Source organism: Panthera pardus, unplaced genomic scaffold, assembly GCF_024362965.1.
Source record: "Panthera pardus isolate Hobbes unplaced genomic scaffold, ASM2436296v1 HiC_scaffold_12, whole genome shotgun sequence".
In the NCBI taxonomy this organism is placed as follows: domain Eukaryota; kingdom Metazoa; phylum Chordata; class Mammalia; order Carnivora; family Felidae; genus Panthera; species Panthera pardus.
This window is the reverse complement of record NW_026526677.1, coordinates 37,614,868-37,686,956: the sequence shown is the minus strand read 5'-3', so window position 1 is coordinate 37,686,956 and position 72,089 is coordinate 37,614,868. Positions and strand designations below refer to the sequence as shown.

The 72,089-nt window shown below is 38.1% G+C and overlaps 1 protein-coding gene across 1 annotated transcript; it reads left to right on the top strand.

Moving 5' to 3' along the window:
* The first annotated feature begins 14,417 nt into the window (after positions 1–14,417).
* Positions 14,418–55,486, top strand: SLC17A6 (solute carrier family 17 member 6). The gene is made up of 12 exons (XM_019456545.2): positions 14,418–15,399; positions 18,169–18,421; positions 19,936–20,054; positions 36,595–36,709; positions 37,663–37,750; positions 38,294–38,380; positions 41,109–41,251; positions 44,888–45,037; positions 51,381–51,513; positions 51,917–52,027; positions 52,568–52,695; positions 53,425–55,486. Exons 1-12 carry the CDS (start codon positions 15,314–15,316, stop codon positions 53,758–53,760), a joined length of 1,749 nt encoding a protein of 582 aa, XP_019312090.1. The 5' UTR covers positions 14,418–15,313; the 3' UTR covers positions 53,761–55,486.
* Positions 55,487–72,089: the final 16,603 nt, after the last annotated feature.

Genomic DNA, 72,089 nt, shown 5'->3' with positions numbered 1-72,089 from the left:
TCTCCCTTCACCTGATAAGGAACTAGGCTTTAGGCTTGCTTTACCCTGAGTTTTCACTGCCCTTCCAGAGGCCTTGCTCCACCTCCAAAAGACAACCCTAGGGCTAGAAAGAAATTGGATTCTCTGAACATTTTTTTTTTAATTCTGGTTCTAAATGGGATTGTGAAGGCTATAAGAGAGGAAATTATTTGAGGGCAGTGATGTTAGGCAGCCCTTCCCTTGGGCTTTCTAGCTCCTTTGGTTAGAGAAAATCTCTAATGAAGACAAGGTCACTGGAAACTATTGAATTGCCACACTATTCTGTGGCACAGATTGTATTCCTAGATTTGATGAATAACTTGGCTCATGGCTCATTCTTTCATTTAACTAAATGCCAGAAGCTGAAAAAACAAAATACTGATTAGCAGTTTTTAAGCACCTAGCATGTAAACTATGTGTTTTACATACAACATCTCATTGAAACCTCACAACAACAATTACTTGAGGTGATTCATGTTGTTAAAGTCATTTCATGTGAGGAAACACTTGGGCAGATGGAAGAGCTTGGCCAAGAAGGAAGAGTTAAGGGGCCAGATCTTTATCCCAGGCAATCTGAGGCCCCATCAAACTAGACAGAGTTCTTGTCTCTGTAGAGCATATACCTCCAAGGGGAGCCAGCTATCAAATGTTAATTCCCTAAAGTGCATTCAACTATTGTTTGTAATAGTCAATCATTATAAGATTGTAATAAGGTCTGAGAAAAGGGGGGCTATTGAATTCCATTGAGGATGTTAGAGGTTGCCACCCCATGGAAGTAAACCTTAAGCTGAGACACGAGTGTTTAGAAGTTAGGTAGAAAGTGGCAAGGTGGTTGAGCCTTCCAGGCAGAGACTCGCCCTGTAAAACTAAAAGAATAAATCAGTAAAATAAGAAGCAAACATTTATTGATTGATTAATGACAACCAGATTGTATTAAGCCCTTTGTAAGGATTCTTTATTTTACTTCACACAGAAACTCTTTAATATAGATATTATTATTATCCTCATTTCACTTATATAGAAAATGAGACTTGGCATAGCTAAGTAATGTAACCAAAGCCACATATCCCATAAAGGACAGGGCCTGTGCCAATGCAGTGTAGTTCTAAAATTTGTTATAAAAAAGAATGAGACTGGAACATACTTGTGATGGATTGAATAGTGTCTCCTCTGAATTCAAGTCTACCTGAACCTCAGACTGTGACCTTATTTGGGCCTTAAGATGAATCAATCTGACTTCAGGGTAGGCCCTAAATCCAATGACCAAAGTCTTCGTCAGAAGAGAGGACACAGAGACATAGAGAAGAAAGCACTGTGAAGACAGAGGCAGAGATTGGAGTGACCCATCTACAGGCTAAGAAAGTACAAGGATTGCCACCAACGACTAGAAGCTAGGAGACAGACACAAGATGATTTCTCCCTCACAGAAGGATCCAATCCTGTTGACACCTTGAATTTGGACTTCTAGCTTCCTAAACTGTAAGAGAATAAATTTCTGTAATTTTAAGCCCCTCAGTATGTGGTACTTTGTTATGACAGCCCTAGGAAACTAATATAGTACCTTTGCCACAAGCAGAACCTAGTAATAAAGTTTAGGAGTATATGTTTATTCAACCTTGTCTACTGTTTGCCTGTGTGGCAAAAGTTATGGAAAATACATATAATGCAGATATGAGCTCCATTTTCAAAAGACTGCAGGGTTGAAAATGACATTTCATATAAGAGTTTTAGATATATCATCATCATCAACAACATCATCATCATATTAATAAATACTTTCATGTGCCAGGTGCTGTGAGAGATGGCTTACATGAATTATTTAATTTCACTTGCAAAAGGCAGGTATAGCTCATTCCATTTGAAATATAACGAAACCGAGGCTTGATGAGTTTTTTTTTTAATTTTTTTAGTATTTATTTATTCTTGAGAGAGAGAGACAGAGTGCAAGCGGGGGAGGGGCAGAGAGAGAGGAAGACACAAAATCTGAAGCAGGTTCCAGGCTCCGAGCTGTCAGCACAGAGCCCGATGTGGGGCTCAAACTCACAGACTGCGAGATCGCCCAATGTGGGGCTTGATCTCACAGAGTGAGAGATCATGACCTGAGCCAAAGTCGGATGCTTAACTGACTGAGTCACCCAGGCACCCCAAGGCTTGATGAGTTTAAATTGCCTTCTCCGAGGTTGTTCATTTCTTCCAATGACAGGGTTGGATCTCACTTTCCAGTTAGGGGAGAAAGGAAGAACTTCATTAAAAAGCATGCATTTGATCTGGGTGTGGAATGATGAACCATGCTGGGCACTGGTGAATGGAGACAAGGGAAATGGCATTATGAGTGAGTGGGAGTGAGCATATAGCCAGAAGAGCAGGCAGTGGGGCTCTTGTGGGTAATAGCGGGCTTCAATTTGTTGGAGTGTGTAGAACACTAAAAAGGAAAAGTGGGAAATCAGTTTGGAAATCAGATTCAGACCAGCTATTGATTAATGAGCAAATTTCAGGAGGAACTATGAAATGATTTTTAAAAGAAATTAAAGTTCTGAAAGATTTTGCTAAAACAGGTGGAAAGCTCTGAGTGTTGCTTCAGGCAGGTAAGTCCCATAAGAGTGTGAAAAATGGAGTGGAGACCGGTAAAGAATAATGACCAAGGATCTATTTAGGAGCCATGTTATAAGAGAGGGCAGAATCCATTCACATTCCTCAGAAAACAACTCTAAGTTCAAACACCATTTACTCACTTATTCAAAAATACTGGCTGAATCTTTCTGTGCTATCCAAACAGCACTCTGTCTATATGGCAAAGTCCTGGGTTTCCGTCCCTACTTAAAGGGAAATGTTCACAATGTGTGGAGCCCAGATAGCTTATGAGTGAAGAAGGATGTCCTCAAATTTCTTGCAGCAGGAGCCCACTCCAGTGGCACCAATGTTGACTTCCAATAACCATACATCTATGGAAAGAAATTCATGACGTGATGTGATGGTATCTATATCATAAATCTGAAGAGGACCTGGAAACAGGTCTGCTGATGGCTCATACCATTGTTGCCATTGAAAATCCGGCTGATGTTGGTGTCACATCCTCCAGGAATACTGGCCAGGGGGATGGGCTGAAGTTTGCTGCTGCTACCGCAGCCACTCTACTGTTGGCTGCTTGGCTTCTGGAACCTCACAAACCAGATCTAGGCAGCCTCCCAGGAGATAAGTCGTCTTGATGGTTACTGATCCCAGGGATGACCACCACTTTCTCAAAGACATGTGTATGCCAACCTGTCTACATCACTCTATGCAACATAGACGACCCTCTGCACTATGTGGACATGCCATTCTGTGCAACAACAGAAGTTCTGATGTGGTGAATGCTGACCCAGGAAATTCCAAGTGCGTGTACTTGGAGAATAGGTTCTCCCTGTGAGAACCCATGGGAGGTCATGCCTGATCCCTACTTCTACATGTATCCTGAAGAGATTGAAAAGGAAGATCAAGTTGTTGCTAAAAAGGCTATGCCCAAGGAGGAAGTTCAGGGTGAGTGTGCTTCTCCAGCTCCTGAGTTTACTACTATTCAACCCAAGGTCTAAAGGCATCCAGGTGCCCTCTATGCCTATCTAGCAGTTCCCTGGTGAGGACTGGAGTGTTCAGCCTGCCACTGGGGACTGGTCTGTAGGCCACTGAATGGATATGGACAGCAATGTGTGGTCTTAAGCTGTTCTTCCATAGGCTCTAATGCAGAAAAATAAAAATGTGGTTGACTGAATATATTGGTTTTTTTTTCCTTTCTCTTTATTTATTTATTTATTTATTTATTTATTTATTGTTTTAAATTTACATCCAAGTTAGTTAGCATATAGTGCAACAATGATTTCAGGAGTAGATTCCTTAATGCCCCTTACCCATTTAGCCCATCTCCCCTCCCCAACCCCTCCAGTAACCCTCTGTTTGTTCTCCATATTTAAGTCTCTTATATTCTGTCCCCCCTCCCTGTTTTTGTATTATTTTTGTTTCCCTTCCCTTGTGTTCATCTGTTTTGTATCTTAAAGTCCTCAGATGAGTGAAGTTATATATTTTTCTTTCTCTGACTAATTTCATTTAGCATAATACCCTCTAGTTCCATCCACGTAGCTGCACATGGCAAGATTTCATTCTTTTTGATTGCCAAGTATTACTCCATTGTGTGTGTGTGTGTATACACATAATATATATATTATTATATTATGCACATTATATTATACACATATATTATACACACATATATACACACACATATACACATATATATATTATATTATACACATATATATACACATAATACACAATGGAGTATTACTCATATATATATATATATATATATATATATATATGTGTGTGTGTGTGTATTACTCATATATATACCACATCTTTATCCATTCCATCCATCGATGGACATGTGGGGTCTTTCCATACTTTGGCTATTGTTGATAGTGCTGCTATAAACATTGGTGTGCATGTGCCCTTTCGAAACAGCATTCCTGTATCCCTTGGATAAATGCCTAGTAGTGCAATTGCTGGGTCGTAGGGTGGTTCTGTTTTAGTTTTCTGAGGAACCTCCATACTGTTTTCCAGAGTGGCTGCACCAGCTTGCATTCCCACCAACAATGCAAAAGAGATCCTCTTTCTCCGCATCCTCGCCAACTAAACATGTTTTTTAAAAACAATGGATAACAAGAACAACAAAAAAACCTATTGAGGACCTTCTTTGTGGCAGGAGTATTTTGGTTGCCAGGAATAGAAGTGAAAATAAAATAGGCACAGTTTCTGCCATTTAGGAGTTTTCTCTAGCTGGCTTAGAAAGGTACAACAAAACACAAAACAAAGAACCAGTGGATACTATGACAGGCCAGTTGAAAGATGTTCTTGTCAAAACCCACAGAACTTAATATGTTTTCTTCTAGAAGCTAGAGAAGACAAGGAATGCCTTCTCCCCTATAGTGTCCAGAAGAATGCCGCTCTCCTAACACCTTGAGTTTGGCTTAGTGAAACCTGTGTCAGACTTCCAGCTACAGATCTCTAAGATAATAAATGTGTGCTGTTGTAAGCCACTAAGCTTATGGTCACTTGTTACAGTGGTAATAGGGAACTAAAAAAACAGAGAGTAAACAGAAAATTAAGTAAGATAGCTTTTTGTAGTGATATGATCAGGAATGAAGAGAATTTTAAAAAAAAGATAATATGATAGTAAGCCAGTGAATAGTCCCTAAGACAAAAACGCACTTATGTAACTTGTGTTACACTGTGTTCATGGTGCATATAGAACAAGAATGAGATTAGTTAAGATGAAGGTTGAGAGACAGGCTTCACTGGGGAGGATTCAGCTAATCTTGATCAGAATGGTATAAGTTGAAATATTAGAGTTTTTTCCATGATAAATATGTTCTGTTTTTTCTATTCCTGAACCAGAGAAACATGAGACTTGCTTCAAGGTTTACACTATAGTCTCTTTTAAAAAAATTAAGACCTATTTTTTTTTAAGAGAAGTTTAAGGTTCATAGCAAAATTGAGGAAAAACACAGAGATCTTGTATATGCCCCCATTCCCCACAGCGGATACCAACAACCCCAACTAGAGGAGTGCATTTGTTATAACTGACCTACATGGACACCTCATAATCCCCCAAAGTCTGTAGTTGATGTTAGAGTTGACTCTTGCTCTTGCACATTCTGTGCGTTTAGACAAATGTGTAATGACATGTATCCATCAGTGTGGTATCATATTTCCACTGCCGGAAAAATCTTCCACGACCCACCTATTCATCCTTCCCCTCCCCGCCCTGCACCCCCCCACAACCCCTGGCAACCACTGATCTTTTCACTCTCTTCATAATTTGGCCTTTTCCAGAATGTCATATAATTGGAATCATATAGCATGTGGTTTTTCCAGACTGGCTTCTTTCACTTAGTAATATGCATTTAAAGTGCCCCCATGTCTTTTCACGGCTTGATAGTTCATTTCTTTTGTAAGTTCTGAATAATACTCTGTTGTCTGAATGTATCACAGTTTGGTAATCCATTCACCCACTACAGGCATCTCAGTTGCTTCCAAGTTTGGGCAATTATAAATTGCGCTGCAATAAACATCCATGTGTAGGTTTTTGTGTGGACATAAGTTTCCAATTGAGTTTTTAAAAACTATAAAATAGACACTGATTTCCATTTAAGTCTAGATGGTTGAACATATAGCTTATGTCCACTTTTTCCTAGGGTTTCTCTGAAATGATAGTAAAGCATTTTTTTAAAGGTGTCCAAGGAGAAGGAGAAGGAAACATGAAATTCTGATAGTTAGGGGATATTAACAAGATTTTAGAAGATGGAAAGCTGATGGACAATTGGAAAGTGGTCCAGATAGTGGGGAAAGATGAAGTTTAAATGCCTTTCCCTGGGAAGCCAACAGGAGGCAAACCCTGGAAAAAACTTGGGAATTGGAGTGACCAGGTAACCCTGAAAGCAGGATTTTGGGCCTAGGGTTAAAAATAGATGGTTTGCTGCAATTCCATATAAAGAGGATTTAGACCTACTGCAGCTTGTACAGATAGGCAGATATACCTCACCTGTTCAGAATATGGAAATTTATCTCTGCAGTATGAATTGTGCCTCAGTGAAGGCAGGCACAGCTGAGATCTGAGGTGAAATGTCTTACAAAAATCAGGAGGAAGATGAAAGTTTGCATACTGAATAACAAGACTCTATATCTGTCTCCTTTGTCTACTCAGCTTCTAGAATACTGGTTGCCAGATGTGTAATCTTCTTTAGGAAAAATATTGGAGGACTCCTATATAGAGAAGCTCATGGAAGCAAGAAAAAAGGTATATTGTTGCTATCCAGAACCCACAACTGAAGGGGGGAGTTTTTGTGTGAACTCAGTTGGTAAGCCCCATACCCACAGTGCCTTACTCTTGGATACAAGTGCACCACTGGTGACCCTTAGCTGTTTAAGGAAAGAGTCTAAAAGAGTCTAAAACAGAGTGAAAAAGAGGAAATTAACAGAAAAACAAGGGCAAAGAGAAAACTAAAAATAGTAACAGCCTTCTGAAAGTATTAATATTAGCTGCTATTATTTTTAGTAACAGCTGGATCATGCTTTGGGAAAAAAAAGACTAATTTTTATAATATTTCACCAGATACACTATTGCAATATTGTTTTCTGAACTGAGAATGCTACCTGCATCTTCCCTCCACAGCTTACCACGTCATTGCCTGATTAAACTTCTAGGAATGTTACCCTGGTTATTTATAAGAAAAAAACCACAAATTTTTAAATTAAAATCTGAGTTCTCTGAGAGCAAGATCTGTGTATTATTTTTCCACTTCCCTGGTATCCAGCAAAAGACCTAGCACATAATCATAACTTAGAAATATTGAATACAAATGTAATGGAATTAACTTGAAACGCGAAACTTTTTTGTCTTATCCTATTCTGCCTTTCTAGTAACCACATGCGAAGTAACCGCTTGAGCTAAAGCCGACCCTATTCTGCCTTTCTAATATGTTGTTCTCTAATTACTTTTATATGACCCCTTTCTCATTCCAGTGTTTTTAATTTATATTCTAGACCTCAAATCTATCTATTCATCCTTTTTTTTTTCCTATTCATCTATTTATCTATCTATGAAGTACTTTTAAGGTGATAAATCTTAAACTGTATTCTCTCAGTTACAAGTAATGAAAACCCCAATTCAAACTGGTTTAAATATTAATTAAAAGGAACTCAGTGGCTCCAAATTTTGGAAAGTCGGTCTACATAGAGAGTAGGCTTCAGGTGTGGTTTGATCAGATCTCTGACTCTGTTTCTCTACAATGAATGAGCAAAGGGATAGGCACTCAATATCCAAAGTGTCAGCAAATGACCGTAGCCTCTTCTTTTTACACAATAAGATCTACTCACCACCGTCCTCACCACAGCATAATGGTGTCTTTACCATTACCATATTTCCATAGGCTGACATAAAAATGTTGTTTAAGTTGTGACACAATTTTTCAGTGCTAGCTAATCGGTGCCATTTTACTCTTTGTACTAGGGAAAACCCCCACACAAATACTATTAATGTTATTTAAGACATGTTTACCGGCTGATTTTAAAATAATTTAAATCAGCATGCTTTAGGTTAGCCTTTTTAACTCAAAGAAATCATTTTCTTTTTCACCACTAGAGGGCAGAGCTTAGAAAAATAGCCCCCACTGTATTTCTTTACATTTCTGTTGCTATTGTTATTGCTGTTGTTTTTACTTCTCCAAACTTGTGATAGGGTATGCTTACAACAATGAAATATTCTGTATTTTAAATATTCTGTCCTATTAAAAACTATGTACTCATATCCTTATTTTGGAAAATGTCACTCTACATATTCTAGAAGTGAAATTACCCTACCTTCTGCCTCTGCTAGCTTAAGTCACTTAGAAAATATGAATAATTTAAAAACAAAATATCTAGATGTTTGAAGCCACGTGGAAGATATCAATAATGTTAGATGCTTTCCTTGAAGGAAGATAATATTCCACAATCTAGAATGACAAACATATGGTATTCAAAGGGAGGGAATCAGTAACCTAGGCTGATGATCCCTACAGGATCCAAAGAGAGAGAAAGACATTTCAATTAGGTAAGATTTCATCAGACTCTAAGAATGTTACATATCACTCATCTCTTAATCTCTTTATTTATCTGTAAAATATCTTGAGTCATGGTGATCTCTGCCTTGGTCTTCTTTATATTGAAGTGCTTATTTCCTTTATTCTCTTTACAAGTTGCATTTCTTTTCTGTCCTAATTTCTCCCAATATTCCTTTATACAATCACACTTTTACTTTAAGAAAATATTTTTGAGAGTTTAAAGAGAGTTAAAAGCCCTTCTATAATTTATCACATTACTCTAGATCTAGAGTATGGGATTCAAAATTAGAAATACTTTTGAGGCATTAGACTAACAGTACTTGGTCTCCAATTACTTTAAGCTTGGATTTCCCTAAGACATAATGATGTGTAGTGAATAAGAATTGTTTTCTCTGAGTACAGAAAGAAAGGACTGGAAAAGATGTATAAATCTTTCTAATGGTAGATTATACAGGGTAAAATGCACACAAAAAGAAGAACACATTGCATCAATGATTATACACATACATTTTTGGTAGTTAAAATCTATATTTAAGATTACAAGTTGTTTTATTTAAAACTTACAGCTTCTAGTTTTTTAATCAAACAGATCATAGGGAAATCAAAAGATGTTTTATACTAGGCCACTAAATATAGCAGTGCAACATATTGGGTTATGCACACAGATGTGGATAAGACAAACTAAATTATATCTTCTATCTCTGGCACTCAAGAAATTGTATAATCATAATTTCTTGGAAATATCTTTGAGGCTAACACTGCAAAGTAAAGTCAAATAAAGCTGAACAAAACACTGTCCACTTAAGAAGCCTTGATAAGAAACAAGTCACAGATGAATCCTAGAGCTTATTTGTATAGCCTCAACCTGAAAGATGTGTGTAATTATTAGAATGAATGTTGATTTAGGAATTCAAGTCAAATAATAAGTGATACTGTAAAAAAAAAAAGAAAAAACCTTTTCAAAGCACCTTTTTTCTTCATATATACTCCCTATGTCTATTATAAAAACCATAATACTTCATTGGGTTACATATTGCAGAAAAGGGCCTAGCCCACCAGACATGCAAATTATCTGTTAAATGAGTATTTGTAAAAAAATAAATAGAAAATGTTGTATTTAAAATAGACTCAGAATTAGACACCTTGAAGAATTTTTTGAAATAAAATTGTCTTGAAAGTGCTCTAGCAAAATTTATGAATAGCATTAAATATGATGCCTCTAAAATATATTTTTTTGGTAATGGAGAAGGAAACTTATCAAACTTATATTACTATTCCAAAATATTTATAAGATTATCACAATTAATTCTAGGGATTAGAATTTTAACTCATTTACCCCCTGTGTGATTACCATACCATATATAAATCTTAATAGAGTTAAATTTCCTTATAATAACTCTTTGGTTAACTGATTCTTACATAATCAACTTATTTCTTTTTTTTTTTTTTTAATTTTTTTTTTTTAACGTTTATTTATTTTTGAGACAGAGAGAGACAGAGCATGAACGGGGGAGGGGCAGAGAAAGAGGGAGGCACAGAATCGGAAGCAGGCTCCAGGCTCTGAGCCATCAGCCCAGAGCCCGACGCGGGGCTCGAACTCGCAGACCGCGAGATCGTGACCTGAGCTGAAGTCGGACACTTAACCGACTGAGCCACCCAGGCGCCCCCATAATCAACTTATTTCTAAAGACATGTATACTTGCTCAGGCAATTGTAAGTATATTGGGCACAAACGTGACTTCATATTTTTAGTTGTAGATATTAATTTAACAAGTACTGAAAAGAGAGGGAGAGAGAGAGAATTGAGAGAAAGAGAGATTGAGAGAAAGAAAGGAAATAGTAGTTTTAATGACATAATTAAGGACAATTGCTTCTAAAATAATTGTATATCCTTCCACCAGAGGGCAACATTTGCAAGTCATTTAAAGGATCTCTCAAATGTATTTCCTCACAAGGATATAAACAAATGCAAACCTATCACATTGTTATTGGGTAATATCTTCTATAAATTTTAAAGAATACTACAAAGACAATTATTTAAACAATTGCATATAAAACTCAATAACCAGTCATAGTAAAATAAGCAATAAATTTATTCTTCTTTCAATATGTAAGAAGATACAACTTTCAGAAAGAAGTAGGGTTTTCTATAGTATTGGCATTTTTCTCTTTTCATTATTAACCATTTAGCTCAAATACAATAGAACAATCTTATGGTGGAATAAACAAGGGAATTGTGGCTTTACATCAATGAATAAATTAACAAAAAAAGTCATAAAATTTTACAAGTAGAAGGTATAATAGAAACCACTTACTATAAACCTTCATTTACACAATTAAGGAACCGAAATTTATTGAATTAAATGATTGATTAAAAATTATAAGGATGAGGGGCACCTGGCTGGCTCAGTCGGTTAAGTGTTTGACTTCAGCTCAGGTCATGATCTCGTGGTTTGTGAGTTGGAGCCCCACGTCGAGCTCTGTGCTCAGAGCCTGGAGCCTGCTTTAGATTGTGTGTGTGTGTGCGTGTGTGTGTGTGTGTCTGCCCCTCCCCTGCTTGTGCATTCGCTTTCTCTCTCTCTCTCTCTCTCTCTCTTTCTCTCTCTCAAAAATAAACATTAAAAAAAAAGTTACAAGGATGATAATCCACAGAATCAAGACCCAAACCCAGGTCAGCACATTTCACCTTTCATACTCTACACTGTCAATAGTCAAAGTGTGATTTATGAGCAAGTAGTCTTGAAAACTTGTTAAAACTGCTGAATCTTGGGCTCCACTTTAGACCTATTGAATCAGAATCTGTGTTTTCTTAAATTGCGAGAAACTACACTAACTCATGCTCCTTCTTCATCACTGTTTGCATGTCTTCAGGCAATTCATTAAATCTAATTTTTCTTCTCAATAAATGGGAATAAAATTAGTCTGAAGAATACAAGGAATAAATGAGATCATGTAAATCAAAGTCATTCATAATTTGTAATATGCTACACACATTAAATAAATTCAAAGAAATCTTTTATTTTTAATAATTTTTCATAGCTTATATATTTTGAGGGGGAGGTAGGATCAGAAAGAAGGAGAGAGAGAGAGAATCCCAAGCAAGCTGTGCACTGTCAGCACAGAACACAATGTGGGGCTCAAACTCAGGAACCGTGAGATCATGACCTGAGCCAAAAACCAAGAGTTGGATGCTTAACCGACTGAGCCACCCAGGCACCCCGAAAGCTTTTATTTTTAAGAGTGCTTGGGTAGAGGGGACAATTCCTCTATAAGAAGACTTGTCTAATAATTCCATTTAAAGCACTGTTAAAATTGGCTGGAAGAAGATGGAAGAGGTAAGGAAGGTAAGGGAGTAAGGAGGTAAGGGAGGTGTCCACAAAAAGGAAGTCTTTTCCATATGACTAAATTAATACCATATGTGTAACTACTACTATTTTTGCATAAAGAGAAATCTGGTGATATTAAGGTCACAAAAGTACATGTTCAGTGTTTGAATTTGGGGATCACACATGAAGAGAATCTATTAGATATGTAAATAGTGCCTGAATATTTGTCTCTTATATTGGGAGATATTAATTCAAGAAAAGCCTACATGGCATTCTTTGGTCTCAGGTGGCCTAGTAACAATTCTTGTAATTTTCCACATACAATATTTTTCCCTTGTTTATGACTTTGCTCAAGATGTCCCCTCTGGCTGGGATGCTCTCCAAGTATCACCACCCCTCCTCACCCAATTCCACTAGGCTACCATCACCTTCTTGGAGCTAAGTTTCTCTTAAAGTATTAAGACAGAAAAGGAAACATCATTTCCTAGTTTCTCTTCCATATACTTTCACTCCCAGGCTCGGTCATCTTCTTGTCCAATTTCATCCATAATTATTTGTAATTGTATTTATGTGTCTATTTCCCATAGCTTGTGAGATCTTTCTGGGAATATTCTCAGAATCTAGTACAATTCTTGGCACTAAATGAGTATTTTTAGAATGAATAAATCAATATTAGCAATAATTCTGATTCAAGTACTTGCCCTGTTATCAAGAGAATGGAGGAACCAGATGACATTAATTTCAATAAGGTGAATGTAATTACTTTACTCTAGAAACAATGTTTTCATGTTGGATTTATATTGCTTGGTGCCCCACAGATAATCTATAGTGCAGAGTTAGCAATTAAGTTTATTGGTGGTTTAGATCTCTAGTTATTTGAGGTGAAATGTAAGCAGGAGTGCTGAGGAGAATCAGTTTTATATCACCTTCCTAGCTTCACAGATATTTATTTAACTTCTATTTTTTGCATCACTTCTCAGAATTTCAAAATCATGGATATCCCTAAATGAATTTGGTCTATTGAACTTGTTCACTAAAGATTTGAAAAACATACATATTTTGAAAAGCACCCTAGATGAGTAAGGTCCTAATTAACTTGAATCTTTTATTTGGAAGGAGGTAGATTAGTGGGTTTTTTTCCCCTTCTTATACTTGATCATCTTTGGGGATAGATACTATCTTGAGGCATTCTGGAGTTTAAGAAAAATCTGGTCCACTGTTTTATAGGGATATATATTTTAATACATGTTTGTAAAAATGAGAGAAAGATGCCTCTAATATTCTTTTCATCATTATAATTCATAATGAAATATAATATGACAACCATCAAATTTAATAATGACAGATGGTTTTAGCTACTTTTGATAATCTTTTTTTTTTTTTTTTGGCTATCCATTCAGTGTATACACATCCATAGTATAATTTGTCCTATTCAGGGAACATTCTTACATGATTCTCTATTTAGATCCATACTTTTGAGATTTGGTCCCAAAATCCCTAAGAAAAATCTACTCCCCCTGTTGGCCTAAATAAAATCCAAGGATTTTGACCTTGGCAATGTGACTCAAGGGCAATCAGTTTTGTAATCACTTGGCTGAATTGCATCTAAGAGGTTTGTGATTCATGTTAAATGCATTAATAATTAACATTAAGCTAGCATAGCTTTTTGGCTTTGCTTAATGAAATAGATTCATTGATGCTGTACCTATGTATGTGAAAACAAATGTCTTACATGAATGTCTCTCTATAATTCTGTTTTAGGGGAAGATGGTACAAGGAAAAAAATCACATTTTAAAGAAATGTAAGCAATTTCAAATAAATCATGAAAATATTAATGATAATTTGTTGACAAGCACAAGATACAGCCACAAATTTTGTCAGTATATTGATATTTCCATCGTGTGCTGCAAATTAGTTAAGCAAAGAATCAAAAAAATTCCAAGGAATTTATATTAAACTGCCTATATTTTATTTAACCAAGGGCAATGAGGTTGCAGCTTGTCTTTTCTTTCTTTCTCTCCCCTCCTCCTTCCCTTTCTGCTTTCCTCCTCTCTTTTTCTTTCCTTTCTTTTCTTTCTGTTTTTCTTTCTCTTTTCCTTCCTTCCTTCCTTCCTTCCTTCCTTCCTTCCTTCTTTCCTTCCTTCTTCCCTTCTTATCAGGAATTAAAACAAAACACAACACATGAACAATGTAATTATGCATTCTGTGTGCATATGTTTTATATCCAAGAGAGCCCAAATGCCCCAGAATTCCACAAACATAAATGAAACATGTACTCTTCCTTCCCTGCAACATTGTCAGAGCTGGCGGTAGTGTGCTGGGCAAAACGTAGGAAACTAGAAGTAACTTATCAATTTTTAATTAAGTCTTCCTCCCTTGAAGAGTCAAATGCACCATTCTCCCTGCAAACTCTGGAGATGATGACATATTTCCACTTGGTTCCCATAGCATCCATTCCTGAAGATCCCCAGAATGGTCTTTGGTCAGGGCGACCACCCAGCTTCCCAAAAAGTTGGCAACCTGGCCAGCCAAAAGCAGCTTTCCCTTTTCCGGAAACTTACTCTGTCCGTGGTGCTGAACAATTCTGCCGAGACGCGCCCTGAGGAGCGCTGTCAGCCGCGCTGAAAAAATCTTCCCTGACGCTGCCCAAATCAGAACTGTGTATCTGTTATTTACTCACGTCCTCAAAGAGCAGCAAGCTTTCTCCATCTTAATTCGACACTACCGCAGAGCAGAGTTGCGCCGGCGTGATAGGAGGAGATCATAGGCAAGGAGGAAAAACTAACATCAGCATTGCTCACCTGAGACCTCAGATGCTCCCATGAGTTTGGAAGTGCTCTGCTCCTTACAGCAAAGACACCATTAAAAAAAATACTATTCTTCTGACTTTGCTTTTACACAAAGGTTCTGTGGTATTTCCGCCTTTCGTTTAAAAGCCAGAAGATTTGGCAGCAATAAGGTTTTCAAAATCGGGAATTTGCATTGTTTTTCAGTGGACTGACTTCCAGGACAAGGACTCATCTGCACCCGCCCAAATACCATGGCACTGCGTGCGCCCTTTGCCACCGGATCCTCCCCTTCCAATGAGACTTTCTGATTGTGTCTACCAACTCTCCTATTAGGAAACCCGTGGGTTGCATGCAGCTATTCTGTTGTATTCTCTTTCTCACTCCCTCCCCTCTCTCACTCACACTCTTGCTGGAGGCACACCAATACCGTTCTGCTGAGAAGAAAAAGCCCACAACTACCTTAAGCGATTAAGACAATATGCGCAACTCTCGCCTTTCATAGCGATCACTATACAAATCTGGCAAGAGCCAACACCAGTCTTTGCAAGAATGGAGTCGGTAAAACAAAGGATTTTGACCCCAGGAAAAGAGGGGCTAAAGAATTTTGCTGGAAAATCCCTTGGCCAGATCTACAGGTAAGAGAAACCCATATTTGCCTGGGCAAACCCATATTTGCCTGGGGCTCAGCATGAAAAAATCTGCAGGGCTATTTCCGTAAACCCTGCTTGCTTTGAGAGGTTGTAATATGATCGGAAAGTCTTTTTTTTGTTGGTTGCTGCTATTGCTCAAGCAGGGCTGCTCTGGAAACCTGCTTATTAATTCAGGAATGTTGCACTAAATGAACCTGTGTGCTGTGTGTGTGTGTGTGTGTGTGTGTGTGTGGTTTTTGTTTTGGTACCTGCAGATTCTCATCCTTTCCTACCCGGGATTTACCCTCTTTACAATTGAGAAATGACCAGCACCTGTTCAAAGAATCTTTCTTTCGGTGCTCATAGTGACAACAAATTCCTTTAATGCAGACACATGAATTTAGAAAATACAACCCTCAAAGAAATCAACCAAGAAATTCCAAAGAGTAATGGCAGAAAGAAATTTAGACCTCAGCTTTAAAACAACTCAAGTAGATAATCTCCCAGTGGAATCTTCCTTCTGTGCTGAAGGAGGAAGAATCAAAATATATCAATAATTAATAGCTGAAGCATTTCCTCTATCCAAATCCAAAACAATATATATGTGCTTTAATTATTTGACTTTTCTGAGAAGTCTATGTCTTGCATGGCAAATGTCAGTGTTTATAAGAAAAAGCATAATGACTTTGAAAGTACTGGCAATAATTTAATTTTTTATCGTCCCTGTAGTCAATGTACTAATTATGCTGAAAATTTTACAACTTTAAATTATTTTAAGAATATTATATGAGTACACTTTCCTTAATAATATGAGCAAAATCAATAAGAGAGGGCAGAAACAGCAGGATAAACGATTCCAAGAGAGCGCTAATTTTCACATTTGGGAAAATGAAGCCCTTAGAAGTGTAGAGAAAATGTACACAAAATGACCAATGCACTTCCTGATTTTCGAAATCTCTTTGGATCTGGTGGGCTTCATGTAGGCACCCCATCATGCACCTATGCGGCAATAGATACCGCAAGGGCCCTGCAGTCCTGCAGCTGCCCTGGAAAAAAGCTCTTCTTTCCCAGCTCAATTGCCATCAGGTGGGGAGTTCAGGTGCATAGTCCAACTTTGCATATAACAGCCTAGGAAGCCAATGTAAAAAAAAAAAAAAATTGAAAAGAAAAGAAAGAAAGAAAGAAAGAAATCACATTAGTTGAATTTTTTCTCCCAGAATAAATTGCCATGTGTTCTGACTTTGGGATTGAACTTTAAAAATACGAATTAACATAGCTGCAAAAACCTTTATGACTTATTCCCCAGGTGGTATTTTGTAAAATTTGGAAGTCTGACATTTTTTTTTTTTCTGGTAGCCTCAAATTGTTTGGCAGTCAGCTCCTAACCTGTGCATTCTTGGAATTGATCTTAAAATTTCATTTGCTTTACTCCCATGTATGAAAATAATTGTGCGTGAATATATCACTTAAAAGGGCACACAGAAAAATGAACTATACAGTGGATTGAAAAACATCTGCAAACTGTAAACGGAGAGGTTCTTTGTTTAAATATCGAAGTATCCATCCCAAGAGTCCACAGTAATTGTACTGTTCACATTCATTCTCTCTCTCTCTTTTTAATAGACATTTCACAGATATATCGTGGACTAGCATAACAGCCTCAGCTTTTAGCAAAACCATTCCATCACTCCCCATTTCCCTTCTCCCTTCCTCCTCCCCTCAAGGACGAAAACCTTAAAGGAACTGAATTTTAAGGGTGAAATCTTGTGAAATACTGTGCAGATTAAAAAACACAAAACAAAGCAAAAATTTGAGATCTACTGTGGTGTGGGACATCTTACCAGAGTTGATTTGGGGCACGTCCGTGTATCTGGAAGTCGCATTTTACGTCTTTGGAAATGTGCCCAAGCCATTTTTCGGTGTTTGTAACCGAGATAGTAATGACGCAAGATTGTGAATAATTAATTATTCATGTTCTGGCAGTAGGAAGCTTAGGTGTCGGCCATATGCTGCGGAGGCCTTTGTTTCAAACTCGAGTAACAAGGAGAAGAAAGTAAGATGTGTAACGGGAGAGTAAACGGTGAACAGGCACCCTGGGACTGGAGGAATGGGCAATAGAATGCGTGCGTGACACTCTCAGAGAGCGCTCACAAGACCTTCTCGGCGTGGGCGCCGGTCAGGAGCGGCCTTAGTCCCTGGGGGTCCCCGCGCTCAGCTAGGAGGCAGGATCGCGTGTCTTTAACCCAGAAGGTTCAACTTAGCTGTGAAGGAAGGGGTAGCGCGGGTGCAGGTCTGAGCTGGGCTGGCCTGCAGAGCACCGGCCCTCAAGAAGCTAGTGGCTGGATAAAACCGACCATCGCCGGGGGTAGCACTGCAGGTGGGAGAAGTCTACACGGTTGCTGACGAGGCGCCGCTCCAGTAACCCACTCCCTCCCAAACCACAGACCCTCGGAGAAAGTTAGGCCCCAATTGCCTGTGTCTGTTAATCCAACCCGCTGCGGGGTGGATCCCGAGGGAATGCGGGCTGGGTGCCACGGGCCAGACGGCATTAAAGTTGAAGAGATGCTGCGGCAGGGAGGGGGGCTAGCAGGAGGCTGGAGAGCCGGGGAGGTCCCGAAGCCTGGTGGCGCCCTAGCACCCTAACTCCTGAAGGAGTCGAGCGAGGCAGCGCCCCTCCCCGCCCCCAGCCCTGACGGGTACTGGGAACTGGGATGGGTCGGCGTCGGGGGTGCCTAACCCGCCGCGTCCTTGCCTTTCCCCCGCTCTGCCACGCAGGGTGCTGGAGAAGAAGCAAGACACTGGGGAGACCATCGAGCTGACGGAGGATGGGAAGCCCCTGGAGGTGCCCGAGAAAAAGGCTCCACTGTGCGATTGCACCTGCTTCGGCCTGCCGCGCCGCTACATCATCGCCATCATGAGCGGCCTGGGCTTCTGCATCTCCTTCGGCATCCGCTGCAACCTGGGCGTGGCCATCGTGGACATGGTCAACAACAGCACCATCCACCGAGGGGGCAAGGTCATCAAGGAGGTGGGCAGCCGCTGGCCGTGTGGGTTCGCAAAGCCGCCTCACCTATTTGAGCTCCATTCCCCCCCATGAAAGAGGAAGGCCTGAATGCTCGCCAGCCCCCTGCTAGCGGTGCGCTTCTAGAATAGGAATAGACCGCGATAGCCCTTAAGGCCTCCCTTTTCGCTTCCGCTCTCTGGGCCTTCCTTTTCTCACCTGCACTAGCTTCTTGTCAAGAGTGACTCCATACCAGAAGTTGGTGCTTACTAATGTACGCTAAATTTAAATCGAAATATTTTTCTTTCACTCGGAGGAAGGAGTAAGGCAGCATATCAGTGATAATGTCTCCCTGATTTCCTCCAATTCCTGCCAAACAGTCTTAATAATAAAAATGAAACAAAACCGAAATCAGATCAACTGTGAGCATATGGGCAGTTTCCACCCAAGGGCCTTTAGGAGTTGTCCACTTAACTGGTGGAGAGAAAAGCCAAGCTCAGCAGTGCCTTGAAGTCACCGGTCATCCAGTCCGGTAATCTCCTGAAGGGTGTGTTGGGGTGATGGGTAGGGAGAGGAAGGTCAATGTCAAAGTCACTGAAACCTGTGGGTCTAGACGTCCAGTTCAGGGATCTGAGCGACAATTAACAAGGCAGAGCCGGGGTAGTGGGGAGAGAAATTCGGGAACTCACTGTGGATGCGAAGCTGTGAGTGCCGCTGGTCCCCGGGTATTCCCAGAGACCCCGCAAAGCAGATTTAGTTTCAAAATACTACTCAAAGAGACGAAAAGGAGCCTCTATTCCTCAGGAGGTATAAGCCCTCCTCCGCCTTTCCGATGCAGATACTTAAAGGTTCACCCAGGCTGGCGAGGGCGGAGTTAGGCCTTGACCTTCACACACACCCCTCTCCAGCTTTTCTGACCACCCCTGAGGAAATCCTCCTCTCCACTGACCGCCCCCACCCATTCCCCAGGCTACTCCAAATCTTGCCCGCTTACGCCCATCCCCATTTTGCCTGGAGGATCCTTTCCTCTAGCTCCTCCGACCTCCTCACCTTCCATCCCAAATTCCCCACCTTCTTTCCTCAGAATTTCCCTGGTTGGATTTCATTCTGGAAGAGACCCCACTACTGCTTTAGTACTGGCTGGCATCGGTTAAACGGACCCCGGTCAGGGGTCTCTGTCCCCAGCCAGCAAATGGAATCTCTTCCTGAGGAGTTCTAATTTTCAAAACTGGAGCCCGGAGGACTCCTCATTCATCGAGGTGATCAGATCTGGCTGACAGTAGTTGGGGAGCAAAGCCAGGGCGTCCAGCTTCGCCATTAACTGCAATACATTTCAAACGAACAGTTTTTCAGTTAAAAGAAGCATTTCTTCTCCATAAGAAGGTATAGATTCAATTTTGTTAGAAAACGAAAATTCAGCCATCTCCAACCCCAGAATGCAGGGAGCACCCGGGGGATTGAGGGCTCCTGAGCGTGAGTCTGCAGCCCAAACACTGACTCTCCTCTTTCCCTCCACCCCGTTTCCCCTGTACCCCCCATAGAAGGCCAAATTCAACTGGGACCCAGAAACCGTGGGGATGATCCACGGTTCCTTCTTTTGGGGCTACATCATCACCCAGATTCCGGGCGGCTACATCGCGTCTCGGCTGGCAGCCAACAGGTAACGCGTCCCCAGGGCGGGGGGTAATGGGGCTTGTACCCTCACAAGGGGCATCAGAGGCTGGGGGCAGGGACCACAGCCCCGCGGGGACTGGAACTCTTGGGCGAGGTCTTCTGGTCCGCCGGCACCCCATCTCTCCGGGCTGGAACTGTTCGTGCCTCGTTCCAGAATTAGGCACCCAAGAGGATTTGGGATCGCCAGGCAGGGCCCTAGTTGCCGCTTTCTCTCTGCCTTGGCTGAGCCAGCTTTTCGCCAAATGGTCTACGTGCCTTAAGGCCTGTAAGAGCTGAGGCCAGGCGGGGTGTGGCCGGGCCGGGACTGAGCGGCTGGGTGCACAAAGGCGAGTGTGTTGGGGGGCGTCACGTGCTGCGCTCTCGTCAGGGCGTCCCTCGGGTGCCCCGGCTCCCTGTGGTGCTGACCTCCCGGCAGGGCGAATCGAACGCCGGGCCACCGAGCCCGCCCAGATGGTGCTCTGGGTCTGAAGGATTTGTTTCTATGGAGGCAGGCGGGATTTCAGGCGCCGGGGGTGCGATTCCACCTGTTAATGAGCTCCAGCGAACAGGGGCGGGGGTGGGGAGGGCGCTCAGCTGAGTCCCGCGGCCTCCAGCAATGCAGCGGTGGCTGCAGTCGAGCTCCTAGCACCAGCTCTGGGAATGCCGTCGGGGTCAGCTGCAGAGACACCCCAAAATATGGGGCATAAGGACTGATAAGGTTTGGGATACCAAGGAGCACAGCCTGGCCACTGGAGGGTGAAAGGCAGGTTTATTTGTTTCCTTGTGTATATTAAGATGAATAAAACCAAGTGCTCCCTAAGTCTGAATTGGAAAACTGACAACGCAAGCACTCACGTTTTCAGGTATTGCTTCGTCGAGACTCCAAGTAAAGACTTCCGGTCTTTCTTCAGACCTTGTATCTATGACTTCACCTTTCTCCCTCCCCTCCAAACTCAGATTTTCTGAGGAAGAAATCTTGAACGGGGCAGCTCTCCAGTCTTGATCTCTTCTTTGCTTTTGTAAACTGGTCCCTCCTCATTTCTCAGTAAAACCTCCCACGCCTCTTCTAGTGGCTTTTGTCACCTCCAATTCCATTCACCAGCTGTGACTTCCTGCCCAAGACTTTTCAGTCTGCTCCAGAGCCTAGGGAAGAATTCTTGGAAATTTATTTTAGGTTTAACAATCCTTGGACCAGAATTTTTGAACATTTTTTCAAACTGTCAAAAGAAGAGGGCAAAAGATTAGGAATAGTACCTTTTGAATATCATCTTTACCTTGACACCACGATGGTTAGTACTCAGACCCAACAGGAGACAAACCAGTCTTTTAAAAAAGGGATCAGTGTAAAATTAAAATCATTAACTATTTACAAAACCCAATTCTATAGATGAGATAAATCGAATTGAAGAAAATATGTCATTAAATAGTACTGGTAATGTAGTAATGAGCATGTTACATTTTTGGCTTTCGTATCCCTAATGTATAATGTCTTGAATCTTTTTTCCCCTAAAATTTTTTTTAAAACAATATAAACTTCCCAGAAAGATAATCCAAACATACATATATAAGTATTTTCACTTGAGGGGAAAAACAACCGAAAATTCACACACACACACACACACACACACACACACAAATGATACAGCAAACTCAATGTAATGTGAAGTGAAACTATATTATGACTGTGCCTTTAAGTTTTTTTTAGAGTCAAAACCTTCAGCTTGCCAATTGTTAAAATGCTAACATTTTCCTGCCAGGAAAAAACACCAGGGATGCCCCAGCTTTCCCTCTTTGTAACACTGGGAGGTCAGTAAACAGGTTTTTCTGGTTAACAAAAAAAAAAACAAAACAAAACAAAAAACAAAAAAAAACAAAAAAACAAGCTCATTGCTATCATTTGTGTTATGTTTATTAAAGACTAATGCTAACGCAGGTTCTAATTGACTTGGTAGATTTTCCTTAAAGGAAACAATAGTGAACTTTAGAAGTCCTATTTGGATCTGAAATGGATATTCAAGGAAGAGAAACTTAATATTTTCAATGTCTTATGTCCTCCAAGACTGAGAAAATGAAGTTAAAATTTATTGTAAAATACTACAAACATATGGAAAATATAGAGTAACTTCCTTATCAGATCTTAGGATTTTGACATATTTGCTTCATTTAAAAAATATAACAAAACATTACAAATACAGTGGAAATTTTCTGTGAAAACAGGTCTAAAAGATATATAACATTTTCTTTTCTGATGAGAAAACTACTGTATAATAGGTAATGAAAATATATAAAAAATAAAATGTAATAAAAATCATAAATAATTTAATCACACCGAGACCCTATTGTTAATATGGTGGTAAATGTCCACGTAGTCCTATATATGCTACATGGAATTTTATTTTGGAAAAATTTTTTTTAAACATAAAATCTGAAAGACTTTTATAATTGTTTTGAAAGATGTACATTTCCTATGATGTTACCTTTTCAAAAACAGTAAAAACAACCCAGCGAGACCAGTTTTCCACCTACAGATATCATGTGCCCATTCAAATAAGCCTCTCCCTATAGATCATCTAATAGTAGAACAAGATTCCCTTGGGGGGGTGGGTACGGGGATAGAGTCCTGTCTGTCTGTTTGTCATCACAGTCGGGCAGGACTAGAGTAGAGGAACTGAGGTATGTGGAGACTGCTCCTCTAGAGAGAAGAGCTCCTGGCTACGCCCCCTGGCAAATTTCTCAATGAAAAACCCACAGCAGTGATTTTGCCTCTCCATTTTGTGCTTTAAACAAAAGCAGCAACACCCTTGGTCAGAATACAGATACTTGGTCCCTTTCTGGTCAAATTTCAAGTATTCCTGTTTTCCTCCTCATTGAGAGACAAAGCCAGGGGAGTCAAGGGGAGAGAAAGGACTCTTGCATCATTTTTTCCTTTGTCTTTGTCTTAAAGGGCTATTGCACATTGTGGGCAGGAAAATTTGGTCACCTCCATGGAGGGCTTTGGGGTGAGGAAGCCAAGGAGGAATCCTTACAAAATCTGTGGTGTTTTTAGATGAGAACATACTTACTACACGGATAAAAATGCATCGGGGACAAATTCATTTTACCTTTAAACAGTCCAAGACATGGTCTTGCAGTAATCCGGATAATTACAAATGTGGAATTGCTAAGGGTTATTTTTTGTCTTGCATATATGGACTGGTGAGGAACCTAGTCAAGTACTTAACAGGAGAAACAACAGAATTTTGACCAAAGACATAACCAAAGATGGCCAGATTTACCAAAGAATATTTGGTCAACGTTATGTTTTTCATGGCCGATATTGTCTTCACAAAGGCTATCCTTTCTGTCTAGGGGCAATATTATTTAAACCTATTTAAAAATTTTCCCTCTCCTGCTCCTGTCCTCTTGATCTTCCAATGCTGATTTGGTTCTTTACAGAGCACTTATTGCCAGCGGTCATACAGGTATTTTACTTATCTGTTTTCTCCATTAAAATGTAAGCTCCATGACAGCAGGCTGTTGTGTCCATGTAGTTCTTCCTGCTATATCCCTAGCATTTCAAGAGTGCCTGGCCCATGACAGACACTTGTCGAATAAAAGTGTTTGGGGTTAAAAAATTTTTTAAAGGCAGTATGGTATAGTGGTTAAGATACAGGTTCTAAGCACAAACCATGTGGGTTTAGACTCCTGAATGTACTATTTAATAACTGAATGACATAAAACATTATTCAACAACTCTGAGCTTCAGCTTATATTTCTGTAAAAGGGGATTAATCAAACTACTTACCTGATATGAGTATCATGACCGCTAAGTAAGAGAATCCGTGTAATGTTCTTAGAAGTGCCTGGCCCGCGGTAATTGTTGGCTGTTACCATTTATTATTAATAACGTCCTGACTTCAGAAGAAAATGAAAGAATAAATAATGTCTTATGGCCATTCAGTATTATTCGTGTTTAAATCTGTCTTAAGCACCTTTAAAATTATTTTTCCATACACATTATTTACAGCTAAAGTTATTGTTCACTGAAAATGCCTTACATCTCATTTGAAGGACTCTCTTAAAAGAGCTTTTCGGCCAATGGTATAGACAGTGCTAGTAATTCAGCGCATTCAGTCTTTGAATTCTAGTCAGGCATTATAAATACACTTAGAGAAATCCATTTAAGTTTGAGGGTAGACTTCTCTGTTGATAGTTACAATTTATTTCCCCCTACGCCTATCCTTTATTTAAATAGTGTCTGATTCTGGTGCAACACTGTCTTTTCAGGTATTTCCTGGGTTTCTAGCCTGACTTTTGCTAAGGAAAAAAAAAAAAGCTCTTTATTTGAATTAAGAGATTGAACAGTGGACTTTGGCTAACAGAAAGAGCCCATAGTAAAGCAGAATAAGGGTCATCTAATCCAATCTTCTCATTTAGAGACCAGGAAAGGAAACAGAGAATCAGGGATCACAAGATCACCAAGAGTTTGGGACTAAAACTCAGGTGTCCAGGAATGCATGACCTCAGTCTATCTTTACACTGAAATTTAACATCTCTGCCTGATACCTTGTGCTTCACCACAAAGTTCACTTTCAGCAGCAAGCTGAGCCATCTGCTCTCTCAGTGAGTGCCTACAATCTATCATGCCCCAAATCCAGGACAGAAATCCAAGAATTAGAAGGAGAAGTCTTTAGCAAGCCCAAGGGATCCTTAGATTTTGGTGGTAGGAAAAACATACTGTGTGTGTGTGTGTGTGTGTGTGTGTGTGTGTGTGTGTGTACAGACTCCCGAATCCATATGAATGATTCTGTTCTTTTCTTTGCCAAAGACAAAACCCAAACTTGGTAACAACTTAAACAAACGACTTGTGATTGTCTATAGGAAAAAGCAGTATTTAGAACTTTTTCTCCCTACCTAGCCCTTTGGCAGTGTGGGCTCCTGCAAGATTATAGAGGTTTGAGCATGACTGGGGGTGGGGGGAGAGGTGGGGTACTTTAGACCTTTTGTCTGCAAAAAAGAAGGGATTTTTCCTTGGGATTTTGACTGATACAACTTAATTCATACCAAAAGAGAGACTGGTTTATACTGAAAAAATCTACAAATTCAAATGCATGGATTTTAAAACTGTTACCTAATGTTGAATTTGCAATTATAAAAATGAAATCTGGTATACTTTAGGTAAATATTCTGACTGGCCTGATTCTGAAAAATTCTCATGTGTGAGGGATTTTCAGAAAAAGAGGAGTGAAGATATTTTAAACTCAACATCTTCATGTTTTAAGCCCAGAAAGGAACAATTTACAGGTGTTATTCTTTTTCTTTCACAGAAATAAAACACTGAACATGTACTTTATTTACTGGAATAAGCATTGGAAATGAATTCTTAAGCATCATTACCAAGCACATATACAAACGTTCTCTGTCTACCTATCATCCATCACCATTTTTTCTTCTCTACTTACCTGTCCATTGCTACCTCTATTGCAAGCAGGGGTTCATGAACCCTTCCAGTGAGAAACATTTGCAAATTCCTTTTGTGTAAGAAAATAATTCAGACTGTGAACATAAAGCTGCTGCAAGAAACCACCATCCTACTGCGGTGGAAATGGTTTATCATCATCCAGTCCTTTAGGGCCAGAGGTGACTCTATTTCACTCATTTAGCAGCCTATCAAGCATCTCACCACCTTCTTATTGTGGGTTCTCTAGGTTATGTGTCTGGGACAACACGGAAGAGACCTTCCTTTTTCTGACAAAAGAAAATACCCTTTGCACAAGACAAATAGATGGATTGAGAGGGGGAGGGGTCCCTAAGGGCTTGCACGTGGTTTGCTGGCTTGAGCTTCTCTTTCCTTCTATTCTCTCCTCTCACCCTTTCTAGCTCTGGCTTCCCCTGCGGCTGCCACATGCAACCTACTGCAGTGCAGAGGCAGCCTCTAGAGGGGAGGGACGTGATTTTGAGGGAGGAGAGAGTCAGGTGGGCAGCTGGTAGAATGATTCTCCCGCTGCCATATGCCACTGTTGGGGCTGTCTCATTTCTCTGTCATGAGTGATGAAGTCATTTTTACAACTTAATGATGTACCAAGGGACCCAGAGGGCTGGCTTGTGCTTGTGTATTCCTTTTTAAATATGGGACCGGGGCATCAGATGTGACAAAGGGAGGCGCCTGAGCCCTGATTTGATTATATTAAATAGATTTAACAGCCTGAATCAGTCTATTCTTACAGACCCTCTAGGAAAGGATTAGTGCCACACCTGGGGTGAGGAACACTAGTTCCCTGTTAAGGGACAAGCCACTGCCCAAATGGAAATGGATTGATTGATTCCGGGAAAATGGATAGCATCTGTAGGAGTGACAGGTCACCAGTGTTCCTGTCATCTCTTCCAGGAAAATCCTTGTGGGGTGGGCTTGGTAGGTGAGGGTGTTTGTGGCTGGGGGGCAGAGAGAATAATATGACTGAGGATTTCACAGCTAACTCACTCTGGACCACACTGAATGTTAATCATCAGACAGCAGGTGATGCACGTTTTCAGCAAATGCATTTGCTTTTCCAAACATTTCTGTATCGGGGTACTATATGCTTTTCAATTTGGGGAATCTGTTTAGTAATGCAGAGCCTCCTACCACACATACATACACACATGTATGTGCTCACAGGTGCACACACATGTATGCACACACACCAGTGTTCTTAAAATTATTCTGTGTAAGAGAATATGATCATTTCACACTGGAAGACAAAGAAATGTGTGTGTGTGTGTGTGTGTGTGTGTGTGTGTGTGTGTGTGTTGTAACAAGTAGAGGAAAAACAAGTAGAAATTAGGTTTTAACTTGAAAATAAGCAAATTAAATTCATTTTAGTGTGTCATTTGCTGCAGGAGAAATCGTGAGGAAAACAACAATTTTAAGTAGCTTTCAAGTAGTTTATCATTTTTAAAAGCAATCTTTTTTTTAATGTTTATTTATTTTTGAAAGAGAGAGACAGAGAGAGAGGCAGAGCACGAGTGGGGGAGGAGCAGAGAGAGAGGGAGACGCAGAATGCCAAACAGGCTCCAGGCTCTGAGCTGTCAGCACAGAGCCCAATGCGGGGCTCCAACTCACAAACCATGAGATTATGACCTGAGCCGAAGCTGGACGCTCAACCGACTGAGCTACCCAGACGCCCCTAAAAACAATCTTAATAAGCAAATGGCCCTTATTTTATTTCACAGAGGTTATAAAGATGTTCTGTGAGAAATGGAGAGCACCCATCAGTTTCTAATCCTGTTCTTAAGGCATTGAAATGTTCAGATTTTTCATTTCTTTGCCTTTTTTTTCTTGGCCCAGTTACTGACACCCATCTCTGACTTATATTCACACTTGAGTGGGTTTTTCAGGTAGGACTTTAACTGTCCATTATAAGGAGAAGGACTTTAGGCAAAATGAAATATGCTAGTTGAGATTCAGCCTACTGTTTGGAATTGAAAGTTCGGCAATACTTATCTACTTAATAACTCTATGGCTTGATTATTTGTTAAGTAAATGAATGGTTTAGTTTATTGCAGAAAATTTTTTTGTAATTTGCCAGAATTTTCAATGATGATTTAGTTTTTAGGTGTAGTACTGACATGAATATATTGCCTGAGATTACATATATTGATATAGCTACTACGTGATATTCTATAGAACCTAGATTTATAATTCAGAAAGTAAAGTAATATATTAAACATGGAAAATGTTTATTTGGGGAAATTTATTTCTATAAATTGTTTTTTTGATGTGAAGTATAATATTTATTTGCCTATACATTATTCACCTTTACTTGGAATAAGTGGTGCATCAGACCTTAAGTGAATTTCTTGACTGACATGGATTATAAAGCAAACAACAAAACAAAACAAACCTGACAATATAAATCAGAAGTCAGCTTACTTTTACAAATGTGTAATTGGTTACCTATATTGAATAGAGTCTTACATTTCTATTCTATAATCGCCATTCGTTAAAACATTCTCAAATAAACTACGTTACTATTTGATGTCATTAAATTTAGCACTTAACCTATTGAGAAACATTGAAAATGTCCCTGAAAAAACCCACAATGAAATTTCAAAAGACAAAAAAAAATTGTAAAAATGAACCTGGAAAGCAGCATAGGCCTACTGAGGTCAAGCAGTAACACGATTGCTTAATTTATATGATGGAGTAGAGGACAGCCTTCTCCTTCCCTGTAAAGAGAGTCTAGAAATCTAGCTTTTAGAATAATGTGGGGAAAAATAAAACCAGCCCAACTGAAAGGAAATATGGAAGAGACACTCTAACCATGTACAATGGACAGGCCTGAGTGAATATCAGAAAAGCTTTTCCATCAATGTGAAGTAGATCATTCAGGGATAAAGTTTCAACCTCTCCCTAAATAGTACATTTGTATTGGGGTAGGAAGAGAGAGGATATGAGTTATTAATTGTTTTTGTAATTGCCTTAGTTCCCCATTTCAGGAGGCAGATGAAATTGAAATTGAATAGAATACTAAATACATGTGTCACTAAACTTTTTATATACATCTTTCTTCCTCATAGAGACTCTGGAAGGCAGACATTCTTAACACTTGTTTTACTGGTGAGAGAACTGAACACAGTATAGCTATTATTTCCTCAAATATTACTAGCTGGTAAGAGGAAGAGCTGGGGTATCAACCCCAGTATGTCTAATTTCAAAGGATGTGCTTCTTTTCTAAACACATTTCTCCTGTTAAATACCTTTGCCTTGTGTTCCTTAAAACATTTTTTTAACAGTGTCTTAAAAAATTTCACTGTATTACTTAGTGATGGGCTAGGTCCATAGGAAAGAACATGGCTGTGGAATAATTTACAGCTTTTTTTTTTTTTTTTTTTTTTTTTGCATGAGTTTGGTTTTTACACAAGTCTTCTAATCAGAGGGTAAATCTGGAAAGCCTATTATGGTGGAAACTGCTTTCAGGGCAGCAGTACTATGAGATGCAATTATGCGTCAAAGTTGAAACCAGTGCTAGAGATCATGAAACTCACATGAGTATTACGTGTATAGATTTCCTTCTGTTGAGATACCAAAAATATATTCAATGCTTATGTTTGTTCTTGGAACATCAAGCCAAACAAACCAATGATTATCAAGCACCATACAATATACACAACTATATTAAATATTGAAAAATGGTAGGATTCTTCAAGAGGACAATATGTCATCTCTGAACCATCACCATCTAATTTAGTTATGAAAGCAGAGCTTTAGAAAGAGTGGTTTCAAAGGCTGATGAGGATGCTGTAATAAACAAAGTATAATGGCAGTTGGTTTCAGGAGATTCTACAGTGTCGTTTAGAAGACTTAAGGATGAGGCCAGGCTGGGCCACATACTTGAACTCAGCAACTATCTCAAGTGAGGATTTATCCACAGGAATACTCTAAATTCTAGTCCATAGCTGCCATCCTACAGTTATTCTGTGAGAGTAACTCAGCTTCCTAGGATTATTAAGATACCAAGAACAGCAGTTCATTCCTACTAAAAGCTCAAGAACATACAAATGGTCAATTGATTGAAAAGGATATTGGGATAACAAAGGTTCAAAGAAGAATCTGTTATCACACACATCTCAGGAAGGGAAGTTATCATTGCCTTCTCTTTACAGTCTTTCTACAAAAGTAACTGAATGGTTATTTCTTAAGAGCATGTCATCTACAAAGCATTCTCCTAGCATCATAAGGGTTGAAGAAGTGAGATAAGGACCCTGACTGTGTTCTCCAAGAGACACAAATAATGCAGGGGGTAAGGGAACATGTGATCTCTTGAGTTAAGTCTTATAAAAGCAATCTACAGTGCTTGAGAAATATCTGAGAGGAGATTAGCTGAAAAAAGAGGTGTGTGTGTGTGTGTGTGTGTGTGTGTGTGTGTGTGTGTGTGTTGGGTGGTTACTAGGGATAGGGTGGAGGGATACTAAGACAGGTATAATTCATTTAGACAATGCTGTACATTAAAAAAATGTTTTGTTTCCTGACAGATATTTTAGATGCTCTACTGAGGCACAGACTGAGCGGCTGATGCAGTTCAATCAATTCTGTATGTCTTCAGAAGGGGAGAGGGAATTTTCAGTATATGTCTTCATACACTTTAAGCTGCTAGAATTTCAAGATGACACGGAACAACTCTGGGTCCATTGTTATAGAAATAATACTATTTAACTAGGGCAAAAACATTCTGGAAAAAAAAGGCAAAGAATAACAATTCTCTGGAAACTCTATTGAATGTTGGGAAATTCCTGTGTAATGATAGATGATATTTATAAACCATGCACACGCTATGAACCAGGCACTGTCCTCTTTCATAATTGACTTATCTAATCTCCATGATAGTCCTTTGAAGTGTGAAAACTTATTATTTCCATTTTACAAATGGAAAAAGTAAGGCTTAGAGAATTTAAGTAATAACTTGTCCAAAGTTATAACTAGAAAGAAATTAGAGTTGGAATTTGAAATCACACACCGTAACTGCAGCTTTTATTCTCAGTATTATGTTGTGCTGTTTTTATGTCCCCAAGAAAAATATGGCAGCTGCTCAGTCAATTTGGTCAGTGAGGGCAGTCAAAATTAGGCCAGAGAACCTCACTTTTGGTCTTGATCCCACCATCAAATTACAATTTATATTTTGTAAGTGATATCATTTCTATCAGCAGGTGTTTCCATTCCATTCTTGTCACTCCCCTCTATCGTCAAAGGCAACCCCCCCTTTTCTACTTATGTCTACCTCTGTCCATTTTAGGCCTGTCCCCCCACCTCTGCCCCAGATGTGTCCTTTTTGTGATGTCTTCGGGGAATAGCTAGCATAGTCCTGCTAAACCAAAGATTCTCAAGACAGGAAAAGTAACATCAGCATCACCTGGGAACTAGTTAGAAATGCAAATTCTCAGGACCCGCATATACCTACTGAACCAGAAGCTGTGGCACCCAGCAATCTGTGTTTTAACAAGCCATCTAAGGTGATGATCATGAATGATGAAATCTGAAAATCACTATTTTATACTCTGGAACTTGTATTCCATACTTACTTCTATTTCTTCCATTTCTCTGTTAAAACCTAGACTTTGCTCATAGGAAGACAAAACCCTCTCTAAATAAGCTTCTCAATTTAATGACTTTGGAAAATAGGACAGGAGTAGAATCCTTTTTTCCTCCTCACTGCTGCTATCATCCGTTATTCAGCAAGTTTTTGTCCTTCAAAGTTGTTGTTATTTTATCTGGTGCTGCCAGAACAGTGTAAGTATTAGTTATGCTGCTGTTAGAGTACGTAGAACTTAGCAGTTAAGTATCTAGGATCTACAACCAGACTGAGTAAATATAAACCATAATTCTCCGCTTATATCTATGTGACTGTAGCAAGTTATTTAAACTCACTTGCACGTAGTTATTCTATTGTGAAATAAGGATAACGGTGGCAGCTTTCTGATATTATTGTTAGCTTAAAATGAGAATCTGGAACACTGACTGACATACACTAACAATTCAATAACCATTGGCTATTTATTATTATTTCTACTTGACTGACTCATATTTATGGATTTACTATTATGTGCCAGGCACCAGCCTAAGCCTTTTAAGTGCATTATTTTTAGTCTGACAGCAGTCCTATGACATGTAATTTATTAATAGTTCTTTGTACATTTCTTAACACCCCTTAAATGCTTATGATATGCCAGACATTCTTCTGGGTGCTTTACTTGTAATAATACATAGGTTCTGTTAATGTCCCCATTTTGTAGACCAGGAATGAAGCATAGTTAGTTAAGTAAACAGCTCAAGATCACTAAGTAATAAATGACAGAAATAAACCTCAAACCCAGGCCTTAGAATCTGTGCTCTTGACCATTACACAGCTCTGCCCTTTTTTATAGACAAGGAATCAGACACCCAGAGAAGTTACATAACTTTCCAGTTACATAGTTATTAAATGACAAAGCTGGAGTCATAAAAATTCCTGTACCATGTTTATGTCACTATTTCTCCTATCACCATTAGTGACTTTGGCACCTTGCTCCTCTGCAATCCATCATCTTGCCTAAATTTACATGGATCCTGATCACGTTATGTCTCCCTGGCCTTAACAATCCCTTGCCCCTTAATTCTGATCAGCTTTTGTGTTTACTGCACTTTAAGGGCTTGATCATCAATTATCTTCTCTAATCACTCTAAGCTACATTATGTCCAAGATGTCATGGACTTACAGACTCTGCTCTTCCCCTCCTTGTTCAGTCTGCATTTCCTCACACCCTCTGTACTAATTCCTTGCTCATAATCTCACCCTTGATGTTCTCACTTCTCTTACTCAGCCTATAGGGTACCACCATGTCCAGCCATTTTAAATAGTTTCTAGTTTCTGATATATAATGAAATCTCTTCCATGTTTTTGAACCTTTGCTGATCCATTTCCTCTTTTTGGAATTTCTCCCTCCTCCTCCACCTTCTTCCTCTTCTTCTTCCTCTCCTTCTCCTTTTCCTTGTCCTTTCTCCCTTCTTCCTTTTTCCTTCTTCCATCTTCCTTCAACAATTCATCTTCCAAGGCCCAACCTGAGAGTATCCCTACGAAGGGCTTGCTTCTTGTTCACCCCAGCTGGAATGGTATTTTCCTTCTTTTGCTTTTCATTTGTACACCTGTTATGAACTTTGGCTTAAGCTGTCTCTTGCTACTTGTCTCGTTCTTTCTCTTACTACACCAAGGGCCATTCTTATATTTTCTCCTGAGTGCGTAGTAGCACCATATTGGTGAAAGAGCATTGCTTTTCATGTCAGAGAGTCCTAGATTCCAATCTCCACTCTATTGCTTGCTTTTATCTTACACAATTCTTGTCTCCATTTTCCTATTTGTAAAATGAGAAGAAAGTGTGACTCAGAGAGGTAAGGATTACATGAATTAATGTAGGTGGAGAGTATAGTAATTGTTCTGTAAGGTTTAGCTTCCTTTCCCTCCTCAGCACAGTACCCTACTCTAAATACAGTCTCACAAAGAATTGGAGTGTGAATGCATAAATGAATGTTGAGTGAAGTGGCTGCTTTAATTTTGGCTGTGTGTAGCACAGGAAGAGACGGTGTGAAAGCTTCTCATACTGGGCAAGAATTTTGATAGATTTGTAAGTACTTGGATATTGATTTGGATAACAACTATATAAAATTTTAAAAAGAAGATGAGGTTCTGAAAAGTCTGATGGATTTCATTTTTAAATAGAAAAAAAGTCAATGTGTTTTCATGATCCAATAGCAACTATAATGAAAAAGGGATAGTTAAAAGAATCTGGGAACTTGCAAGTGGGAAGCATTTAAACATGCCACATGATTATATTATTACAAACACTCTTCAGGGTGAGAGTGAGAAGTAAACTTTGAAAATGATCTATTGGTGTTTTATTTCAGGAATAGTAGAGTGAGTTCAAGTAGGTTTGTGAAGATTACTACTTAAATTTACAGTTAGAATCCTGAAACACATTACTGACTACATGTATGCATAATCAGATGAAAACCCTAGTGGTAAAACCTACTGGCTTTGGAATCAGACAGACTAGATTTGAACCAGGGTTCTTCTACTTGGAACTGATTAGTGACTTGTGCCAATGATCTCACTTATCTGAGGCTTAGTTTCGTCATCTCTAAAATGGGTATATTAATAATATCCATGTCATTGGGTTGTTAAGTGGCTATGGATTTTATGGCATGTGAAGTGTTAGCCTGGGGTTTAGCAAGGTGAAGAAGCATTTATTAGATTTAGGTCTAACTATAATGGATGCTTAATGAACAGTTCATAATTGATTCAGTTCTACTAGTGGGTGATTTTGTCCCCCAAGGGACATTTTGCAATTTTTGTAGACATTTTTGGTTGCTACAACTTGAGGACAAATGCTACTGCACCTAGTGCATAAAGGCCATGGGTGCTGCTAAACATGACACAATGCACAGACAGTGTCCCACAACAAAGAAGCATCCGTCCTGAAATATCAATAGTGTGGAGGTTGAGAAATCCTGAGCTATAGAATGGGTAAAAGTCATCTCTACTGACATTTCTAGAGACAGCCATATTTTAAAACACTTCATGGGGCTCCTGAGTGGCTTGGTTGGTTGAGCGTCCAACTTCAGCTCAGGTCATGATCCCATGGTTTGTGGGTTCGAGCCCTGTGTCAGGCTCTGTGCTGACTGCTTGCTCAGAGCCTGGAGGCTGCTTCAGATTCCGTGTCTCCTTCTCTCTCTGTCCCTCCCCAGCTTGCGTTTCTGTCTCACTCTGTCTTTCAAAAATAAATAAATGCGAAAAAAAAAAACACTTCAAATGGGGAGAAAGTGATGGTTGAAAGTTATATTCATAAAAAGTAAACTTCATGCATCATACTTTCAAAAAATTATTGGAAAAGAAGACACACATATTAGATAAGCCTGGATATATACCTTATGGTGGTTTTTGTTTGTTTGTTTGTTTGTTTTTTGGCAAACCTTAGCATGCAAAATTATCACCTGGATTTCTTATTAAAACACAGATTTTCAGGCTTCACTCCCAGCATAGTCTGATTTGGCAACTCTGGTGTGAAAAATCTGCATTTTTAATAAGCATTTTAATAATATGCATTTTTAAATCTGCAGCTGGTTCATGGACAACAGTTTGAAAGGATTCTTTTGAAGGGCTGAATGGGGTAGATGCATAACTCATACAAACACCTTCAAAAGTGCCGTCGCATTATGTAGCTCTGGTTCTCATTATCCTTAAAGCCTGCAGCAGGGTCAGTCTCTTTAGTGTGGAGGATAATAAGCAAAGTGAGATACAGCTACAGGATACAGCAGAGTGAGTTTGGCAGGACCTAGACAGCCTACCCACATGACCAAAACTTCAGTGTCTTTTGCCCTTCCTGCCTTCATCCTGTTGCACAGGTAAAACATTAATACTTCCAGAACAGTAGAAACATGTGCATCACACTGGCCTTTGGAAACAGACACCATTTACCACTAGGTCCAGGAAACATGCCCTATACCTTTTCTCTTGCTTCCTATCAGTCTTAAAGGAAGCCTCCAAAATGTCCTGGGGTTTGCACACAGCCACGTTCGGATTGCATTTTTAAGAGAGGTTGAAATTCTTTCAGCTGGAAGGTAATAATCAATGACAATACATTTTAAATCAATTTTTGTACCAATTTTGGACTCTTATTTTATAAAGGCAGGTCATTGGAATTTTGCATTTCTTTTCTGAAAAAATAAATCCATGTTTGGCAGAAGTTTAATGTCACTGGATGGGTGGCATTTTAATGAGAGTAATCATTTTTAGAAATAGAAAGTTCCTCTTTTGTGACAGACATTTAGGAAATAAGTCATTCTTTGACTCAAACCTAAAGATACCTATTCAGCAAACAGCAAAGAGGAAGAATGGAACAGGATATTTACCTCCTGAGAAGCCACTGAGGACAGGCAGATATTAGGTTACATGAAGTAAACAAAAGTATTTGACCTGATCTATGATTCATAGAAAAACAGCTGATCCACTTTAGCCTTTCATAAAGTCATTTCTCAAATTTCAGTAGCTGATTAATAATGACCAAGGTCCCTTTCAGAAACTCCAGGCTTTAACTCTTACACTTAAATGTGCCCCATGGAAGAATCAGAGCTTCTATGAGGCAACAATCTTCAATGAATTCAAGGCTCAGTGGTTGACTTGAGAAAACTTGCACAGGATGCACAAATTAGCTCATTAGAGATAGTGTGTTCCCATACTTCTCTGCAAGAGAATATTTCTAAAGCTACCCAGTTAAGGGAATATCTTTCTTACTTAGTATGAACATTGTGGAAGATATTTTGAAAACAAAGTGGAATTTTTCCTTATAGATAGATGAAGGTGTGAGTACCATAGCTAAAGCAATTCTTTTCTGACGTATTGTGTGTATGCACACAGCTAGAGGTGTGCCTCAGACACTATCCCCACTCACACAAAAAAGAAAGAAAAAAATATGTATTAAGTAATAGTTACTTTCACTATAAATACATGTGCTGCTGGATCCTATCATGAGATTTCTTGGGGTATTTAAAATATAATTCCGTTCATAACATTTTTATGTATATGCAGCTTTTAAGAAAGTTGAAAATAGTTGTATAATGTGAGACATAAGCCCATTTAGGCATTTATGATTTTTTTGACAACTTTTCAGTGAATATCTACCATGTGTCAGGCACTGTGCTGTATTGGGGATATAACAGTATACCTGAAAAAAAAATCCTCTTGCCCGTAAGCAGCTGACATCGTAGACTGAGATATAAACCAAAAACATGTACAAAGATTTGTCAAATATTTGCAATTTGTGCTTAGATCTATGAAGAAAATAAATACAAGTAAATATAACTGGATTTCTTGAGTCTTTCTTTTATTTCTTGTGCTTTAATAATATAACATTTCAAGATGGTCAAGGTCTTTATTTGTAGTGGCTAGTCAATCAAGTCCAGAACACATTGTATTCTTTTGGAAAAAGCAATGTACCTTAAAATTGCTTTTAATTAACTTGACCTGAGATATTTAGATCTGCTAACTCCTTTTCTTTTTCAGGGTTTTTGGAGCTGCCATACTTCTTACCTCTACTCTGAATATGCTAATCCCATCGGCAGCCAGAGTGCATTATGGGTGTGTCATCTTTGTTAGGATATTGCAGGGACTTGTTGAGGTATGGAACCGCAGGATGACATCATCTTAAGGTTGGCATGTTAATCAGAACCAGCAGGCTATCTTTGTCTTGATCTACAAATAAACATTTTATAAGGTTGTGTCTACACAGTATGCTTAAAAATTGGAAAATTGGGCAATCAGATATTTTGTGTTTAAATAATGCTAAAGTACAACTGTGACTGCTCGTCTCCTCTTCTTGAGAATTGAGTGGTATTAAAGAAATGTTTAATGACTATTTAACTTAAAAAAATAAAAAGGACAAACACTTTTGTTAATGTGCTATGATAAGAATTTTTGAGTCCATCCTTTCCTGGTGATAACCTGAATTAATACCTTTTGGGAGTTTTATACCAAGTTCCCGTTGGACTCGAATCATGATTTGAGTTTTCACTAAAACGTTTGTTTCATTGACTATATTCTTTGGGAATTCAGAATTCTCCTGAAGTATAGTGAGAGTAGGTAAATCAGATAAGTATTAAGGCCCTTCTCTCCAAAAAAGAAAGATAAACTTGATAGGATCAAAATAACACAAAATGGATAATTATTTTAAAGATCTTAAGTTCTAGATACTACTTTTAGGAAGTGTGAGCTTCAAGGATCTAAGCTTTACCTTCTTCTGTATGGATTCCTTATATTTGGGAATCACTGTATTTAATGCCTCAAGAAAAGGCCTCCCACATTCCTCGAGCTGTTCAGAGTTGCAGATGAATGGAGTAATACCTGAGGGTTGGGGAGAATTTGGACAGGTCACTAAAAAGCCATGTCTTACTTGATCTGGGCTGAAAGTTTTTAAGGTGAAATTTCAGGGAATTAGCAAAGAGCTGTGAGTAGCAGCTTTCTCTAATACCTTGGGCCCATTTGAAGGAGATAGCCTCAGAGAAGGGAATGAGCTTATTTTTCAGTTACCCTGCATCCTAAATGGTGATATATATATGTCTTCCCCCATCACAGGGCGTCACCTACCCAGCATGTCATGGGATATGGAGCAAATGGGCTCCTCCTCTAGAGAGGAGTAGATTGGCAACCACCTCCTTTTGTGGTGAGTACCACATGCAGATGGAATTATGGTAGGTAAAAGTTTAGGAACAACTTGGATAAGAACCGAAAGTCAATAAAGCACATCTCTAAAACCATTTGGGGTGTGTGTGTGTGTGTGTGTGTGCATGAGGAAAGGTTTTTGACCACCAATTCAATTTCTTTAATTCTTATCGGTCTCCTTAAATCCTCTATATCTTCTGCATTTTGTATTTTTCTAGGAGTTGATGATCCATTTCATCTAAGTTTTCAAATATATTCATAAATAATTTTATCATAGTCTTTTTACTTTATTTTTTTTATTATAGTCTTATTATTTTTATACCTTTTTTGTGTCTTAGGGAAGTAGGTCAGATACACTTGTGTAGTCCTGTATCACTGGCTGTGTATGTAGACATATATATGTATTTGTAGGTACAGGGGTACAAGTGTGCCTGTACCTAAGTGTGCAAGTATGTGTTAATGGGAGCCAACCAATAAACGTGAGATGAAGTCAGAATTTGTATTTATTTCACTTACCTTCCTCCCATTCTCCCTTCTACTTTAGGTTCATATGCTGGAGCTGTGATTGCAATGCCTTTAGCTGGCATTCTTGTACAGTATACTGGTTGGTCCTCAGTATTCTATGTCTATGGTATGTTGCATTTCTCTACAATAAAGTTATAAGAAATGTATGTAAACTAAAACAAAGTGATAGATCACTGAATAGACTCCTGCATTTACTCACGTTTCCCCCATTAATAATCCTTTGTTCATATTTTGGGAAGATCAAGGAAAATGTCTTATCTTTATGATTCTCCCTACCTTGGTATTTATTGTTTTTAAAAACAATTACATTGCTGGTGGCAATGTTGTGATGTATGACATATATTGTCCTTGAATATGAAAAAAAGTTAGCTCTTGATTCATAGCCAATTAAGAGGAAAGAGCTAGGCAGCACCCACTTTTCTTTCTTTGCTACTGCTTTCTTAGTTATTCTCCTGACCCTGCTTTTTCAAGGCTGAATAGGGGTAGAAAGCTGGAAAACAATAGTGGGGTTAATGCAGCAGTGCAGTTTTGTGATGAAATATTAACTGTCAGCTGCAGCAACAGACATTTTCGTCTTCATTATTCCAGAATTAAATGCGATGAAACCTTCAAATGGAAATAAAAAAGGACCTGAAACTCTAAGTCTGAAGTCCCTTTCTGTTCACTTTCTAACCAGAACCAGAAAGCTTACCCCTTCAAAGTACCCCTAATGTCTCTCTCTAGATTCTTTTTTTTTTTTTTTTGTAACAATCAGAAAAAGAGAAATATAAGAGAGCTGGATTCCAACTGATGTCACTGATTAATACCATCTTTGGATGTGGACCGAGAATGTGAAATATTAATGAAGTCATGAGGTAGAACCGGACAGTATCTGGCTGCTTCCAAATTTGGCATGATCCATTTCCATTTCAGAATGTTCTCATCAGAGCAAATTCTTATATTTGCAGAATATTATTAAATATGCTTTATAGCAGGAGCTCTTATTCTGGTTCAAAAGCCATGGATGTGTTTTAGATTCATGAATGCCCAAAATTATAAGCCATACATGCATTTGTATATTTTTTCCTGGGGAGATATTTTTATCAGATTTTAATCCATATCTTTCATTAGATTTTCAAGAGTCCATAATTCTAAGAAATTTAAAGCACATGTGTATAGTTTAAAGCAAATGTAGTACAAGTTAGGATGGCCAGCCATTAAATCCTCTGATTTGTGCCTTCATTTAACCCATTACTTAATTGAAAATATGAGGTGACGGTAAAGGAAGAATATTAATTTCCACAAAGCACTCATGAAAATCAATCCCCTTATGTAAGTTGTATCTCATTTAATATTTATCATTGAATGGTACAAAATTTAGATATTAGATACACTGAAAATATCACATTATAGCACTTGCCTACTGTGTGTAACAAAAATTAGGTCTTTGAGCCAGCCACACATTCACTATTAATAATTTAAAAATTAATAAGATATGAACTGAATAGTGGCTTACATTAAAACAGATGATGCATATATAGCAATTAGCTAAATGTCTGGCACTGCAGATGCATTCAGTTAGTGGTAATGATAATTACTACTGAATTACACGAGCTTTCATTTACTGAGTGCTTTTTTTGTGCCATCCACTGTGCTAGTTACTAGTTGCATTATCTCCTTTAACCCTTCTTTGCCACAGTCTTATAAAAAAAAAAAAGAGTCATCTCATTTTATAGTGGAGGTTTACGGAGATTTCATCATTGATTAGAACATACATCTAATGAGTGACACAGCCAGGATTTGAATCTGGGAGACCCATATGCCACAACGACTACACTCTACCAAATGTTCACATACTATCTAACCCCCAGTTGTGTTCACTGTCATGTTTGGTAATGAAAAAAAAAAGCACGGCATATCAAAATCTGTGGTATTAAGAAACAATTCTTAGAGATTGAACAAGCAGGAAAAAAGTATTAGAGAGATCAGGAGTATTTAGACTGTTACCCAAGGGATAAAGAACGGTAAGAGGCAAAAATAAATGACCATCCTCTGGGAAACCAGAATAAACCACTTGAAATTTTTTTCTTTTATTAATTCCTTAGGTTTACATTGCACAATAAGGGCATGATTTAATAGTGAAAGTGCTAAAGAAAGGGATGGAGAAGAACTTGCAAACAGTTTATTGTATTTAACTTTCATCTGCCCAAAGAGTGATCCATAGGCAGCAGTGTGGTACTGAAAATGACATGGTATAGAGTCATATAAAGTGTTAAATGTTACTACATTAATTAGAGAATTTTTTTAAATGAACGATAGCCACTTAGGCTAAAATAATCTAGATTTTATTTAATAGTCTGTTTACTAGACCTGGAGGTGCTAGTAGGAGAGTGAAAGGAGTATTTTTGTGCGTGTGGAAATACACTCACATATTCATATGGAAGGCAAATAAGAAAAGAACTCAACCTCTTTGAAGACAGGAATTTTGTCTTGTGCACCAAATACCTCTCACTTAGCAGAGTGCCTGGAATAGTAAGTGCTCAGTAAATGTTTGTTGGATGTATGAACATCTTCCAACCATGCCATTCAATAATTGTTCATTGTGAGTTTCCTGTGTATCACCGTTATTTAATAAAGAGATAAAACTACAGGACCAGACTTCAGGAAGGTTGAAGTCTAGTGGCATAACACAAGCATAGATGGCTGAAGTCAGTTGGAGAAGCATAAACTCCAAATCACATTCTATAGAATGTGTCTGTCATGAGATTCCTATCATTTTATTCCAGCAAATGATGGTTAACTAAGGACATTTATGATAGATTTTTGCCTTTTTTCTTTTGAACTTTTGCTTGCAGGAAGCTTTGGAATGATCTGGTACATGTTTTGGCTTTTGGTGTCTTATGAGAGTCCTGCAAAGCATCCTACCATTACAGATGAAGAACGTAGGTACATTGAAGAAAGCATTGGAGAGAGTGCAAATCTTTTAGGTGCAATGGAAGTAAGAATTTTATTATGGTGTATATTCCTGTTCTTATTCCTCATCTCACCTCCCTTTGACCAACCAAACTACTTTCTGAGTCCCAATTCAACGAAACCAATTTGGTGTCAATCATGATTGTTTTCTTTCCTCCATCCATAGTTTCTGAGTTAGGAATGGTCACTACTTCCTTTACCTATAACTTCTTTTTTTCTTTATCTTTTCTCAATCATCAAATTTTCCCTTGGCTGTAGCTAGGACTATAAACCTAAATAAGCTTTTATAAACAGTTCAATATGATCCATAATTTAAACAAATTCAACAAATATTTGTTAATTTCAGATCACAGGAAATGCCAGATCAGCTAACACAATCATGAAAAGGACTATTATTAGTGTATTGAATTGTCTAAATGTAGGTTTTACACATATCTATTTATGCTACATGTGGTTTAAGAAATCTTAAATTATTGGAATGTCAATAATAGCTGACATGAAAATATTCTTAGCATAATACAATCTTGTTATTGATAAAATCTTACAATTTTCAGGATTATTGTTATGAAGATAAAGTATTCATATAACATGAACCCCTTTCCTTATTCTGATTTGCTTTCTTGAATGGAATCTATGGAGACAGAAATGCATTCTGTGTCAATAATGCAAATATTTTAGTCCCCGTGACATCAATATATCATAAATATTAATTGGTAAATAGCCATCTGGTACTATTAAAAACTGGGGAACAAAACTCACGTATTTAGATAGGTGCAATAATTCAGCACCTGAACAGAAACTCAATTTCCTTATGCTGAGAGATAGAAGGCACCATGCATGGCTGAAGAACCAGGGTCTCTTAACATTATGCTTCTCTTTCTTTTAAAGGCTCCTCTCCTCATTTGAATTGTATTTTATTCCAGCAGATTCTCTACTTCATTTGTTAGAGAAGGCCTGTCTTTGACACCTCATCCTAGGTTCAAAGGTCTATCAGCCACTAGTGTTGAGGCCTTTAATGAATAGGAAAAATCCCATATTGGATATCATACAGAAGTGAAACTTCGGTACTTAAAAACAGTATTCTTATGGTAGTCCCATGAATGGGACAGACTGGCATTAGAACTTTCCCCTTCCTGTTTCCTTCTGTAAATGGCCTGATGGTTTCTAATGGTGGCTACTTAGGAAACAAGTGGTGATGTGGGGATGGCATGGGTGTTGGCAGTGCACTCTGGTGCCCACCAGCAGTGGTCGCTGTGCACAGAAGCTAAATATAGGCTGATCCATGGTGAGTTCAGAATTTAGCCTCAATTTCTAGCCCAAAAATGATCTGATCGGCCTATATTTTCATTGTTTAATATACTTCTTTTACTTGCCAGTTCTTGAGAGATTGTGTGTCTAAATCAGACATGTTTTTAAACAGTTAAAAATTTAGTCTAAGTGAAAACCAATTTCTGGAAATGACATTAAAAAGGGCAGCTAGTAGCTTGATAAAACAGCATAGATAATCTCAAACTCCCCATTTCCTTACCTTACTGCTTTTCTGAAAATAGTATTTACTTCTTATTGATGTTTTATACTTTCCTGAAGCTCCAAAAGAAAATTAAAAATGAGATTATATTCCAGGTATTGTACTTGGACTTTAGTTATTTTTAGCTTTTTATTGTGAACAAATTTAATATATAGCAAAGCAGAAAGAACAGTAACAGAAACATCCATGTCTCCACGGCATAGATGCAACAGTTGTTAACATCTTGCCTTATCTATTTCACTTTTCTTATTTCTGAATGATTTCAAAGTAAATGAGGTATTAAAACACTTGACCCACAAATACTTCATATGCCTCTCTAAAAAAATAAAAATCCTCTTTCACAATTTAAGGGCTATTATTATACCTAAAACAATTAAAAATAATTCCCTGATAGTGCCTAATACCTAGATCGTATTCAAATTTCTAATACCCAGTCCCAATATGAATACCTGGTCTATATTCATACGTCCTGTGCAGCTATTTCTTTGGAATCTGCATCCAATTAAGGATCACACATTGCAGCTGACTGTATTGTCTTTTAAATCTTTTTTTTCCTTAAAAAATTAAATATAACATGTATACAGAAAAATGCATAAATCTTAAGTAAACAACTTGCCTAATTTTTGTAAACACACTTATGAAGCAAACAGCCAGGTCAGTAAGTACACTGTTATCAAAATGGTATAAGCCCTCCTACGACCCCTAACAATTTTTAAGGTATAAAATTAGATATATCTTACATTTGATGAAATATTTTACAACCTGAAGAAAAAAGTTCTTAGCAGAGATGTTCCAGGTCTGAATAATAGAAACACTTTCCCAGCAGGAAAAAGTTATTTACTTTTAATAATATTCTGAAGTTATTTCTCATACAAACATAATAGTACAATGCTGACATCCCTGTATTTGACAATTTTTATTACCTGTGAAATAAGCATATTTATCTGGCATTGTTTTCCCAGAGCATATTGAATTTTAAGAAATTCATCTATGATGTTGTCACTGGATATTTTTATTCAAAGCCACAGCACTCATATGGCTGTGTTTTTGTTTTTGTTTGTTTTTCTTTTTTGTCTTATATATATTTGTGATCACAAAATATAATTTCTTACTATATTACTTTTAAAGTGATCTTGAAAGGTTTAGTTAGAGTCACAATCAAGACTAGCAATTCTAAGGTTCTATATCCAGGAATAATTACCAAATCTGTGCAAAAAATGGTTGTCTCTTCTTTTACTAATTTGGTCGGTTCAAGGATCCCAACCTTGCGTTAAACAGAGTTATTTTAGGCTATTGTTTCTTCACCAAACTCTATTTTGACATTCAAAATAAGGTCATTGAGAAAGTGCTTGAGAATAGGAGAGACATTTTCAGGTCTGAAAATATTAGTCTTGAGGGGGAGAAGATAATTGCTTTATGTTTGGGCATATAGAGGATCTTTAGGAATATTAGGTATAATTTTTTAATGGTTATCATAAGCAAAACCAATCATGTTTAGGTTGTTAATTTTGAAATGTTTTCAATATCACAAATAACTAATTATCATGTGCCCATGGTGTGATGGGTGGCCACTTTAATCTAGCTGTATACCATATGAGTTTTACAGAACCTTGCACTTTAGCATCACAGAATTTATATTGAAATCCATTGTCTTTCAAGAGAATTTATAGATCTGTAGTCGTATTATTGACTTTAGATAGGGTCTAGAATATTGCACTCTTAATTTTTCTTATTTTTCTTCTGACTATATTGGATTTTCAATGTTTTAGATAAGATATTTTGGATACTAACAAGGTCACTGATATGGCAATGATCTTTAGCTAAGTCATGATCTGTCATTGCAAAAAAAACGTCTTAGCAACTAGGATCTGTGCTTTTGGAATTGTTTTCTATAAACATAGGATCTTACATATTCCTAAAATGTGAACTATCTAATCAGAAGAGGCTGATAAGTTTTTTTTTATTCCAATGATTATTCATGCAGCAAAGATTAATTAGACTTGCAATGAACTGTTCATTACCTCCTACTCATGCCCCAACATATACATCCTGAAAATGCAAAGCACTTATTATTCCCATTTAAGTTAGAACATATTTTAAATGGTCAGAATGGCTCTCTGTTTGGGATTTCAGAAATTCAAGACTCCATGGAGGAAATTTTTTACATCTATGCCTGTCTATGCAATAATTGTTGCAAACTTCTGCAGAAGCTGGACTTTTTACTTATTGCTTATTAGTCAGCCGGCATATTTTGAGGAAGTCTTTGGATTTGAAATCAGCAAGGTATGTAAAAATTATCCTGTTTAACTAGTGCATTATTTTTGTATTCAGCTGAATATTAAGTTTCTTTGCCAACATTCTGTCTTCTAAATTTTATAAGTTACTCATTTATGGTCATCTATTTAACAAATAACTTCTGGGAAACAGACTGAGTAAGGTGTTTGAATGTCTGCTTCATTCAGCTGTCTTTGTTGATGGAAATACAGGCAAAATCAGCCTGGTCTCTGCCCTCATGGAGCTTATATCTCAGTTGGGGTGGGCAGCTCTGGAGCCTTTCCCCTATAAAGAAACATAACTTCCTTTAAGTCTCAGATCAGAGATAGTGTTACAGTGAACAAAAAATGGAATTGTATTTATACAATTACCAATCTCTTCTTCAATGCTTTCAAAAATCTGTCTGGCTCTCTTTTCCATGTAAAAGTTTATTTTGATTTGGTCCTGATTGATAGACAAACGGATAATGAAGATGTCATACATAACACACACACATACATAAATGCACACGTGCACACACAGTGGAATATTATGCGGCCACAAAAAGGATGAGATTGTGCCATTTATGACAACATAGATGGACTCGGGGGTATTATATGAGATGAAATAAGTCAGACTTTGAGAAAGACAAATACCTTATGATTTCACTCATATGTGTAATCTAAAAAAAACCTAAATGAAGAAACAAACAAAAAGCAGAATCAGATGTGTAAATACAGAGAACAAATTGGGGGTTACCAGAAGGGTGGGGAATAAGGGATGGGCAAAATGAGTGAAGGGGAGCAGGAGATACAGGGTTCCAGTTATGGAATAAATAAGTCATTGGATTAAATGACGCAACGTAAGGAACACAGTCAATGATATTGTAATGCCATTGTGTGGTGACAGATGGTACCCACACTTGTGGTGAGTGTAGCAAAATATATAGACTTGTGGAAGCACTTTGTCATACACCTGAAATTAATGTAACATTGTGTGTTAACTACACTCAAGTAAAAGAAAAAAAATTTAAAAAATTCCTATAAACTTAAAAAAATCTGTCTGGCTAAAAGATTTGAGATAGCAAAAAAAAAAAAAGCTGAAAACAATCTTATGTGCCATTTATTCAATTTATTCATTTAACAAGCTTTTGTTGAACATGAGATGTGTAGGATTCAGAGATAAAAACATGGTTCCTGTCCTCAAGAGTTCACAGCTTGGTGGTATAGACGAAAGCAATTAGTTACCAGTTACAGCACAGTATGCTAAATGCTACAGACATTCGTTCGTAGCTGTGAAAATGTAATCATTTTGAGACATTCCGTAAAGATAAAATGAAAATGAAAATACAACTTCATATTTATAGAAGGATTTGAAATTTACAAGGTCCTTTCATATTCATAAACAACCTTGTTTGGTTGACCAGCTGGATAACGATCATCATTTCTATTGATGAGGAAACAAACTAGGGAAGGTATTTAAATTGCCTACGACCAAGCTGGTAATATATGCCAGGATCGAGCTGAAGCCCTGATCCTTTAATTTATGTTTCATTTCCCTTTACTATGCTATTCAAATTCAGGTAGACCCTATGTTCATTTAAGCACTTAGCACAGTATCTGTTGAATACCATCTCTGCCAAGCCCTTTGCCGAGTACTGAATACACTTGTCTGTGCTGGCAATGGACTTGCCATTTCTCTTCATGTCATTACATACGTCCAGCTGGGCTCGCTATTCATATTATGTCTCTACTTGAAAGACTATCAGAGGCCTGGAATTGAAGAAAACCTGAGTTTAGGAGAAGCTATTCTAAGAGCTCTTTTGTAATCCCTGTTTCTAAGGAAACTGTTTCCTCCATTCCTGAGAAGAATGGCTGCTTTAGATAGGCCTCTTCTCTCTAGAGCTGATCAAACATTGCAGGGTAGCCTTTGGAAGCTCTGAGAGGTGTTATACTTCTCAACAAAGGCTGCTGGAGGTGTGAGTCCATTTTCATAATCTAGGACAAATATGACACTGAGACGCTATTAATAAAGTCAGGTCTCATGGGGAAAAATTGAAGGAGCCAACTGATGTTAATGAAACTGTGTGGTCATTCTGGCCCTGTAGCTCCACTTAATTGAAAATGCTTGAGTAAAAGCAATGATATTTTGCAAAACCTAAATACAATAACCAGATGAGTTGATTTGATTCACTTACTATATTTTTAACTAAAATTGTAGGTAAATTCTACACACACAGATTGGCTTGAAAATTTTCATTATACTGGCTTAAAATAAGTCACAGACTTCCTTGAAAAATGTGTAAAGGAGGTAGTAAAGTAAATAGAACATGGGTTTTGGATCCTGGCTGGCATGGCTCTGAATCCAAGCTGTACAATAAACAACTGATACATAACGTAGTGCTGATGTTTGAATGCTTGCCAGCCCCAATTTTCTCTTGTACAAATAATTCCATTAATATCCTCTTTCAGAACTCAGCAAAATGTAAGCAAACTAAAATATAAAATATTTAAATGGAGAGGGCTCAGTTGGTTATGCTCTGGCTTTTGATTTCGGCTCAGGTTGTAATCCCATGGTTGGGGAGATCAAACCCCGTGTCAGACTCTGCTCACAGCATGGAGCCTGATTGGTATTCTTTCTCTCTTTCTCTCTCTCTCTCTCTCTCTCCCTCTCTTAAAATAAATAAATAAATAAATAAATAAGTAAACATTAAAATATATTTAAAAGGAGGATAATTTTCTCCAACCTTAGTTAAATTGAGTATCTTGCAGACTCAATGACAAGTATAATAGCTTAATCTTCAAGTAGACTGACTCAGGTAAAGCAGAAACATACACACACACACACACACACACACACACACACATATACACACATATGTATGTTGAAAATGGTATATCAAGGGAAGGCCAGTGCTTGGATTAACCAGTCCTTTGAGAGGTCAGGTTAAAAGAGATAACAAGTGACAGGAGACATTGATTCCTTTTGAGTTTCACATTTAGGGGCAGAGAAGAAGTGTTGAGTGGCTGCTCTTTGTTGTGTGGTAACCTGCCAATTTCTACAAAGACTGTGACACAGGTCGGGAGAGAGGAAATCCAGACTGTGAAGCACAAAGAGGAGAAGCACAAAGAGGAGGGTGCACAAAGTCTAATGACCTGGAGTTTCTATGAAGAACCAATCAGTTATAGTCTATATATACTGATAAAAAACTATATCTATATATAGATATAGCTATCTAAACTCTATCTATCTATCTATCTATCTATCAAGTATATGTATCTAACTATATTTAGATGTAAAAACATTTAGCCTTAAAATAATGAGCAAAGTACTGTGTGTTTATCATAAATAATGATACTCCCAAAAAGTCTTGATCATTCTGATAACATGTGATCGCAAATGATTAATTATGATAAGTCAGCAAAAGCTGAGAAGATAGTTGAATAAGTTACACAGAGTTCTGCAACTTGGCCCTGATGAGGTCGCATACAGAATATATAAACGTTGTCTAAGGAACTGGGAGATTCAGTACCTTCAAATATTAAGTCAGCGTGCTAAAATATTCTCAACTTCTGTCTCATTAACCTTGAGATTGTTAGCTTCTTGTACTTCCCACAGTGTTTTCCTGAAAGAATAAGTAATAATCATAGCTTTATTCTTTGTTTATCCAAAGGAATAAAATGTTTATTGAGTAGATAGTAAATAGCAAAGGGTGTTCAATTTGAGAACTTTTCAGATGTCTCAAACACTGGTCAAGATGCAGGCCAGTTGTGTGGACTTCAGAAATGCAGGTCACTCTTAGGCTTTGTCTGCCTCTGAATATCAGACACATGACATACAATTCTACACAAATCCAGCATGGTGTATTTCAGAATGTTTTCTTGTCTGATGGTTTCTCTCTACACAGCGGTTGCTTTAAATATATCTACCGTAGTTAAGAATAAAGAACACTCTGCTTTTTTCAAGGTGCTGTTCTGAAAAGCAATAATGTTTGCTTTAATGTCAATTTAGCTTATACTTTTACTTCGTTCACATTTGTGGAGCCTCTACTAAATGCCAGTTTTTTTTTAATATGAAATTTATTGTTAAATTGGTTTCCATACAACACCCAGTGCTCATCCCAACAGGTGCCCTCCTCAATGCCCATCACCCACTTTTGCCTCCCTCCCACCCCCCATCAACCCTCAGTTTATTCTCAGTTTTTAAGAGTCTCTTGTGGTTTGCCTCCTTCCCTCTCTGTAACTTTTTTTCCCCCTTCCCCTCCCCCCTGGTCTTCTCTTACATTTCTCAGGATCTACATAAGAGTGAAAACATATGGTACCTGTCTTTCTCTGTATGGCTTATTTCACTTAGCATCACACTCTCCAGTTCCATCCACGTTGCTACAAAGGGCCATATTTCATTCTTTCTCATTGCCAAGTAGTATTCCATTGTATATATAAACCACAACTTCTTTATCCATTCATCAGTTGATGGACATTTAGGCTATTTCCATAATTTGGCTATTGTTGAAAGTGCTGCTATAAACATTGGGGTACCAAGTGCCTGTATGCATCAGCGCTCTCGCATCCCTTGGGTAAATTCCTAGCAGTGCTATTGCTGGGTCATAGGGTAGATCTATTTTTAATTTTTTGAGGAACCTCCGTACTGTTTTCCAGAGTGTCTGCACCAGTTTGCATTCCCAACAGTGCAAGAGGGTTCCCGTTTCTCCACATCCTCTCCAGCATCTATAGGCTCCTGATTTGTTCATTTTAGCCACTCTGACTGGCATGAGGTGATATCTCAGTGTGGTTTTTATTTGTGTTTCCCTGATGAGGAGTGATGTGGAGCATCTTTTCATGTGCCTGTTGGCCATCCTAAATGCCAGGTTTTGAACTGAACTAAAAGTATTCACACATGTTAACTGGTTTTATTTGATTTTTCTTTCTCAGATGGTTAATAGTACTAACCATAAATTGTTAAAAGCCCATTTTTTGACTCAGGTGAAAATGGCTCAATATTTGGTTCTGGAAATCACTTAGCCCTTTTAAATTACACTCTGTTCATCAATACGAGAGAATATAATAAACTTTCATCTGGATAAAAGAGATAGAATTAAATAACTCATATATTTAAGCTATTTAGGAGTTATTCACTATCTCAATTAATTATTGTAACAGCCTGACTCTGTGGTTGTGGTACAATACTTATGCCATTGTAAAATACAGCAATCTTTGTCTCAAACTTTCAATGATCTAACATGGAAGACATTTTTATACACAAATAACAGGCTTTTTCTCAGTACTTATAATTTGCCAGGAACTGTACTTCAAATTATACTTAGGGAAAACACTTCCTTATATGTTTATATTCAAAATTTACTAAGTCCATGTATACAATTAAAATGCATTTTCTTCATACTTCCTGCCTTCATGATGCCTAGAGAAGAGTACCTTACACATAATCACTGGCCAAAAAATGTGTGTTGAATTGATGCTTCTAGGTTAGATATGAGCCATTTCGTATGAAATTAATACAGAAACTATATACCACTGCAGGACAATGTGACCAAAAATTGACATTTGACATAGAAAATACCTAAAATTAAAGAACTTATTTTCATTTTCCATGCTAAATTTAGCTTAGAAACTAACTATGAAACTCATAAGAGATACACATTTAAATTGCACTTAAGGTTTTTAGCCTTATTAAGAATTTAAAAAAATTTTTTTAAATGTAGACTTTTCCAGCCTTATCCAATATGTTTCTTGTGCCTCTGAGTCTGTCTCTGTCTCTATCTCTCTCTCACTCACTAATGATGAAGTTTTCCAAACACATTTAAGAATATAATGGGGTGCCTGGGTGGCTCAGTCGGTTAAGCGTCTGACTTCAGCTCAGGTCACGATCTCGCAGTCCATGAGTTCGAGCCCCCGGTCGGGCTCTGGGCTGATGGCTCAGAGCCTGGAGCCTGCTTCCGATTCTGTGTCTCCGTCTCTCTCTGCCCCTCCCCCGTTCATGCTCTGTCTCTCTCTGTCTCAAAAATAAATAAAACGTTAAAAAAAATTTAAAAAAAGAATATAATATGGGCACATAAATGTGAATCAGTCTGTGATAAGATTCAAGATAATTTATTCATAAACTCAAATTTTACTGATTCATCACACAGAAAAAAAGCATTCTCTTCCAAAAGACAAAAAGTAAATTTACTTAGCTTTTCTCATTTATTCTGTGGAAGTTATTGCTTATTCTAGGACTAAGTGGTCATTTGGAGACAGTATTTTATTTCCTTTCTTTTTCCATAAAGAGTTTATGATGGATTCAGAAAACCAAGACCATTAAGTTGCCCATATTACTTATGGTCACATATATGTCTCTTCTTTTTTTTCCCCTTCAGGTTGGCATGCTATCTGCTGTGCCACACTTGGTAATGACAATTATTGTACCCATTGGAGGGCAGATTGCAGATTTTCTAAGAAGCAAGCAAATTCTTTCAACAACTACAGTAAGAAAGATCATGAATTGTGGTGGTAAGTACATAAGTGATGTTAAGGACATGATTTTGGCTCACAAACTGCTGATCTACAGGAGTGAGTAAATTTTTCTGTGCGTATCAAATATGCAGCACAATTTGTGTCTTCGTTGTTCATTTATAATCATTTCTCTATCTTCAAATTTTCATAATTTCTAGTTTTAAGTAACCACATAACCAACTTTCCCTGCCCACCACTGAAACTGAAGATTGTCTTCAATGTTTTTATTAAAATGAAAGGCTTCAGTAATCCCTGTGCATATACTGTTCTTATTATTTTTAAAATAGACTTCCTGAAATGGTTTGCTATGTCAGATAGGCATGAACGTTTTTAGCAGTTTTAGCTCATTGGAAAAATTTACACAAATTTGTGAAGTGTTTCTATGTGTTTGTTTCTGAAGGTTTTGGCATGGAAGCAACACTGCTTCTGGTTGTTGGCTATTCTCATACTAGAGGTGTAGCTATCTCATTCTTGGTCCTTGCAGTGGGATTCAGTGGATTTGCTATTTCTGGTAAGATATGTTTTTAAATTTATAAATGTAACACCCTGATTTTTGCTGTTAATACACACACACACACACTTGCTGTTAATACACACACACACACACACACACACACACACTTTCCTTTCCTCTTTAATATTCTGGCTGTTGAAAAGTTACTCATAATATTTTCACTAGAAAATAAAAAGAATAAACATTTAGAAATAATTATTTGGATCTGTTACCACTAATTTCTCTCCTGCTTACCCTCCTCCTCCTTCTTCTTCTTCCTCTCCTTCTTCTTCTTGTCCTTCTTCTTCTTCTCCTTCTTCTCTTTCAGAGAAAATCTCTCTGTAGTGTGAGCATCACATTTTAAGTATTGTGTAAGAAATAATACCTCATACTCCCATTATATCCCTGAGCTAGATTATCAAAAAATACTTATTGAGCACAGGCTGTATACCTAGTATCTTCTAAAGAGGGCGATGAGTGTGGTAGAGAATATTCTACAGTCACCCACTTCTAAGAGGTTTAGGATTCTCTGAGTTTAAGCTTGTGTGTATGTTTCAGGTTTCAATGTTAACCACTTGGATATTGCTCCGAGATATGCAAGTATCTTAATGGGCATTTCAAATGGTGTTGGCACATTGTCAGGAATGGTTTGCCCTATCATTGTTGGTGCAATGACAAAGAATAAGGTAAGATGGAAGTGTTAGTTTTAGAAGATTCTCTCTCATGGTAAAAAAAAAGTTCCTGTGTTCTGTTTGACATTCTCTTTGTGGTCCTGTCACCAGACCTCTGAGTAAGGGAGTTAAAGGAGGCTCAGAAGAAAATCTCTCTCGAGGAACTCTGAGGAAGGTTTCTTTCCCAACCAATAAACAATATGGTTTCCAACACCTTTTAAAATTTCTTATATTTCTGGTTTGGCGAAACAACGAAAAAACTTTTTTCTCTTAGCTTATTAGAACATGAAAATAGAAGTCTTCTGAGCTTTCTTTGGAAATGTCAATTCAGAATCCACAGGTATCAATGGAAGAATATTATTATCAGGTATTTGTCCTTATATGTAGAGCTTCAAAATTATGGTTCACCAAAAAGAAATAAACAAAAGAATTAGGAGGAAAAAATATATAAGTACATGAATGGAAATTAAAAGAGAGATTATGGGTATTTTAAAAATTAGCAGACCACAGATATATTTGGAGTTTTATTTCAGATCCTGAGATTTACAAAAAATGTTAGTTAATGAAAAGGCATAGGATTATGGAAAATTTCTATCACAGTATTTGCTTTATATAATCAGAAGAGGGGTTTCCCCTAAAGATAGCATTGTATGAAAAGCTTGATGGTGGTGCATTCAAAGAAGATGTTATGCTTTTTTAAACACAGGGAGTTTGTTCTCACAATGCCAATTTTTGTCACTACAGTCACGTGAAGAGTGGCAGTATGTTTTCCTGATTGCTGCCCTGGTCCACTATGGCGGAGTTATATTTTACGCAATATTTGCCTCAGGAGAGAAGCAACCCTGGGCAGATCCTGAAGAAACAAGTGAAGAAAAATGTGGATTTATCCATGAAGATGAGCTTGATGAAGAGACAGGGGACATTACTCAAAATTATATAAATTATGGTACCACCAAGTCTTATGGTGCCACAACACAGGCCAATGGAGGTTGGCCAAATGGCTGGGAAAAGAAAGAGGAATTCGTACAAGAAGAAGTACAAGACTCATACACCTATAAGGACCGAGATGATTATTCATAACAAAGCTAATTGCTGGATTTATTTTTAGTGTTTGTGATTAAATTAATTGTGATTGCACAAAAATTAAAAAAAAAAAAGTGATGTAAACACATAAACATATCAACCAGGCAACTCTTGCTATAAAAATGAATCAAAAAGACAAACAAACAAAGAAAAAAACTCATGAGGTTTCCATCAAGTGCAATCTGTAGAAGTTGTGAAATGCCATCATTTCCATTCAGGTCATCCATTTTTGCGTTTGTGATTTAATGGTTGACTGGTCAAAATTGTAGAAGCAAGTAGTTACTCTTTGGATTCATGTGAGCTAAAACTCATCACCATTTAATAAAGCACAACTAAAACAGTTGGCACATCCCATCCTACACAGGTTAGGAAGCCAAAGCTACTTGATCATGCAAAATGCACTTATATATTTGTTACACTGTATTGCAAGGTATCATGCAGAAGTCCTGTTAAGAAAACTAAAGATGTCATGTTGGCTGCATCAGGTGTTGGCAACATTTATTGAATATAAATTATAGAGTTGATATATCTCTCAATTAGAGAAGAATATTGTGGGCTAGCAACTAGCAAGGTGTACTAAATAATTATTGTTATTACATAATGTGGAATATTTTGTTGGTTCTGAAAAGAAATATCTTGCAGTGTTTTATATGAAATGCTTGTGTGCATATACTTATATCTGTGAAAGAGAACTTGTAAAGTGGGGGGTATGCTTCATGTTCTTCCATTCATTTACCTAACAGTATAAAACACTTCACACTTCAACAAAATCTGACGTTTCATGTAGCATATCACATAACTTTTTTGCAAAAAAATATAAAAAGTAAATAGACTTTAATGTATTTTTTATTACAACTTTGTACTGGTTGTAACTTGCATTAGAAAAAAAAAAGATACACATGCCATAAAGAATCTAATAAGAAATTTACTACGGAGATATATCCCTTAAAATGCAATATTAACAACAAAAGAAATAGAAAATTGTTTAGATATTCTTCTTCCTTAATAATGAAATACTATATTAACCTTGTGCCACAGAGCTATATATAATATGAAAAGATAAACTTAATAGAGATACTGTAAGTAGACAATTTTATTATTTAAAGTCCCATTTAAAAGATCTTTGTCTTAAATATATAGGACAATAAATTATATTAAAAATTATATCTCTATATATATCTGTATATCTTATACATATCCATACACAAAAACATAATAAACAATCTTCACAAAAAACCAAAAATAGCATACACCTCATGTTGGGTTAGGGGACTGCAATTTCTACTTTCATAGAGTCATAGAATTTTAGATGGGGCAGAGGCATTTTGCTTGTCATTTCTTAATATAACTCAACAGGAATTGCAACATTTGTGTTCCAAGCAATAAGTGCAATGCATACAATTTCCTGTCTGTATATTATCTTCATTTTGCTTGTGGTAGCTGTCTGGGTGGTTGGAATGATTTTTTTTTTCTTTCAAAAGTTGACATCAGACCTCTTTATAATGTTCTAAATGATAATAACACATTTCCCAATTCAATGCAGAATATGATTGGTGTATTTAATTGTCTATTCTGGATATCTGATCTGTTCATTGGTTCATTGTACTGTGCTAGTGACTGGAAATCCCGCTACTGCAAATAGAAAACATAACATTTGTTTTAAAGATGCAAACCATCCCTGAACCTTGAGAAAATAAAAACAGCCTTTGCTTTGTGTCTCAAAGTGATATAATGTGATCATGGCTTTTGTTGTGTTGAATGAAAAGATGTGGACTATCATTTTGTTGCTGCAAAAAAAAAAAAAAAGTTAATAAAATGCTCTATTTATCCTTTTGTAAAAATACAATACATTAATTTGGGTTTATTTTATTTAGTTTGTAACATTAATGCAAATTTAACTTTTGTGTGCTCCAATGAAGCCAAATCTAGGCTCAAGAATAATAATCTTTTTAGCTACTTGAGATTTAATGGAAAAACATGGCATTCTTTAGATTGTATGGGATGCGGTTCCCTAGACAGAGTTTTACATCAAGGAATAGGTCTCTGAGTCAAACTCTATCTTTCAGTGATGGACTTCTCATAACATTTGTGCTAAGCTTAAAAATTTTTAGGAAAAAATTCAAGTTGTCAGGTCAAGGATGCTATACAGTTTGGATTGCATTTGTTGGCTGTGCTGGACACTGTCCTAACCATTCTACATAAAGTATCTCACAAAACTCCACAATGACCCACAGTAGTTACTCTTTTTATTCCCAGATTACAAAGGAAGAAACTGAAGCTTGTAAAGGTTGAATAAGTTTCCCAAGGTAAAACAGAGTAACAGCATCATAGGGTATAATGTGTCAGCCAAACCAGCAAGCGGTGAGAGATTTATCAAGGTAGCGGCCAATGGAATGTCTGTGTTACTGGAAAAGTGATCATTTTGCTCTGATTCCCAATGTTACAGACGTGTGGAAGGGGAAGACCATAATTATATAGCACTGGGATCTTAGAGTCATAGAACTTTACTACTCAACAGGACTTCTGGGATGATTTAGTTAACACTCCTTGTTTAACTAATGATGACACTGAGGGTCAATACATGAAACTGACTGGATCAAGGGACACAGAGCATGTTGTGGATGTGGAAAGAAGTAGCACAGTAAGCTGTGCTTGGTTTTTATTTTTATCTTCTTTTTTAGCCAGGACTTAATTTAAGAAATTAATTGGAGAATATTTATCAGTTCAACCACTACCCCGTATCCACGACTTACATAAGCTCAGTGTGTGTGTGGGAAGTGAAGGAATGTATTGTCTCTTCCTGAAATCCTCTGCACAAAGAAACAACAGCCAGACACCCAGACACCCAGACTAATTTTTATGGAGGCTGACATGCCATCTTTGCATATCTTTGGCAGGAATGAAAGTGTCTTGGACCTAACACTCTATAATTTCCCCAATTCTGTAACACAAAAGTTTACAGTTCTGTAAGAGAAGCGTTCTATTGTCTCCAGATATTACCATGGGCCACCCTCATGTGCTTTTACCTCTTATCTACCCTTTCTCTTCATTCTCCCCTTTTCCTCCTCATCCCAATGGCTATCCCCATGTGGAGTGTTATATGTTCCAGGTATGTTGTAATTTGCAAAATGCTTTCTTATGTGTTACCCCATTTCATCCACACATCTATCTGCCTTGTAAAATTGAAAGGCCACATATCAGTGTTAGTATTTGTATTTTCCAAGTAGGGGAACCAGGTGTAAAATGGCATAATTAACTTCCTAAAGATTCCCTAGAACGAGATACAGACTATTTGGCCACAGCAAAAGAGTGATTTATTTTTATCTTTAAATCACTTTATTACTCTTCTGATTATAAATGTAGTATAAGGGAGGGGAGCTTCATTAGGTAAAGGACAGTATTGAAAACAATGAAAGTGAAGACAACTGAAAATCTCACTATCCAGAGATAAGCACTGTTAATATTTCTGGAATCTTTATAAGAAAAATGGACAAAAAGGTTTTGCAATTTTCGAATTTGAAGTCATACTTGATCTATCGTTGCAAACCAATTTTTCCACTGAACAATATTGCATGCATAGTCTCCTATTTGAACAAGAGTTCTAGAGTCTAATATTCTGTTACATAACATGAGCCATATTTAGTCTACGTAACCAGTATCTTATTTATGAAAATTTTAATTTTACATCTTTTTTTCCCTTTATCTTTCTGCTTGTGTGGATGATTTGGGGAAATGCAAAGTCACATATACACACTTATAACCTCTATAACCGTGATGGATATTTAAATTACTATCTGTAGCTTATTATTCCCGTGTTTGTTTACAGACAGTGCTCCTGACAATTGGCTTTTCTGTGGCTCATTTACTAATTTACGTATTCATTTAACAAAGGTTTATTAGCACCTACACTGTGCAAGTCACTGTCCATAGCGTGGTGAGAAATCAGCCCCTGCTCTCATGGATCCTTAAGTCCAATCTCCTCACTGAAGTGTCTGCAGCACGCCCGGATGCCCAGACAGGCCACACAGAGGTGAGAGGAAAGGCTTTTGCACACCAGGACTTTGCTGAGAAAATATTTTTCTTAATCCCCCAAGTTCCCAAAGGTGGGCTGCCTTCAAGGTGCTCCCCATGACAATTTTTTTAAACATTTTAAAAAATGTTTATTTATTTTTGAGAGAGAGAGAGAGAGAGAGAGAGAGAGAGAATGAGAGCAGGGGAGGGGCAGCGCAAGGGGAGACACAGAATCTGCAGCAGGCTCCAGGCTCTAAACTGTCTGCACAGAGTCTGACACGGGGCTCGAACCCGTGAACCCTGAGATCATGACCTGAGCCAAAGTTGGACGCTTAACCAACTGAGCTACCAACCCTGGCACCATGTCAATTTTTTTTTTTAAGTTTCAGGTGAGGAAGCTATTCTCAGCCTTAGAGATCTCCACGCTGCATGGGGTCCAGGCTGTGCAGGAAGATCCACATCAACCATCTCCAGGGTCTGAGTCTCTGCAGGAGAAGAGACGGATGGGCTGAACTTCTTACGCTCATTTTCCTGTTCTCCTTCACATTTCTTTCTGTTTGTTTTCCTCCCCTGGGTTTCTAATGACCTGTACATTTTCTCTTTCCATTTGTTCCCCCTGCATCCACATACTGCCTTGTCAGTTCTAATGACAAATAATGACGATTGAGATTTCATTCTTACTGTGGTGATATAATGAGCGGGGTTGTTTTTTTATCCTTTGCTCTCCATCCTCATGCAAGACCTCAAACCTGAATTTTCATTCAGCTGCTGTCAGAAACACTTTATTTGTGAAGGTGCCTCTGTGCAATACAGTCCCTTAAAATGCTCAAGCTTCTCCAAGCTTCTCCCATGAATATAGCCAGGCAGCTAAAAGCTGCATAATCTGGACTTATTACCCTGTCCCTTGTCCAAAGTCAGCCACTTTTGTTGAATGAAACCCTCAGATTTCACCAAGAGCAAACAAAATGAAGAAACCTCTCCAGTTTTGTTAAATCACATCGGAGGACACGTTTTATTACTTTGCTCAATATGCATTAGATGAAGATCCTTGCATTTCCAAGAGTTTGAGGAATGCTTTCCCTATGCATTAGTGCACTGTGGGCAATTAGAAATGAAAAGACATGGAGCTCCACCATGTCTCCTTTTCTTTGTCTCCTTCTCCAGAAGCTTAGAGACATGCTGTTTGACTCAGTGCTGTTTTTATCTTCATTCCTCATTTTCATTTAGTTTCTGTTTTTCTTTGTTTGTTTGTTTAGGTGTTATTACCTTTGATTACATTTTAAAGGAGGATGTGAGTAAGGGATCTGATGATGATGATGATGGTATTAATACTAGGAATCATTTATATGGGGCTTATAAAATTCCAGACACTATCTTGGGGTTTCATATATGCATACATAACTCATTTAATCTTCCGAATAACACTTTGTGGTAGATATTGTTGTCAACTCTGTTTTGTAAATGAGAGGATGTAGGCACAGAGAAGTGAAGTAACTTATCCAAGGTCATACAACTAATGGAGTAAAGTTAACAACATGAGAGCAAGCCATCTGGCTCTAGATCCTGTACTCATGATCGCTACAGTTGATTGGTTCTAAATAGCTGTATGATTTGGGGAAGTGACTTAATTTCTCTGAGACTCAGTTGTTGTTTTTTCACCAATAATATGACACTCTAATCCCTAACTTGTAACTGGGATTGTGATGACATAAAATACCATATAAAGCGTGTAACACAGCATCTTGCACTCTAGTTTTTAACAAGGGTCATTTTGTTTGCACCTTTCCCCATTGTGCTAAGGAAATGCAAGGTGTTAATTCTTCAAGTATGACCTCAGTTTGGAAACTATCTTCAGATATTTTTATCTTTACCAAAACGAAATGGCTCAGGGTGATTACCTAAATTATTTTTCTATTTCTAGCTTATAGATTTTATGTGACAGAAAACAAGAGCAGATAATAGGCACTGTAGGATGCTATTTATGTAAATTATAATATACAGAATTCATCGTGGTTACACCTGGAAAGGAAGGAGGAGAATAGATTTGGGAAAAACATAAGAGAAATTTCAAATTGTCATTTTTTAACTTGGAAAGATGATCTGAAGCGAATATAATAAAATTCCAATATTTGTTTACTCTGGGAATTTATATATGACTTTTTATTATATTTTTCAGACAATTTTCTGCATTGTAAAATACAAAATAAGCAAACCAGAAAAGATATTTTCCCGAGAGAACACAAGTCTTATTTCTCTCCAGGTTTTTGTTTGTTTGTTTGTTTGTTTTTAAATCTCTGGGCTGCCAGTGAAGATATTGTCATAATATTCCAGAGTGTTTGACAGCTTTCAAAATAGCATTTAATGCAACAGCTTTCGGGGGATGATTTTATTTTATAAAGTCAAGATAAAGGTAGAATTATACACATTTGTGAATAGGTTTATGAATCCAAATGAAGTTCTTGGGTACAAAGCCAACAAAAGTGTGCATGAGAATAAATGTCACAGATGAAAGCCTTCTTTCTAACAGATCTCCTCAGAGTCTATTGGACTGCTTCTCAAAGATTAAAAAAGGGCTTTGGGGGGTGTACCTATCTCCTTGAATGCAAAGTAGAAATTAGTATATCACCATTAATCTAAAGGAATATTAATTCTCAATTCCAGTTGCAAAGGGATAGTATAAAAATGAGAATTATCTGGATTGAACTCCTAAATCTGCCAAAATAAAGGAATTGGTTAGCCTTGATGGTTTCTAAAGATCCTCCTGGCTCTGAAGCTCTGAAGTTTTCTGACTTTATTCTCACTGACATATAGCTGAGTTCCTCAAGTCAACTTAAAGAAGTGTAATTGTTCTCAGAACCCCATTACATGTAAGACTAAAGTTTCTCTTTCTGTCTATATTCTTATCTGACATTTTTAAAATCCTGATGGTTACTGGAGGTTCGCTTCATCCTGGTGGGCTTCTTTCTGTGATGCTACTCTCTTCCTGACTCTTACAAAACTTAGAATTTAATTTAAGCTAGTCATTAACAGAAGGTAATGTTAGCCTACATCTTAGGATTCACAACAGAGCTTTTGAGCTAATTAAGAACCACTCTTTCACTCAGGAAGTTAGGTAGTGTGTCAAGCAATAAATATTTATTGAGAATGTATTATGTGGCAGGTACTAGAAGTATGGTGGGGAAAATAGCTAAAATGATCCTGCCTTCATGGAACTCTTAATACATGGAGGTGACAGATAATAAATAAATGAACAGAAAAATCTATGAAATACTATGAAAGAGATGGATAGGTGCTTTGAGAAGTTCAAATGGAGGACTTGACCTAGTCTATGGGTGGAAGAAAATTTTCTCAAACTACCTAAATGTCGGTGAGTATACACACAGAACAAGTTAGATGTATTTAATATATAGAAATGTGGGGCACCTGGATGGCTCAGTCAGTTAAATGTCCAGCTCTTCTTGACTTCAGCTCAGGTCCTGATCTCACGGTTCATGGGTTTGAGCCCCAATTTGGGCTCTGTGCTGGCAGCATGGAATTTTCTTGGGATCCTCTCTTTTCCTATCTCTCTGCCCCTCCCCTGCTTGTGTGTGTGCTCTCTCTCTTTCTCTCTCTCTCTCAAAATAATTAACTAAACGTTTAAAAAGAAGAAATATTAATCAGCTAAGCTTAAATCTATCATACTAAAACATTTTTTCAAGAGTTACAGTATTTGCTCATTCATTACTTCATTCAACGTCTATTAAGCTATGTGCAGACCTATTACTAAACTATGGAGACAGAAAAATGAATTAGGCATATTGTCTGCTCTTGAGAAGCTCATGGTTTAGAAGAGAAGACAAATAGAAATAGAAATAACTGTAGAAAGAATGTTATCAGAGAAAAAAAAGAAAAAAAAAAGAAAGAACTTCGTGTATGTAGAACCTCTCGCATTTGGGTAGCAAATTCTGCATATCAGTCAATATTCACGATCATTCCTGACATAGGCACACCACTGTATAATTTCACTTTTACATATGATTTATCACAATTTGTAATTAGGCATTTATTTGTTTGTTTATAACTATAACATTAACATATTTTTCCCACTAAACTGTGAATGCTATGAGGCATATCTTTTGCTCTCCATACTATATCCAAGGCCTAACATACACATTAGGAACTCAACAAATAATCAATGGGAGAATGCATGGTCATAGTTGAAATGCAAGCACAATGTTATCCTCCTCATTAAATCAATTCTTCTTTTCAGAAGGGAAGTCTGAGACAGAGAGAAGATATTGAACTAGACTTTGAAAGCGGAATAGATGTTTGCCCACGTTCTAAGTGGAGGAAAGGCATAGCAGCAGAGGACCCATCACTGGCAGATCATGGAGGTGTTACTACTGTGGTGTGTTTGAAAGAGCCAGAAGGTGGTGAGAATATAATATCAAGTGTGCTTAGGAAGAGATATGAGACTAGATAGGATGATTAGCCTGGTTGTGCAGTGTCTTTGGTGCTAGACTATATTGTTCAGATGCTATTTTATATTTGAAAGAATTTTTAGTGGAGCCTGAGATGAGCATTTCTGTCTTACAGGATGTTGCATAGGAGAGGGGAGGGGCTGGTACAAGAGTGCCAAGGCAGACATGGTGTGGGGGAAGATGATGTACTCTGGGGATCGTAGTGTCTTTCCAGATGTTAAGATAAAAGCTTGTTTCCTTCATTGCATATACACCCACTCACAACCCAAGAACAGGATGTGGATAATCAAAATATATCGACAAATACATGATTCATGCTTTCCGCACCTTGCATAATGAGTCCAAGGCAGAGTGATCCACTTGTCCCTGGCTTTCACAACTCTAGACAGAAAGAACCAAGCACATTATTTATGAAATAATACTTCTCTCTTTTTCTTTCTTCCCTTTAAAAATCCTGTCTGGATCTCAAGGTTATACACAAGGACAAGACAAAGTGTCTCCAATTTTACTTTGTCTTCTCTCTCATATCTAGGAGCATATTTGTTTCAGAAGTAACCCCAAGTTGGTCTCTTTTTTCAAGGAAATGAATGCACTCAACTCAAGGAGCAACAGGCTCATCCAAATGGTAGATTCCAGTTAATCTTTGACCATACTCCATCATTTTTGGTGCTTTTTTATCATTGTATTCCTTAATTTTTTTTCTTGATAGAGCATGGTTCTTTTATGATATGTCTGGAAACATAAATAAAAACTGGAAGTGTAACCAGAGGGCTTTTAAGGTCAAAATCCTAGTTCTTCATCAGTAATGGTGGACATTATAGTTGCCTGCCTTAAGAATTTATTTTTGAAAACATAGAAAGGAATGGGTGATCCAAAATATCACCCTTATTACGAGTTGCCAAAAGGAATGCTGGAGTTGGCTTCACACCATACCTCCAACCACTTAGGAGAAAATCATTTCGTTTCTCTGAGCTCAGTATCCTTATCTTCAAAATGGGCATAAAAATGCAGAGCTCACTAAATTGTGGTAATTTTTTAAAATGTTTATTTATTTATTTTTGAGAGAGACAGAGAGAGAGAGAGCATAAGTATGTCAGGGACAGAGAGAGAGGGAGACAGAGAATCACAAGCAGACTCCGTGCTAACAGCACAGAGCCCAATGTGGGGCTCAAACCCATGAACCGTGAGATCATGCCCTGAGTTGAAACCAAAGGTCTGACAGTCAACCAACTGAGTCAATCAGGCACCCCAAATTGTGGCATAAATTTAATTGGATGATTTGATTTGTGGAGTTTGTAAATCTTAATAAAGTGCTAAGCAAATGAAAGGATTTCAAGTTTCTCCATTTCAGGGAAGGTGGCGGCTATGCAAAAGGCTCACAGTAAAAGGGAAGTATTTAACTGCATGTAAACATATTAGCAACTCTGAATATTTTATGATATATTATAGGTTTTCAAAATGCCTTTAGTCGGGGCACCCGTGTGGCTCAGTCGGTTAAGTATCTGACTTCAGCTCAGGTCATGATCTCGTGGTTTGTGAGTTCAAGCCCTGCATCAGGCTTTGTGCTGACAGCTCAGAGCCTGGAGCCTGCTTCAGATTCTGTGTCTCCCCTTCTCTCTGCCCCTCCCTTACTCATGCTCTGTCTCTGTTTCTCAATAATAAATAAACATTAAAAAAAATTTTTTTTTAAATGCCTTTAGTCATTCTCCCTAAATTTGATTCTCACTCCAGTGCTATGAGAAGGGCCATTTTTTTCATGTTTTTCAAATAACAAAAAATCAAGACTCAGAGGTAGTCTTTGATTTGTTGAATGTTGGGCTAGAACCCAGGACTAGTACTAAGTCAGATATATCATGGCACCCGTTTCTGGGTGGGATAGGCCCAAGTAAAGTGAATCCTGGGAAGAGCTGCTCTCTAGGCAGAGTAGGTTCAATAGGGACATTCTTGGATGGGGGTGGGCAGGAGCAGCCACGTGACCCCATGAAGATCCTGTGTGGGATGAGGAGAAAGGGGCATAGAAAAGGAAAGGAATGGCTCCGGAAGGCTGGTATGCCATGTTTTGTTTTGCTCACTGACAAGTTACTTTTATTTTCAGGTAACCTTTATTATTATTGTTTTATTATTTGTGCTTCCCCAGCAAACTTACTGAAGGAAGGAGCCCTGTTTTATTCTCTTCATGTTTTCCCACAGTCCCCAAGCTATGCCTCTCACCTAATACAGAATAGAGTGGAGAGAAACTCAAAACATCTCCGTGTTGGTTTCCTAGGGTGTCATGATAAAGTATCACAACGTGGATGGCTTAGAACAACAAAAATTTATTGTATCACAGTTCTAGAGATCAGAAATGTGAAATCAAGGTGTCAGTGAGGCCATGCTCTTGCTAAAGTTGCTAGGAAATGATCTGTTCCAGGCCTCTCTCCTAGTTTTGGTTAGTTTCTTGGTTTATGGCAGAATAACTTTAATCTTCACATGACATTCTTCTCCCTGTGAGTCTGTTTGTCTCTTCACATGGCATTCTTTTTATAAAGCTACCAGTTGTACTGGATTAAGGACTCTTCCTAGTTTAGTATGACATTATCTTCACTCAGCTAGTTATACCTATAAAGACCTGATCTCAAATAACGTCACATCATTTATATACCTACAAAGACCTGATCTCAAATAAAGTCCTCAGAGTTAGGATTAACCTGTGGGGGACATAATTATGGGAGGGAACATAATTCAAGCTATAACAACATCCCTCTGGGCTTAAGAGAACCTAAAAGTCTCTTAGTTTATCAGAGCTTATTCAATTAGGGACCACAAAGCAGCTCTTCTTAATAATCTCTCCATTTCTTCCCTTTAGTATGGATAATAAAAGTCTTACAAAATATTCCAATACTTAGCTTATTGTGGGCATTAGTTGCCCTCATTCTCTCCAAGATGTACAAGAATGTGATTTTCTAACATGACCAGAAGTGGGAGAGTAAACATGCATCCTGGACAATGAGGAAGACATCACAGAGACAGTGCACGGCCATTCTGTTGACAAGGAGTCAGTCTGATAAGACACGTTGTCGATCCCCTCAAGAATCAGATGGCAGAAGTCTTAGATCAAAGGGCAAGAAATAAAATGAGCACTGGAGACAAGGGCATAAAACAAGTGTACTTGGCTGTGTGACTGGTATCCCAAATCATTCGTGAGTCTGATTTTTTTCCACTTGGCAGTTCATCTCAGGCAATACTTAACATTACTCAGAAAATTCAGTGGATCTATCCAATTCAATGTCAACGTCAGTCACTGCAGAAGGTAGAGCTGTTATTTGGAGTAAATATTCAAGATTCAACTGTATATATCTCACTGCGAGATCTGCAGAGTATGTGCAAATGAAAAGTTGCCTGAAAATCAAATAAAACCAGAATCCCTTTAGGTTGCTCTGGGTTCTAATGAGATCACACAGCAGTTAAACCTGAAGTGTCACTCCTGGCTTTGATGTTGAACTATCCTTTTTTGGCAAGCGTCCCTTGGGCTGCCCTTATTCATCTGAGTCACTTACTGGACTTCTGCTGAATTTGGTGCCAGAGAACTGATCCATCCGTGAGTTGCTGAAATGTTACCCCTGGAGTTTCCTGGGGCTCTTCCTGCTACCACAATGCTACCCTGAGTATTACTCTCTCAAGCCATAACTTCTACCTGTGGTCTGCTCTTTGCCAATGAATTACAAAGAGGAAGATTTGAACGGGACATCTTCCTTTCAGTTGTCAGGGTATGTTGTTGGTACAGAATTCTAGCTGCATTTCAGTCTCAGCGGTTCCTTCCACCCAGACCCGTTGCCCCTTTACCACTCCAGTCTTTCCTTTAGTTACAACAGCTCAAGACAAGCTGAAGATTCTACAAAGTTTGGTCCAAAAAAAGATCCAGAATAATAGAAGATGTTCAACTGGTCACTATTTAGGATCATAATTCAAAGGCCTACAGGGTTCAAGCATAATACACAAAGGAAGGAAGGCTAGTGGGGATGGGGGATGTGGTAACACAGAAAATTCACACCCCAGCAGAAAGGGGAAGCAGCCCCTCAGTTCCAGTTGGTTATGGCCACGTGGAAATGGTGGAATTTTTCCAAGAGGTAGAAAATGGAGATATTTATGTGGCATCACAGAATTTTGGTTTTTTTTTATTTTAAATGTTTTATTTATTTTTGAGAGAGAGTGCAAGCAAGGAAGGGGCAAAGAGAGAAGGGGACAGTGGATACAAAGCAGGCTCCACACTGACAGCAATGAGCCCCATATGGGGCTCAAACTCACGAACCCTGAGAACATGATCTGAGCCGAAGTCAGACATTCAACCAAGAGAGCCACCCAGGTGCCCTGGAATTTTGTTTTTAAATACTGGCAGATATAATGTCAAATTAACAAACAATGTGAACTAAACAGAATGTCTCCAGGCCAATTTGGCCCTTAGGCTTCACTTGGAAGTCTCCAGGCTGGCAGGTTTTTGCTTTTTTTTAATGTTTATTTTTATTTTTGAGAGAGAGAGAGAGAGCCAGAGCGAGAGGGAGAGAGAGAGAGAGAAAGAGAAACAGAGAGAGAGAGCGAGAGAGCACATGAGCACGCATGGGGGGGTTGCGGGGCAAAGAGGGGGGAAAGAGGATCTGAAGTGGGCTGTGTGCTGACAGCATAGAGCTCAGTGCAGAGCTCAAACTCATGAATTGTGAGATCATGACCTGAGCTAAAGTCAGTCGTTCAATGACTGAGCCACCCTGGTGCCTTGGGGCTGACAGTTTTAGAGGCTGTGTGACTTGGGAATTCCTCAAGCTTCTCTTACAGGATTCCTCACACTCATTACAGACCTGACTCCTGGCAAGATCTAGGAATAACTCCCTGACATGCTCTTAGCCTGTGTCCTAGTCGCATATATCACCTTTCCCCCTTTACCTGTGGTTATGCTCCTAAGCGTCTACCCCCCTCAGAGACCCGCCTTAAGAAATGTAAGTGCAGACAGAAATAAGCATTTTCCTCCTCAACCATTAAAGCCTGCATTCCATTCATTCCGCCAATACTGACTGTGTGACCAGGCACAGGCAGGTACTGTTCCAAGCATATGCATGTTTGTCATGCAGTTTATGATATGTCTAGAAGACAGATTTTTAAAAGTAAACAAATAAGTAATTTCAGAATGGAATGTGTTAGGGAAAAATAAAAGAGACTAATGGGATAGCAAATGTGGAAGGGTATAGTTCTACCTTACAGCTGGTTGTCAAGAAAGTCTCTCTGAGGCGGAACCTTACATAGAATTTCTTAGAAGCAGAGCTGAGATGAGGATTCGTTAGTAATTTATTGAATGTGTACTCTTACGAGGAGGGGAACTAGGGGAAAAAGAGGCCAGAGAAAGAATGCAAATCAGGGATGTGGTCTCAGATGCAGGGCCCTTAAGCCTAGTCCCACCAAGGACTTTAGAACATGAGTTACACCACACAATTGGTACCACCTTGAAGCAAGAGGGCTGGCCTTTTGTATCTCCTCTGTCAGTCAGTCACTGTCTCCATTACTCCCCTCGTGAGTGGAGCATACCTCTTAAGCTACAGGGCTGAAGGTAATTCTTTGGAAAAGGTGGCAGCTGTGAACTGTTAATAACCAATGCACCCAACAGCTAGGGATGGGTGCAGCAGCATAACAATGGGGCTATGGGTAAGCACTAACCATATTCACTATCGGGGGCGATATTTGAGTTTGGCTCTGGAAGTAAGAAGCAGCAAGTTATGCAAATATCTGGAGGAAGTGTACTTCAGGTTGAAGGAAGAGCTCATGGGAACAAGCTTGGCCAATGTTTCTGGGGTTTAATGGGAAATGTGGAGCATGGATGATATGTAGCTAGAGGAGTAGATGGGGAACCAAAACCCGTATGAATTTTTCATAAGTGCTGTGGTAAACTCATTATAAGTTTTTAAGTGAGCAGTGACATGATATGCCTTAAATTTCAGAATAAGGTCTGAGGTCCCTTTGTGGAGGATAAATTATAGGGAAAGCATGAATAGAAGCAAGAGACCAGTTAGGTTACTGTAGTATCGAGTTAATAGACAGTGGGGCTTGGACTAGGATAGTAGCCATGAATATGATGAGAAGCTGTCAAAGTTGCAAAATATTCTGAAGACAAAGCTGATAAATCTTCTGATGGATTGGATTACGAGGTTAGGGGATCAGGGATGAGATATTTTGCATTGGGGTAGGTCATAGTGCTATTAACTACCTTGAGTTAACAGAATAGGCAGAAGATAGAAAAAGTTTAAAGTGGAGAAATGAATAATTCTATTTTGGATATGCTAAATATGAATACTTATTTGACATTCAAGTGCAGGTGTTGTGTAAAATAGTTGGGAAAATGAAACTAAAGTTTAAGGTGCGGTCAGGGTTAAGACGTAAATTTGAGAGTCCTTAACCAATAGATAATATTTAAAATTATGAGAGAAAGAGACATCAGCCAGGGAGAGGGTATAGAGAAGAGAATAAGGTCCAGGGTCAAGTTCTGGAGCATCCAATATTTACAGCTTGGATAGGGGAAGGGAGCCAGGAATGAACACTAAGATAGATTTGTGTGAAACAACAGGAAGCTATCTCACCAAAATTGTATTTGAGTAACCTTGTATCTGATTAGCCATCATCAATTTCTCCCTTTTTTCATGGTGCTGTAGTTGTAGAATTTGGGTGGAATTGTCTCCCCACCTGTAGAAAGTGCCCCAGTTAGTAATGATCTGTCAGGATAATCTCACTCCCCTTGACTCAGTAATTGGGTTAGTTGCTGTGGCTTAAGTCAAGTAGCACATGACATTATTTTGACTATAAGATTCCATTCTAGTCTGTTCCAATCAATAAGAAACATGGGTTTTTATTTTTCCATAGTTAAAGCAAAGCTATCCATTCTTCCTGGGTATAAATGGGAAGCTATTAACCCTAGATGTGGTGAGAAGCTGTCGTATAAACATAAAGAGCACAGCTATGGATGAAGCTGACTCTTGGAGAAGGGCAGAGCTGAAAGAACTATATATAAATGGAGCCAGAACCTGGACTAAACTCTACCTGAAACCACCCTGTGCTACCTCTGAACTTTTCACATTTGTATAAACCAATCAATCCCTCTTTGTTTTTAAGCTAGATTTTGTAACGTTGAGTAATGCAATATAAGGCCTTCTAGTTGATGCAGAATTCAGAAGAGAAGAGTATTTCAGGAAGTAAGGAGTGACCACTGTGTTAAATGCTGTTGCATTATTTAAAGAAAAACAGAAATTGACGCTTAGATTTTACAACATGGAAATTGTTGGTGATGTTGACAAATGTTGTTCTCTTGTGACACCATAGTCCAAAGGAAGAACGTATGATGCCATGAGATATTTTGAAAACACATCCTTCTAAATCCATACTTGCAAATTAGATCGTCTCTAAGGAAACATCACATTCAGAGATGTAACTATGCCCGTCATTAGCAAACATTCATATTAGCACATCAGGCAGTTTAGCACCTTAATCCCACAACTTCTGAGACACCTCTATATCTGATTGTAATTTCTATAAAGCCCACTTAGGGCACCTGGGTGGCTCAGTTGGTTGAGCTGATTTGGGCTCAGGTGATGATCTCATGATTGGTGAGATCAAGCCCTGTGTCAGGCCCGCACTGACAGTGTGGAACCCACTTGGGATCTCTCTCTCTCCACTCTTTCTGCCCCGCCCCTGCTCATGTGCACTTTCTCTCTCTCTCAAAATAAATAAATAAACATTAAACAAAATTTCCTCAAAGCACTTGCATAAGTACATGACCCATTGGTATATTTTTCCAAGAACCAAGAAATGTTCTACCACAAAAGTATAAATTCCCATTTCTTGTGTCATCAGAAAGTAATATGACAATTTCTCTATCAAGGTTTAAAGATTCTAAGGGGTAATATTAGCGAGATTTTAAGTAAGCTATCACCTGTTCCCCTTCATCTGGTAATCCATGTAAGAAGAAAACCCTTTCTAAGCCCATGACCCAAGAATGTATCTAAGAAGTAAGTTGATGCAATGGAGAATCCATTTTGCCTTTCCACATATTTCTCTGGGGAATCACTGCTTTTCACCTGGGCAATTGGTAACTGATCTTCTTGCCAAGTCCACACTAAACCTTGCTCAGGTTGAGCTGGAACATTCTATTAAAGATTTTTTTGTAACCTGAGACAGAAAACCTAATCTGTCTACAAAAATATAAGTGGCTATGTTGGTACTTTAGGAATATATCTGTGTTTTAACTGGTGAAGCTTACCTGGCTGTACTTACAAGGATACCATAGCAGATACTCAATCATCTTGGAATTAACTACTGAACAAGTTTGGAACTATCTTCTCTACAACAGACTTGTTCCAGTACTCTTCCTCTTTGATTTACTCTTTCAGTTTACTGATTTACTGAGTTGCTCAATTAGGATGCTTTTATTTATAAAAATTTGTTCATTTTTGGGGCGCCTGGGTGGCTCAGTCGGTTGAGCATCCGACTTCAGCTCAGGTCACGATCTCGCGGTCCGTGGGTTCGAGCCCCGCATTGGGCTCTGGGCTGATGGCTCGGAGCCTGGAGCCTGCTTTGGATTCTGTGTCTCCCTCTCTCTCTGCCCCTCCCCTGTTCATGCTCTCTCTGTCTCTGTCTCAAAAATAAATAAACGTTAAAAAAAATTTAAAAAAATTTGTTCATTTTTGATATGTTCTGCTGTTTCCTAGATTCTGCTTTGTTTTCTTTTTCTGGAGCAGTGTCTCCTTGAATTGATGAAACTGAATTACTCCCTGCTTGTTTCTATATTTATTAGTAGCCAGGACTCTGTCAAAAGAGACAGAAGCCTAATCCAAATTGTTTTGGATGTCTTCTGCTTTGCTTTCTCCTAAGTTTCAGCCACGCTCACACAGACTTTCCTTTGCTTGAAATAACTGTTTGGAGAGGCAAATAAGATGTTTTAATTAAGCAGACACAGGTTTAATCCCTGACTCCTGGCTGGAGTCAGTTTCGTTTAAAGTACATGATTTGAGAGCAGTAGAGGGGATGATTTCCTGAAGAAAATAGGGAACTATTAACAGCCCCCCAAAAAGTGAGTAGTTGACAGGTTCCAAATATCCCTTTTGCTTCCTATTCTTCCAAATGCATATCAGCTTTTGGAGCTAATCAGTTCCTGCGACCTCAGATTTATAGTGGAAAATTTCTCACTAACATCATTGTGAGATGTTAAAAGAAGAGAGAACAGGACCAAGAAATGGATAGAAAGAGAAAATGGAATTTTAATGAGATACTTCCACAAACAGAAGTGAAAACTGGAGTATATAGTTAGCAATTTGAGAACCAGGGATATGACTATTTACAGTAGGCAGGAGCTATCTATGCAATCATTTAGTTAATTTTCCAAGAATATTTATTCACATGAGAAAATACTATGTTGTATAGATAAAGTGGATGCTCATCAAGAGTGACCTTTCCTTCCTCAGCTCACAGCTAAATTGCACTTCCCAGTCTCTTTATTTAAATGTTCTTAAATGTCTGATTTTCAGTCAATAGAATGTAAGCAGAAGCCTAAGACCTGAAATCTTCCATGAGCTCCTCCATGCCTCCATGCTAACTCTTATCTCTTTGCCAGATCCAGAGAATGCAGTGCAGGACTTTGAAGACCCAAAGATGGCATAGCCACTAGAGGGAAAAGCTTGGGTCTCTGCATGATTAAATGGAGTAAATGTTCCAGATGAACCATATTCAGCTAATATTTAAGTGAGAGACACACCTTTGTTATGTTAACCATTGCAACTGGAGTTGTTACAGCAATTGGCATACTCTGATACATATAACGTAGAGTTCAATTAGTTTTTTTTTAATGTT

Excerpts from the sequence above, each read along its gene's own strand:
- SLC17A6 (XM_019456545.2), top strand. The coding sequence starts at position 15,314 with ATGGAGTCGGTAAAACAAAGGATTTTGACCCCAGGAAAAGAGGGGCTA. Across the intron at positions 52,028-52,567 it reads CAGTGGATTTGCTATTTCTG|GTTTCAATGTTAACCACTTG; the intron begins GTAAGATATGTT and ends TGTATGTTTCAG. Across the intron at positions 52,696-53,424 it reads GTGCAATGACAAAGAATAAG|TCACGTGAAGAGTGGCAGTA; the intron begins GTAAGATGGAAG and ends TTGTCACTACAG.